General features: G+C 32.0%; 9 protein-coding genes and 1 long non-coding RNA gene across 10 annotated transcripts; 3 read left to right on the forward strand and 7 right to left on the reverse strand.

Moving 5' to 3' along the window:
• The first annotated feature begins 3,414 nt into the window (after positions 1-3,414).
• Positions 3,415-5,340, forward strand: LOC101253579 (uncharacterized). The gene is made up of 2 exons (XR_011220538.1): positions 3,415-3,792; positions 4,919-5,340. It is a non-coding gene; the product is annotated as an uncharacterized lncRNA (long non-coding RNA).
• A 5,481-nt stretch (positions 5,341-10,821) lies between these two features.
• LOC112941253 (monothiol glutaredoxin-S1-like) lies at positions 10,822-11,358 on the reverse strand. The gene has a single exon (XM_026030454.2). The coding sequence runs from the start codon at positions 11,356-11,358 to the stop codon at positions 11,050-11,052; it is 309 nt and encodes a 102-aa protein (XP_025886239.1). The 3' UTR covers positions 10,822-11,049.
• On the reverse strand, positions 10,822-14,961 carry LOC101252976 (monothiol glutaredoxin-S1-like). Its single transcript, XM_004236673.4, has one exon. It carries the CDS (start codon positions 14,807-14,809, stop codon positions 14,501-14,503), a length of 309 nt encoding a protein of 102 aa, XP_004236721.1. The 5' UTR covers positions 14,810-14,961; the 3' UTR covers positions 10,822-14,500.
• Positions 14,962-17,044: 2,083 nt separating this feature from the next.
• Positions 17,045-17,826, reverse strand: LOC101252678 (monothiol glutaredoxin-S1-like). The gene has a single exon (XM_004236672.3). It carries the CDS (start codon positions 17,695-17,697, stop codon positions 17,389-17,391), a length of 309 nt encoding a protein of 102 aa, XP_004236720.1. The 5' UTR covers positions 17,698-17,826; the 3' UTR covers positions 17,045-17,388.
• A 9,781-nt stretch (positions 17,827-27,607) lies between these two features.
• Positions 27,608-28,306, reverse strand: LOC101252381 (monothiol glutaredoxin-S1-like). The gene has a single exon (XM_004236671.3). The coding sequence runs from the start codon at positions 28,041-28,043 to the stop codon at positions 27,735-27,737; it is 309 nt and encodes a 102-aa protein (XP_004236719.1). The 5' UTR covers positions 28,044-28,306; the 3' UTR covers positions 27,608-27,734.
• Positions 28,307-31,130: 2,824 nt separating this feature from the next.
• Positions 31,131-31,800, reverse strand: LOC112941254 (monothiol glutaredoxin-S2-like). The gene has a single exon (XM_026030455.2). It carries the CDS (start codon positions 31,602-31,604, stop codon positions 31,317-31,319), a length of 288 nt encoding a protein of 95 aa, XP_025886240.1. The 5' UTR covers positions 31,605-31,800; the 3' UTR covers positions 31,131-31,316.
• A 3,408-nt stretch (positions 31,801-35,208) lies between these two features.
• LOC101252074 (monothiol glutaredoxin-S1-like) lies at positions 35,209-35,696 on the reverse strand. Its single transcript, XM_004236670.4, has one exon. It carries the CDS (start codon positions 35,694-35,696, stop codon positions 35,388-35,390), a length of 309 nt encoding a protein of 102 aa, XP_004236718.1. The 3' UTR covers positions 35,209-35,387.
• Positions 35,697-39,655: 3,959 nt separating this feature from the next.
• Positions 39,656-40,268, forward strand: LOC101251769 (monothiol glutaredoxin-S1-like). The gene has a single exon (XM_004236669.3). It carries the CDS (start codon positions 39,656-39,658, stop codon positions 39,962-39,964), a length of 309 nt encoding a protein of 102 aa, XP_004236717.1. The 3' UTR covers positions 39,965-40,268.
• An 18-nt stretch (positions 40,269-40,286) lies between these two features.
• LOC101251465 (monothiol glutaredoxin-S1-like) lies at positions 40,287-42,461 on the forward strand. Its single transcript, XM_004236668.5, has one exon. It carries the CDS (start codon positions 41,957-41,959, stop codon positions 42,263-42,265), a length of 309 nt encoding a protein of 102 aa, XP_004236716.2. The 5' UTR covers positions 40,287-41,956; the 3' UTR covers positions 42,266-42,461.
• Positions 42,462-50,164: 7,703 nt separating this feature from the next.
• Positions 50,165-51,198, reverse strand: LOC138347838 (uncharacterized). The gene is made up of 2 exons (XM_069296384.1): positions 50,516-51,198; positions 50,165-50,417 (listed from the first exon to the last, which is right to left on the reverse strand). The coding sequence occupies exons 1-2, from the start codon at positions 51,196-51,198 to the stop codon at positions 50,165-50,167; spliced, it is 936 nt and encodes a 311-aa protein (XP_069152485.1).
• Positions 51,199-56,999: the final 5,801 nt, after the last annotated feature.

The raw sequence follows: 56,999 nt of genomic DNA on the forward strand, positions 1-56,999 counted from the left end.
GATTTTTTCCCTACATAACTTCATAGTTCGAGGGGGAAATTTTATTGACATAGAAAATGAATTGTGGGGAGAGGAATATAGATGCTCACACATATAGAATTTAGGGAAAAAACTTATCCGCACATGTATCTTAAATCACTGCAATTAATTGAAATGCTAGCATTAAAAAAAAATTAAAAAATAGGACAAACAAATTAAAATGAGAAAGTAATATTTTTAGGTACTAAAAACACACACAAAAAAAAAAGTTTTTTGTAAAAATTTTATTTTATTTTATAGGACAAACAAATTAAAACGAGAAAATAATATTTTTAGGTACTAAACACAACAAAAAAAAAAGAAAATTTTTTTTTCTAAAAAAGTATTTTATTTTATATATTAAAAAAAAAGAGACATTTTCCTTGGTATCAAGTCTACCCAAAACATGTTGACATCTAAGATAGTTGACTAGACCTACAATCCAACATAAATTAGTCAAAATTGTATCAAATTGTTTGTGGAGAACTTCTACGTTCACACATGAATATGGTACAATTAAAAACCTAAACATTACCCTCATTTCAAACTTGTACATATATAGGAAATATAGAAAGACTCGTGTGAATGCTAATTATATTTCTCCAACTATATATTATATTTTAAGGAACAAGTATGTATTGAACCTTTCAACATTTATGATCTAAAATTAAGGGAGATAATAGCTAAGGGGAAAAAGCAAGATGGCCATTTTCCTGTAAGATACGAAGAATCAAGATATATTCAAAAACCTTGCTTCTAATGGTAAGAGTGAGTAATTAAAAACTATCATCCTATCTACATATATATACTCATTTCATCATATCATTGTCCTTGATATCAATTGTTGGGCTAAAATAACGTAACATTTAATATATTATTTATATTTGGTGTGATATATATAGTGGCGGATTCAGAATTTTCATTTAGAGGGTTTAAATAATAAAAGTATAAACGTGTAAATAAGTCTTTCGGAATGGGACCCTTGAATTTTTTTGGGTTTAAAACCACAGTTTTAGCGCGTAGATTCGAACTAGGGGCGTCCAGCTTAATATTCTGGGGTCTTGCCACTGAACCATCTATTTCTATTTGTTATTGAAGGGGTTCAAAATATATGAATCTACAGGAATACGGAAAATTTATCTTATATATATCTTATATTTTTTTGCCGAGGGATGGACCCTACATGGGTCCGCCCTATACAAGATCAAGAAAATATAAGTACTCCCTCTATTTTACAAAGAATGATCTGGTTTGACTTGGTACGGAGTTTAAAAATATAAAGAATTTTTTTGAATTTTTATGGTCCTAAATTATAGTTAGATCAAATGTACAAATTGTTCTTTGATCTTGTGGCCTTAAACATGTCACGTGGAAAGTTAAAATTAAAATAATACCATAAAAAAGAAAGAGATTACTTTTTTTGAAACAGACTAAAAAAATAAAGTCATTCTTTTTGAAACGGACTGAGTAATAAATGAAGAAGGAAACAATACACAAAACAAAGAACAACCAACAAATATACCACCAAGTGGTGATATTGGACAAGAAGAAGAAGAAGAAAATGATGATGATTTTGAACTTCCAAATTGAGCAAGAGCAGAAGTTTCAAAACCTCCAAGCAAAAGACCAGCTCCATCTCCATCTCCACAGACTGGTTGAAAATAATTAATATTGTTGTGACTATATATTATTTCAAGAAATTCAAAAAAATTTCTTTGTTCTTAATTTGTTTATTCTGTCTTAAAAAGAATGCAATATAAAATAATTTAATTATAATTTTATTTTTGATTTAAGATAATAAGAATTTAGAAATTTGTGTATCTTTTTAGAATTAATTAACCGACAGAGTCCATTGGAATAGATCTTTTTAAATTTCATATTTTGAAAGTCAAATTACTTAAATTTTAATCAAAAGGGTTAAAGTATGTTTTTAACACATTAATATAAGAAAAATTATAATTTATGATACTCTTTGTTGATTTTTGATCATTAAAATTTTAATTGTAAACAATTATATTAATTCAGTTTAATTTAATTTTAAAAATCAATTAATTTAACAAAGAGTGACCCGTATCTTGCTAAGGAAAAGGTAGTAAGAATAATGGGTAGAAAACAATATATGATCCATAGGTAATAACGACATAGTCAATATAATCTCATTATAATAAAAATAACTTTTAGCTGCATTAAATATTAACACTAATAAAAAGTGTTAAAGTTTTTACCGACATTAATTAAGTGTCATTAGAATCAATGTCGCTAAAGATCTTAGAAACATATATAAAAAAATGACAATTACCGCTAAAAACATATATTTAGCGGTAATTAAATATTAAATTTCATTAATAAACATATTTTTATGATAGTGTCTCACAAAGTCAGAGCTAAAAAAATACTTTTTATATATAACTCTAAATTATTTTTGATTGACAAAAACGGAGCAAAATGAGTTCAAATAAACTAAACTTTTTTTAGACTATATAGTTATATTAAAATATCAATATCAATATATATATATATATATATATATATATATATATATATTCAAAATATTTATGTATATATGGTCATGTGAATTAGATCCAATTAAATTAAAGAACAATAATTAAAAGAAAAATCGATTACGGCACGTCTTTTCCAGTCAAAGTCAGTCAATTGTCTTACTCAAACGAAATTTACTTATTTGAATATTTTAGTAGCAACACGCTGTCACGTTTCATATATTATTTGAATATTCATTGATTTTTAAAATTACTTTTAATTTATATCTTAAAATATATATTTATTAACTAAATATTTATTCTATCTATATATCGTTATCCTAGGGGTCACAAATAGTTGGATTGGATCGGATTTGGATGATTTGAATATGGATTGAAAAAAATAATTTGAATTACAATCTATTCAAATATAATATGGAAAATATGAATTTGGTCAAATATGATTTGGGAAAAATATTTTAAACCTATTTAAAAAAAATTATTTTTAAAAAATGAAATTTACCCACCCTTACAGGATCCCCACCCCCTGGACGCTCCCGACCTTTCACCAACCTACTCCTAAAAAATTTTTATTTTCGAAAACAAAAAAAAAAAAAAATTTCAAAAAGAAAAAATTTACCCCCTTCCCCGGGTGTCCCCCGCCCTCCCCCCCCCCCCTTCCACCAAAAAGATTCTGATTTTCTAAAAAATAAAAATAAAAAATTACCCTCCCCCCACTCCCCTCCACCTCCCACCTTTCACCAACCGACTCCTAAATTTTTTTATTTTCTAAAAGTTAAAAAAAAAAAATTGTTTCATTTGTCATTAATATGGATTGAATATGAATTCTCAAGTTAACCCATTTTGTTCATATTTGTATGAACTTAAATAGGTTGAAGACCATACTAATCCATTTAGGAAAATGAAATAAAATATGAGTAATCCATTTAATTTTATATGGACAAAATAGTTTCATTTAACTTATACGAGCTAAAAATTGTCACCCCTACATTACCCTATAATTGATATTTTTATAATCTTGAACTTCTAAAATAATAATTATTTTGAAAAATTAAGACAAAAAATTTAAACAGGAGAGAGAGAAAGTAGTTGAAGTACAACCAATAAATTGACAACAATTATTCTCCTATATATTAAACTCATTGGTCCTATTGAGAAAATTCACAACACAGAGAAAAATAAAGTCAGCCAAGCTAAGTTGAGTGAAGAGAAATGAAGAGCAAGATTAGAGTTCTATTTGAATCATTTATATCATGTGGAAAATCTTTTAAAGGTATGTTGGAACATATTGAAGGTTATAATCTTTTAATTTCAACAACTTAATTTTTTTTTTTCTAAAAGTTTTAACGAAAAAAGTATTCTCTGAATCAAACTTCTTTTACTTAAAGAAACATTTATATTGCTTATATTGAAGAGGGGAAAAGTTTATCCAAATTGAATTTGGCTCCCCTCCGATATTAGATCTCTTCATTTCTCCAAGTATACTCTTATAACTTTGATAAATGTTCATTATTAGAAACAAAAGTTTTCTTCGTCATAAATTAGTGAAAATTTACGTTCATTTTTCCATCGAATCAACTCAATAGGAGCCATATTCGTTTAAATTTACATTTGAAATATTTAATTTATCATGTATTTACCATTTAGTCCATGAATTCCTGATACGAATAATTACTCTCTTATTTGTCGCTCTTTCTAATGGTTATCTATCATAGCTCAAATAATTATTACGATGAAGTTTAATGACGAAGTCAAAAATTTTATTATAAATGTTAAATAAAAATAATAATTAAAAAATCTAACATGTAGCACATGTATATATATAAAATTAAAATTTTAACCTAACTCAATGACATAATTTCTGACTAATAGATATGAAATGACATTCCTTAGTATGACTGTACACTGAATATGAGCAGCGTACACAAATGAAAGGATCCAAGATTACGTATAAATTAATATTCTTTTACTAGCAATAATTTGAAGCACATGATCCTGAACAATTATTATGAATTTAATTGTCTTAAATGTTAGGTGGGTTTATTTTTATTTTTGTCTTAAATGATAGGTAGGGTATATTTTACTCTTTTGTTCTTTTCTAAAAATAAATAATCATGAAATGACTTCTCAACTTTATTTATATTATAGCTATTTTAATTTATTTAAGACTAAGAAGGAAAGTATATTTAGGAGCGGAGTTATCTTGAACGAAGGATGATTCATTATACACTTTTTTTATATGTGATGTTTAGAAGTTAAATGTTAGATATTATAATTATCTGAGTCTGTACTATCGTGTTAGATATTATAATTATCTGAGTCTGTTGGATCGACGATAGTACACTTTTACTATTGTGAAATTCATTTTGATATACTCTCTTCAAATTTGTGTAAACTAGGAAATGACAAAGACCAAGAACCAGTCCCTCTAGATGAATCCATAATAAATGCACAAGGACAAAGACAAGAACAACATGAAGATTATGCACAAAGCCAAGGAGTACTAGTGAAAGATGAACAAAAAAATGCACAATTAGGGCAAGTTGTGAAAAATGAAGTGGAAAATGCAAAAGTAGAACAAGTAGAAAGGGTGTTTGTAATGGAATCTAGAGTAAAAATAACAACATATAGAAACATAGGAACAACTTCACAACAAGCAAAACGTTCACGCCAACGATCACCTCCTAAATTCAGGACCGGCAGCAGAGATCTTATGTGAAAAATTCAATTCCATCTAGTTTATTATTATGTATTATTTCATAATGTATTGAATTATATGGTATATTGTATTACTTTGATATGAATATACAATAATTTGATATATTGTATTGTTTCTCGACGTCGGTATACATGACATCCACAATTTGAAGGATAAACATACAACAAAAAATAGAAAAATTTATTGCTGCAAAAATATTTAATAGCAGTTGAGTTAATGTCATTCTATCAAGAGTCCTTATAGCCTGTAGCGGCGTTGATAGAGTGTTGGTTATGAATCCATATTTATTATTTGTTTGGTTGAAAACAACTTGACTCGAAATTAATCATTTCGAAATACGTCATCTATCATGCCATGATAAGTTATTATTTCATCGCGCATATTGAATAATGTATCTTGTCACTAAAGTATAAATGGTGGGATAAATAATTTAAAAACTACTTAATACTTTCAATCAAACACAAAATAAAATAATCATGTATTTAATCATAAAATTATTATACTTTATACTATGCACAAAACGACTTCTTATTTGTTGCTGTTGAATCCTTTAGTTGTTGTAAAGGACAAATATTATTAACAATAATAAACATACTCAAAATGAAGGGAAAATATAAGGTAATGTTCCGATCACTTTGATCCAAATCGATCATTATATAAAATATATTTTTTATTAATATTACATATGATAAATTAAAACAAACATTATACTTAAACTATAATATAAAATAAAAAAAACAAATAACCACCCAAACAACTTGTAATTATAGTGTTTCTTATTTGCTTGGTCAAGTATTTGTCCTGGTCATTCTTTAATCATAGTTGGGTAGATACACACATAAATAAATAAAATGTAAAGAAAATGTGAAAGAAATAATGACCATTGACATGGTAAATAATTTAATCAAATATTATTATTTAACATGTAAAGTGTTCAAATACTTAGAATTGAATATAGTTAGAGAAAATTTCCTAAATTTAAACTAAATGGGAATTGAAGAGGTAGCAAGGATTTAACGGGATATTAGGAATCCCAGCGTGATAGAGTGTTTATCAATTTTTTTATTAAATAAGCATAAATCTCATCTTATCAATTTTAAATTTTAATAAAGTAAAATTTACTAATTGATAAAAACAAAGAAAATAAAAACTAGAGAGGACTAAGTGTGTTTTACTTAAAAAAAATACTATTAACTAATTTTATTAAAAATGGTTTTGAAGATGACTCGGTTTGAAAAATCAATTAATCTTATTATTTAAAAAAAATCGATTTTCCAAATTACGGAGTCGCCACTTGATTTTTGATAAAATCAAGAAAAAATTTCAAAAGATTTAAAACAGATTAAAATCAATTGAAAAGATTCGAAGTTCAATGTACATCCCGAGAAGGTGTTAGGCCCTCGGGATGCCCGCTAACTTGCGGTTGACCGGCGATTTGACTAAAATGACTTTAATATATATTTTTTAATTTTTAACTTAGTAAGACATAGCTTTGATTTATTCTTTAATTTTTAAAATTTTTGTTTCCTTATTACTTTTAAAGGAAAACATTTTTTTTAAAAAACTTAAGGAAAATGGTGACAAAAATAAACAACAATAAGCAAATAAAGTGGTAAATTTTAAAATAATGATGATTGGCTACCATTTAGGAGATTATTAAAATCCTACCACACATTAATTAATTCAAGCAAATAATAAATAAAGAGGAGAAGAAAAATTTGAACTTGGGCCTTATTGCCCAAATTCTTTCATTTGGGCTTTGGCCCACCTGTCATAAACTAATCCTTATAATTGGGCCTTCTTTAAAACCTGCAGAAACAAATGGCCTTTGGGCCTGTTAATAAAAAAGGGGGCTGAAGGGCCCTGGCCCAATTCCCTGAAAAGAGACATAAAGTATACAAATGTATACATGCTGTATACAGCATATATATGACCCATTTGGACCTCTTGAGCCCTGCACCTTTTGAATATATATTTACCGCTACTTTTCCCTGTATTGTCTTGCGTATTTGTACCTGTATCATTTTTAAAACTTACTTAACAAGTGTATATCGTCGCCCGATAATGTATACTAATGTATACGGACTGCACCCTACGTAGGCATTGTTTGGCTAATTCCGAATTTTAATTATAATAGGCATCCCTCTACGTTCCCCTGCCAATCATATTTTTTAAGCATATATATAGTATATCGTCCCTGTATATCTGTTTATACAGGCTGTATATCAGCATTTTTTTAACTTTCTGAAGTTGAAAACTCATTCCCAGGAGCGTAATTTCCCTGTCGTCAACTCAGATTTTGAGTTCGGGCTTCCTGTGGATTTTTGACCTGTATCACAGTATACAACTGTGTATAAAATATGTATACTGCTGTATACATCTTCTTCAAATCCCTGCAACAATTTTTTCCCAGCACTGAAGCTGCTGGTCTTCCGACCCTGTAGATTAATTTCCAGAAGCTCATTTTTGTTCAACCTGTACGCCGGTTTTGAGGAGGTCTACAACTCGAAGAATACGTTTTGAGTCTTTACAGCTCAACAAGAGAATGCAACGAGTTGGAATGGAGTCCAAAACGGACTCGAGAGGATGATTTCGTATGCAAAAAAAAAAAATGATCACAAGGATTAGTAAACGAATGAGTCATTACTTAAACGATGTGGAGCTTAATTGAGATAAAGGTCACCTAAGGAGTTTTGATTTGAACCAAAATAACCAACTCTAAAGGAAAACCAAATGAACCAAGTCACAGTAGCAAAATTAATGAACAAATACCATACCAAATGAGGGCATATGCATATGCATTCGTTAACACACAATCTTCCGTGGGAGCCTAGTCATTAACCAACAATAAATCCAAAACAGGCCACATAAACAGCCAATAAAATACCACATTACTTTAGCATAGCTAGCTCTATTTAATGAAGTTATGTTATCATGTCCAAAGAAAAGTTGAAGGCTAAGGTAGGCTTGTTCCCTTAAAGGAAGGGAGGAAGAAAAACAACAAAAATTGGTGAAGATCTTTGCTAAGTAGTCACTTTGAAACAAAGGATAAATGAGTAAACAAAATCAAATAAGCCTACTTCTCAAAACATATTCATGTCTTATTCCCATATACTTGACATGAACAGCATACCATGTTAATAGACAAAACCCAAACAAGTGCAACGTGAAAGGAAGGATCACTAAACAAGTACCATATGAACAAGAAACAAAAGCGGTCTGGAACTGCATAGGATCAGTAAGTGTTTACTTTAAATTTTAATAAAGTAAAATTTACTAATTGATAAAAACTAGAGAGGATTAAGTGTTCTATGTATACATCATAATTCATAATATATGATACAATAATACAAAAATATTGAGTTTCTCCTAACTATTCGAAGGAAAAATTAGATTGGTGTGAATTAATATGCCAGGTAACATTCAAGCTATTTGTGTGATAAATCAATATATGTATATCTTTTCAACGACAATTATCTCAGATATATCGTTCATAAAATAAAGAAGAAAATCAATCTATTACTCACAAAATAAATTTTGTTCAACAATCATTGACATTGTCAGATCACTAAAATCGACTTTTTTTTTTCCTCCCCATTTTAACAAAAAAAAATGGACAATTCTCTAACAACGAGTATAAAGTAGAGAAAAAGATTATTCAATTTTCAGTCAATATTCCAACGTACTTATTTGAATATTTAAGTACTAACACGTTGTCACATAGTTTCCTAGGATTCTTGATTAATATTACTAATTTACAAAATCACATTCTTCTTATGCTTTCTATTAAAATATAATAAATAAAAAGTACTAATAAATGACAACAATTATTCTCTTGTATATATACAGAAATAATTGAGCCTTTGTGATAATTCATAATACACACAAAAAATAAAGTTAAGTGCACAGATAGGTACAAAGGAGCGATTTCCAAACTAAAAATTTCTTTTTTTAATATGTCGTTGTTGAGGCAGCGACTTAGGTTTTTTTTTAAAAATTATTTTTTGCTTTTTTTTTTTTAAAAAAAGTTTAAATAATTGTTTTTAAAAAAATCAAATCGCAGTGGTTTTTAATTAATTTTTTTTCTTTTTTTAAAAAATCAAATCGCTAAAAAAGATTTTGATTTAAAATCGCTGCCTTGGCAACAATTTGTTTTTAAAAAATAAAAAAATAATAATTAAAAAACACTGCAATTTGAATTTTTTTTCAAAAAAAAAAAATCTTTAAACTTAAAAAAAAGCAAAAAAAAAATTTTAAAAAAAATTGAACTCAAGTCGCTCCCTCAGCAGCGACATAACAAAAATATTATAAAAAAATATATTTTGAAAATCGCTCCTTCGGGAGCAATTTTGTTTAATTTTTTTTTTAAAAAAAATTAAATTTAAAAAATCGCTGTTATAGCAGTGATTTTATTTTTTTCGCCGGAAAAATTGCTACTTAGTGAGCGATTTTGCCATTTTAGTTTAAAAAAAATAATTCATATACCGTTTTGGAATTTTTATTAACATTTTTCACCCTTTAGGCTCCGAACTCATCTATTCGTGCTGGAGTGATTTTCTTAAGTTTTTAAAAGATTTTGGCATATTTTTATTTAAATTTCTTGGATTGAAGATAAAAGAAAAAATTCGCAACATTTCCGTACAAATATATATTTTTTTAAAAGGAAATATCTCGCAAATGACATTTCAAATTGCATTAGCCATTAGACAAATCTTGTGTAATGAGTTCAATTTTTTATCGCACTTATGAAATTCCCCGCTACATCCTTTCAATTTATTTTTTTTTATTATGACTAACTCGATAGAAAACTCTTATCAAATATTCTAAACGGTACATCACATGATCTGTCATTTTCAGAAAAAAGTGGTAATTATTCAAAAAATAAAAATTGTCTTTTGCTACCTTCGAAAGGCCAGTAAAGAAACAAATAAAAGATGTTGAAAATATTTGTAAGAAAGGAAATGACAAATCGAATATGTTGTATATATATTCTGAAGCCAATTAAGAAATCTCAGATATACTAATATTGAACATATCCATTTATTAATACGTTCGAGTTCTAGCATCCCAAGACAATATTCACATGTTCTCCTATAATATGCCTAATGCAAATTGGAACACAATCTTCTATTTACGTGAGAGTTATCGATTTCGAACCTTATATATAAACTAATTTTTTTTATAGGATGGCGTTTTATCCCCCTATCATTGCATGCAAATGGAAAATAACTAACTTTTTTCCTATTAATGGCTAGAAGATTTCATTCATTTGTAATGTCAAAAGTCATTTAATTACACAATCGATAAGGAACGAGTAATATAACAATAATTAAGACATTTTATTCGAGAAACCCTTAGTAAACGGAAAATTATTAGATAATTTTGACATCATTATGACCAAGAATCAAGATCTTCTTGTATCATTCCACGTGAAGGTTTAAGAGCTGAGTATAAATTAGAGTTTGATAATATTTATGTTCATGCTCGAACAAGAACTGTATTTTGATTTGCACATGAATAATCTGTTGGTCTAAAATGATAGAACCTTGTCTTATCTCAAAATGTTAAAAATGATAGAACATGTAGCCACACAAAGTAGTGATACTTTAGAATAAAATCCAATACATAAAGATATGCCACTAGATTGCGAAAAAGAAAAGACTATCCATGACCTACGTATATGACCATAGTGTAACTTTTTATTTATACCTCAAGAAGAATTATATGAGAGCTAGAAAACAAAAAAATTCTCTATAAGTGATAATTTTCTATGTTACATAGCTATAACCTATAGTCATTATATTATAATTTCTATACCCAAATTGCATTAGCCCTAATGAGCAATTGTTTAAGTTTTCCCCTCACATTAAGGCTCATTATCTCATTAGCGCCACCAATTAACTCTTTCCCTATAAATATTGCAGGCACACTTGGTTGACACCCTAATTCAATCAATGCCTTCTCCATTTGCTTCCCATTTGGATGTGTATTGAGCTCGTAAATTATAGGGTTTGCTCCAAAATTAAGAATTAGGGTTTCAATGCTGTGAGAAATGCAACAACTACTCTTGGTGAAAATCACCACCCCACTTGATGCTCCCAACTTCATCACCCAATTCATTATTAAACAACTTAATGAAATAATGAGTATAGTTTGGCCAAATGTATGTCAAGATTTGTAACTTTTAGTAAAGAGGAATTAAAGAAATTATGAAAGCTAGAAGAAATAGTGAAGTTTTTTTTAAGTGAATTTGAATCTTGAATTGTTGTTGAGAAAGTTGAACCTAACATGAAGCTATATATAGAGGCATTATGTTAGCTAAAAAAGAAAAAAAAAGGTGAAAATTTCAAAGAATTACAAGTTGATGATGTGATATATCTAGATTGTTCTTGATTTTGCACTTGTATGATAATAAGGGCATAATTTGTGCCTTATCTGGATTCTAATATAGCATAACATACTCAAGCTGAAAATAAATAGAATAAAATCTATCTCCTTTAAAATATTCCAAGAACATATATATGTCACTAGCTAAAGTTTATCTTAATAAATCTTTGTTTTTTTTTTATGTTAGTTCCTTTTCACGCCTTTTCTTTTTTAGTTGAAAAAAAAACGAATTTCCGTTTCAAACATTTTAAGCATATTCTAAGATATATTTCGATAAACATCTGGTAATAATTAAGGTATATATGAATTAAACTCTGTCACTCAATCTTTTTCAGAATATATTCTCACATCCGTACCACATAGAAACTTTAGTTGATACGTGACAAACTTTGTTAAAATTACAAATTGATCTCTTCTCATCCAAAAAAAGAAGCCCCCTTACTACCTCGAAAGGTCAAATATTATTGTAGTAGTCATAATAGATAATTGAAAGTTTTTTTTAGGTAAACGAGATATATATTGTTAGAGGTTTCCTTCTCTTATTATCTTTATGGCGAAAAGTAACAAGAAAGGAAAGCTCACATCTGCAATAAAAACTTATATTACCGTTTAAATGCTCATATCTTTTTGATCGCTTTCTTAATTGTTGCATTGGTTTAGAGTATTATAACTTGATATTCATCGATATTGGTAAGTGGCAGAGCGTTGCTCTTTATAGTAATGCTTGAGGAGGGGGTCTTACTTAGTAGTTATTACATCATTCAATAGTAGTAGAGGGCCTTTTAAGCTAACAAAAAGAGTTTTTACTTTATTTGCTTCTTTGCTCAAATGTATGAAGAAAATGTCCAAAACATACAAGAGTTAGGTTTTGTCAACCTAAATAATCATACAAGAGTTGAACCACATACCCGTAACCCACTCCGTCTCACATTAGTTTTTTAAAAAATCCACTTTAATCTGCCCTCGTCCTTCTATCTAGCACAACCTTATACCTGGCATAGCCTTAAACTCACGCACTTACATTCGTCCTTCCTCATTGTCATCCCTATTTGTTGCTTTAAAAATGTTGCCTACGAATTCAGCGGCAAAGCTAATAACTTGGGGTTACGAGGTTCATCCAAACCTCTTTCAATGAAAAATCATATTATTTATATATGGTTAATTTTATTTTTATGTATATAAAATAATTGTTGAAATTACTTCAACTAGTTCATGCTTTTATTTTTCATATTTTGAGCGGCTTAGTGAAAATCTTGATTTCATCACCGCATGTATCCCATAATCCAATTTCCGTATTTATCTCTTATCACATCTCCTATTCCATTTTTTGCCGGAATTGCCTTCTATTCTATCAAAACTATCATTACCGACTCCGTCCAAAATTATGTATATTTTTTTTTTGTCTCGCAATTCAAATTATTTGAACTTTGACCATTATTTAAAATGTACTTTTTTATCATATTAATATGACAAAAATTTTTAATTATAGTTCTTTTTGTGTAATTTCAAATATCTGAATTTAAAATTTTTAATTATTGAATTAACACAACCTAATTTAACTCTAAAAATTAATCTAATTAACTTTTTAAAAAAAATATGGACAACTTTTTGTGTGATTTTCATTCATATCCATTCGACCCAGCCCATTATGGGCCAACCCAACACAGTGAAATAAATGGGTCCATGAAAGATTGAGCTTGTAGACCGGTTCGGAGTGGGCTAAAATTTTTGACAAAATTAATATGATTTTAAGAGGAATTTTTCCATATAGCCACTAAAAAATACCTTAGTCATGCTCCGTTACTATAGTTTATTAATTACGATTTATAGCTATATGTTAGTGAGAGGGGAGAAGCAAGCAAGAGAGGGCACAGAGTAGAGAGAAACCAATTGCATATGTATATCTCTCAAATAATTATATATGTGTAACTGGTATACATATGTATTTGTATAGCTAACAAGCGAGATTGAGAGAAGGAGGAGGGAAGCAAGCGAGAGAGGGCAAAGAGTGGAGAGACGCGAACTGTATATGTATATTTGTCAGATAACTATATATATGTAACTGATATACATATGTGATTGTATATCTAGAGAACGAGATTGGAAGGAGGAGAGACGCGAGCGGGAGAGGGCAGAGAGTGGAGAGAGAGTAATTGTATATGTATATATGTCATATAATTGTATTTGTATATGCATCTTTGCATTTGATCATTTGTATTTGTATGTACATAAAAGATGAGAGAGACGAGAGAGGAGAAGAGAGGCGAGAGACGATGTAATAATTACATCTAAAATTAATATGTGAGCCGTAATCAATCCAGACTATAACTATATTAGATAATTAACTAGTATATATTTAATGCTTATCCGCGTAATTCCCCCTAATTATAAAAGTCATCAAAAACTCCAAATTAAATTAATTTGGAAAGCACTCTTTAGTTTTAAGCTGTAAATATCAGTCTACCCACATATTTTGGTACTTGTTATTTTCAATAGTAAAAATTGATGAATGATGGACCTTGTTAAATCCCGAAATATATAAATAATAAGTAGTGAAACAACTTGAGGCATGTATCCACACATAAATGTTAAAATGATAGAACATGTAGCCACACAAAGTACTATATTTTATACATCAAGAAGCTCATTGTTATTGATATCTTTCATGTGTGAAAAAAGAAAAATTGCCACTAGATTGCCAAAAGAAAAGACCATACATGACCTAAGTATATAAATTTTATTTACACATCAATGTAGGAGAAAACAAAAAGACTCCCTAGCTATATATAATAAGGTGGTAAATTTATTATCAAAACTCTAATTATTAGACTAATTGCTATATACATAGCTAGTCAATTATTAATTAATTAATTTTTTATACCCAAATGGCATTAGCCCTAATGAGCAATTGTTTAAGCTTTCCTCTCACATTAAGGCTCATTATCTCATTTGCACCACCAACTAACTCTTTCCCTATAAATATTGCTGGCACACTTGGATGACACCCTAGCTCCATCAATGCCTTCTCCATTTGCTTTCCATTTGGATGTGTATCGAGCTCGTAAACTGTAGGGTTTGCTCCAAAACTACGAATTAGGGTTTCAATGCTGTGAGAAATGCAACAACTACTCTTGGTGAAAATTACAACCGCGCTTGATGATCCCAACTTCATCACCATATCCATGTTTAATATGAGTTCAAGAAATGAGTATAGTTTAATTTGGCCAAATGCCAAGATATGTATATAACTTTTAGTGAAGAGGAAATATGAAGTTGTGAAGGCCACAAAAAGTTGTGGAGTGAATTTGAGACTTGATTTGTAGTTGAGAAAATTGGACCTTCCATGAAGCTATATATAGATGCATTATGTTAGCTAAAAGAGAATAAAAAATGAAAATCGGTTGAAGAATAACAAGATGATGGATATATCTAGATTGTTCTTGATCACTTGTATGATGAAAGGGCATGCATGAAAAATGAATAGAATATGATAATCACCTTTGAAATGTTCCCATAACATTGTTCCCTTTTGGATTGTCACTAGATTTTGTTTCTCTCTCTCTCTCTCTCATATTTAGTTCTTTTTTATACTCGTTTGTCCAATTTTATGTGAGATAGTTTGACTGGAGTTTAAGAAAGAAAAGAAGACTTTTAAAATATGCGGTCCAAAATGAATGATATAAATTATGACCGTAAATCATTTCAATAATAATAAACTATACATTTTATAGTTAGATTGTTACTTAATATAGAAATGTGACATTCTTTTTTGAAAGGACTACAAAGGAAAGTAAATCACATAAATTAAGGACAAAGGAAGTAACAAAAATTGGGACAGGAGATTACAAAGTGGGGAAATCGAACCTTCACCAATAAGATGATAGTTCAGATAATCAGTAACTTCAATAATTATTAACGTTGCATTATGATCAAGTTTCTATAAGAACAAAATGTATATAATTTGTTAAATCCCTGATGTAAATATATCTGCTAAAGGAAAAAGAAATCTATATGTCCAGCTGGAGTAATCTTTTTCAATAGAATATTACTTTTAATTTGAGGAAAAAAAAATGAAATCTTTTAAGAATATATATCCTCATATAGACGTGTTGTTGAAATCAAGTCCACATTAATTATACGATCTGTACTATAGACAAATTTTGATTAAAATTACCTTTGGTATAAAGTAGATATATCAAGAAAGGGAATGTAGTACAATTAGTACTGATCCAGAAAAATGCTTGATCCCTTACCATTTCGAAAGGCCACATATTATGATAGTACTCTATTTTTCCTAGGTAAAGGTATTGAAATGAAACGATTAGTCGATTAATATAGATATAAGATATAAATATGTACAAGTAGACACTTTAACATATATAAAATTGAAAAAATCGACACATGCGTCCTATGTGACATGGTACACGTAGGACGTCACATAAGATGTTGCATAGAACGTACATTATCACGTAGAACATGTAAATTTATTTTTTCAATTCTATACAAGTTAAAGTGTCTATTTGTGCATTCAAAATTGGAGGACATAGATGTCAGATAGAATCAAATTAAAGATCATGTTTATGAAGCATTACAATGTAATCTTGGAACGTGATTCGAAGATATTTTTCGAGATGATCAAAGTTAACTACAATATCCCTTGACAAATAAAGAATATCATGACTTGTATTCAAAATATTTCAAGTACTATTACTTGCGAGTTACGATATTTACTACATCAAAACATGTATTTTTAGCAGCAATTAACAATTTTTGTATGTCCCTAAATCTTTTAGCGATATTAGTTCTAATAACACTTAATTAACTAATAATGATAATCAATATTTATTGCCGTTAAAAGTTATTTTTATTATAATGATTGTTACTTTGAAAGTCAATCAAATTGCAAATGTCTTGGCAAAATAGAATATTACAAATGAGAAGTTGGTTATTTTTGCACATGCTCACTTACTATCGATAGCCATCGGACCTAACCAACTTGATCTCATACAAATGAGTCCTAAGGCATAAGTAGAGGTAAAAAAATATTTGTATAGAACAATAATAATATTTTATATTATTATTATTATTATTATTATTATTATTATTATTATTATTATTATTATATTCGTATGACGTTTCAAAGTTGATGTTCCAGCTGATGATCTAGAATCTAGATATTCCAACAAAAGTGATATCTTTCACTGGGAAACTATGGGTATTATTTTCTAGGACATTACGAATGAACTCATAAAATAAAATTTAAGCTTAAACAGAGTAGATGATACGATACTTGTAGTAAATTAAAGGTGAAAAAGATCATTATTCAGAGCAGATGTTGTTTATTTCATGTGATGGACATTGCTCAATCTCAAAATATATTACATGATAAAAACATAAAGCATATAGCCACAAAAGTACGTATGTAGAAAAAACAATTATATTGATACTTTAGATTAAACTGCATTATTACATACATAAAAGATAGTCATTTGTTATCAACTTCTTTATTTCTTGCATACAAAGTAAAATTGCCAAACTATATTACAAAATTTGTACATCAAAAAGCAACTTAAAATGGGAGAAAAAACAAAGTAACCCTTTGAAGAAGCTAAAAGAAACTTTACAAATGGGGTTGGTTTATTGTCAAAATTAAAAATTTGACCTCGAGAGATCGATATTTTTTAATTTTTTTTTTTTAAAAAAGAAGATTATTTAGTTGTATAAACTCCTACACTTTCAATTAAGTCATTATTAATTAATTTTCTATACCCAAATGGCATTAGCTCTAATGAGCAATTGTTTAAGCTTGCCCCTCACATTAAGGCTCATTATCTCATTTGCACCACCAACTAACTCTTTCCCTATAAATATTGCTGGCACACTTGGTTGACACCCTAGCTCCATCAATGCCTTCTCCATTTGCTTCCCATTTGGATGTGTATCGAGCTCGTAAATTATAGGGTTTGCACCAAAACTACGTATTAGGGTTTCGATGCTGTGAGAAATACAACAACTATTCTTGGTGAAAATCACCACCGAGCTTGATGTTCCCAACTTCATCACCATGTCCATGCTTAAACAACTTCAAGAAATAATTAATTAGTAGTTTGGCTCAAATGCCAAGATATGTATGTATGGCTTTTAGAAATTGTGAAGTGAATTTGAGGTTTGATTTGTTGTTGAGAAAATTGAACCAAGCATGAAGCTATATATAGAGAACATATCTAATTAGAACAAGTTGGATATATCTAGATTTTTCATGATAAGGGCATGCATGCATGCCTTATCTACCTTTAAAATATTCTTAGAACATTGATATTGTTGCATTTCCAGTGTACATATATCATCTAAAGGAAAAAAAGAAACCTATATTTTATCCAGTTGGAGTGACTTTTTTTAAATAGAATCTTATTTTAATTTGAGATTTTTTTTTACTTTAAGAGAATATATCCTCATTGACATGTTGATATCAAGTCCACATTATACTATCCGTACCACAAAGATAAACTTTGTTAAAATTCCCTTTGGAAGGGAATGTAGTAACATGAATTGCTGATCTATGAAAATTATATTGCTCCCTTAGCACCTCCAAAGGTCACATATATTATTGTACTTCCCCGATTCAATTTATTATAAGCTTATTGTTAGAAATAATTAAAAAAATCCGCTATGAATCGATAGAAGATCTGTGCTATAGAACATAATTTTTAATGTCATACTCATTTTCTATCAAACTGGCTCAATGGGAAAATATGGTGAGGAACAAGAATAGCACACAAATTTTCTAATTTTTCACGTGACATGTTTAAGGCCACAAGATTAAATGACAGTTTTTTACATTTGATATAACTTTAATTTAGGACCACAAGATTCAAAAGTCTTCTTTATTGTTTTAAACTCCGCGTCAAGTAGAACTAGTCCATTCTTTGTGAAATGGAGAGTATAATTTTCTTTTCAATCATTCTTTATGATTCAATCGAAATATTTGGAAGTATAGCCATTGAACATTTTTCAATGAAAACATAGTTTTTTTTGGTAGTGCCCAAAGGGAAAAAACATTTTTTTTATACGGAACGAAAAAGAAAGTAAGACAAATACATAGAAATCGATGGAGTCTGTTTTAGTCTAAAAGATATATGTGGCACTTCTTTTTTGATTTGAGGATAAAATAAAATCTTAAAAATATGTCTTGTACTAGAACAAGAAGAAAGAAAGGAATTTCAAAACAATATTCTTTTACTTTGATCACGACTAACTAAGTTGAAAATTTCTTCAGAAATATTCCAAACAGTATATAGATCACATGCATGATCAATTGTCCTCTTATCATCTATTGATTCTTTCTGAAAAAATAAAAAGTGCTACGAAGAAGAAATAGTCCTTTGCTACCTTTGAAAGGCTATTATTTGGCTAGCCAAATATTCTTAAACTGTTATTCTACACGATCTAGAGTTTTGTTACTTAACTTTTCATTCGGTGCGAAATAGGTTATCTAACGTGTTTGAACAAAGCAGTAATTAAGAACATGTAGACATCAAAATTTTATATAACTCTACAAGCGGTGTTTAATTTCAGTTGGCACTCTATAAGACGAGTTTAATTTCAATTAGGTTTTAGGAGGTTACTCTATGCTACACGTTCATGCCAAGATAAAAGGTAATATTCCTTTTGAAAAGGCATATCGAATATCTCATAACTTCTGGATATTTGTAAAGATCAAAATCTTGAATATCTCAAAAACTCTTGGGTATTCATAAAGATCAAAATCTCAAATATTCATAAACTTTTGGATATTATAAAAATCAAAATCTTGAATATGTCATAAACTTTTGAATATCTATATATGAAAATCAAAATCTCAAATATCCCATAAACTCAAGGAAAATTCATAAGGAGATCAAAGAAGTCCAAATCATCCTTAATTCGAGAAATACGCTATTAGCAACTCTTAATTTATGGAGAAAGGTTAGAGGTAAGAATCAAGGGAGGAACAGATTGCACATGCACCGTTTATAAACAAAATATTTTGCTAAAGATGCATGACAAATATTTCCTAAACTATTGGGATACTCATTCAAACATCAACATATGTCAAACCCTTTTTGATAATCAAGTACTTCAAGAAGATATACAAATTCTTTTATGGAGGTTAAGTTTAAATCATCCTTAATTAGAGAAACATGCTACTAACAAGCTTCGAACTAGGACAAAATTCAGAGAGAAGAACCAAGGGAGGAACAAACTATACTTATATTGTTTTATCGATATTATTCTTGTTTCTTCATATTTTATTTGTGGTTAATTTAATTTATTTTTCATATATTTAATATTTGTTGCAAACAAAATAGTAATTAAATAACATAATATTTTACATGAACAAATATCTCTCTCAAAAGGTGTACAAAATCACGTTCATCGAATTTAACCCCAACTTCACTAAATCATTGAGCCTAAACAATTTAAGATTAAGAAGTCTGTAATCCAAGAAACTAACTCTAAATCATAAACTTCATTACAAACCTCCCAAGGTATGTGTTCTCAAGTCTTTGAGTTATCATAAATTTGAAGGCAACATAACTCACTGAAATAAGATTACATGACCATTACTTCCCTTTAAGCAAAACTCTTCAGAAGAGTTGTTCTTCACTTCAAACTCCAGAAACTTGAACTCTCTTGACTTAGAGATTTACTTCAAGTAAGACATTCAATTCAAACTCATTATCTCTTTATGCTCATTCTTCAAATTAAATTCATTGATTCATTTGTGTTGTAATCGAACTCGAACTCTTCAGTTCAATACATGTACAAAATTGTCTATCAATTCAAACTCTTTTGAACTTTTGAGTTCTAATTCAAGTGAAACTCGTTCTTTAAATCAAACTATTTGATTCTTGTGTTGTAGTCAAACTTTAACTCTTTAATTTAGAGCCTGTTTGGCTCAACTTAAAAGCTAGCCAAACTGACTTAAAAGCTGGTTTTTGACTTATTTAGCTGTTTGGCAATACTCAAAATAACTTATTTTAAGTTAAAAAAAATTATTTTAAGCTAACAGTTAAAAGCTGGGGTAGGGGTGCTTTTTTTTTTTTAGCTTATAAGCTATTTTAAGTTGACCACATTTTTACCTTTTTGCCCTTAATATTTTTATACAATCTCCAATTTACCTACATAACCCTAACATCTCTTTCTTCCATTTTTCCCTTTTCACGTGTGGATGATAGACAATTACTATTACTAATGAATGAAAATTAAATAAATTTTAAATCTTTCAAGTGATCTATTCAAATTATATAGTATTAAAAAATATAAAATAAGTTGCACATATAACTTAAATAAAAATTTATATTCCTCTTATAAATAATTTGTAATAATAAATAAATATGTGAATGATAGACAATTATTATTACCTATGGATGAAACTAAAATAAAATCTTAAATCGTTCTTTGATCTATTCAAATTATATATCTTTAAAATCTATAATAACTTTATATTCCTCTTATAAATAATTTGTGATGAGAAAGAAATATGTGAATGATAGCAAAATATTATTATTTATGGCTGTAAAATATAAATTAATTAACTTTTATTATGTTAAAAGCTTTTAAGGGTATTTCAGACATTTTGATTTAAAAAGTTGTTTATCAGCACTTATTTGCCAAACACATCAACAACATTTTTTTTAACTTCAGCACTTTTATCCAAACACATAACTGGTTATTTTAAAAATAAGTTTCAGCACTTTCAAAAGTACTTTTTTAAAACTGCTTTTATTAAGCCCATCCAAACGGACCCTAGCACATGACTGTTTCATTGAGTTTATCACAAAATTATTATCCGTTCCTTAATTATTGCATGCTTGTCTTTATTCATTAGTGATCTTGCTACGGATTCAGCTTCTTGAGATGGTGTATATATGAACCAAATTATGTTCCATGTTACTTTGTTAATTATCAAAACAACATAAAATCCAACATGTACTCTCCTGTCTCAATTTTTGTAGTACTTTCTCACAAAATCTGTTAAATTTTAAACGAGAAAGAGGCATCGTTAAAGGGTATATTTTCCCCCTTTTTCCTAAAAAAGGTTACTTTGAAATTCAGATTACATTTTTTAGGGAAAAGAGTTTTAAAATATCTCTCATTGTCTCTAATTATATTATATATAGTGTCATATATACCCTTGTTGTTACTCAAACATGCAAAAATGTTCCTATTTGATTTGGGAAATTCCATCCAAAATATGGATATTTTCGCACACTATGATAACTGTAAAGACATATTTGATCCTAGAGTATAACTAAAGACAAAATTATTAATAGGCAATATAAATGGAAATTTTGTTTACCCTTTTTCCATGTTCGTATGATTCTCAACAAGGACATATTATATATGGGCATTATTGTTGGTTAACGAGTCAAGTTCTAGCATCACATTTAATTTTATGATATGACTTGTGCAAATTGGAATGCATTCCCCTATCATTACTAAAATGAAAAAAAATGTCAAATTCTCTTATTGATCTAGTATCTAGGTAGGAATATTGCGATCTACTGTTTTGGGAAGTAGGAGAACATATAAAGTAGTTTTGATGATTGATAAAGTAAAGACATGGTTCACTACCTGGTGTTGTATGTGTACTTTATGAGAGATTGCGGCAAAAACGAAAAAGTATTGCGGCAAAGAAGAAAAAAATACAGAAATCTTGAGAAAGAATGATACAATTATGGAAAGAAATAAAGAAGTAGCAATTCAAGTCAAATAAGGAAAGAAATAAAGAAATAGCAATTCAAGTCAAATAAGGAAAGAAATAAAGAGTAGTAATTCAAGTCAAATAAGGAAAGAAGTAAATATATACAAGTTCAAGAAGGAAAAGGATTTGTAATTCGTTTCCTCAAAGAAGTTGAAGGCAAATCAAATCTATAGAAGGATCAAGAAGTTGAAGGAAAAAAAAATATTTTTGCATAAACACAAATCAAGAGAATTTATCAGCAAAGCCAGAACAATAGCCATTGCATATTCACGAAATATATCATCTTGAGAGCAGTATTTACTGGAGAAAAAACGCAAGCATTCGTCACAGCAACGTAAGGACCAGGTTCACCTTCATCACAACAACATAAGGACCAGGTCTACGTATCTTTTCCACTCAGAACTATTGAATGTTGAAGTCTAATCAATTAAAGTCTATGGTTATTAGTCTTTGTTGATTTGTTCTAGGTTTATTATTAAGTTGTAATAACAAGAAGCGGGTTTGACTTCTTAATTGGGATTTGAGTCTTGAGAGAATTGTAACAAGAAGTGGTTTGACTTCTTGGGAGTTGAGTCTTGAGAGAATTGTAACAAGAAGTGGGTTTGACTTCTTGAGAGAGAGATTGTGAGAATTGTAAACAAGAAGTGAGTTTGACTTCTTGGGTGGTTAGAGTTAAGAAGAGTTGAGAGTCTTTGTAAACAAGAACCGAGTTTGACTTTTTGTTGAGTGGATCATTTTCGATTATAGTTAATCGAAAAGGGTAGAAGTTTAGAGTTAGATTCATTGATTAACTGAGTTGTAAATCTTGAATTAATATAAAACTTCTGTGTGATTTTTCCCTTCCTTGAGTTAGTAAGGTTTCCACGATAAATCTTTATTTTATTGTGTTGCGACAGAATTACAAGAAACTGGTTCTTGTATCAGGGTAAGATTTTCTTCAATTGGTACTAGAGTAGGTCTTTTCATTAAAAAACTAACATCTTGAAAAGGATCAATGGTTGCACCACCTACACCACAGGAAGGACCTTCTCAAATTCGACCACCACTGTTTAATGAAAAGTTTTATGGATGGTGGAAGAATCGCATGATGGATCACTTGCTAGGAAAAAATCCAGACCTATGGGGAGTCGTGTTGGACGGTCCAACCATACTCATGAAGAATAGAATTGATGGAACCACTCAAGTACCAAAAGATAGGAAAGAATGAAATGCTACAGATAAAATTGCAATTCAGAACAATGCTAAAGCAAAAAAGATCTTGATATGCGGAATAGGTCCAGATGAATACAATCGAATATCATCATGTCAAGATGCAAAAGCAATATGGGAAACTTTCAAACTTTGCATGAAGGAACAACTCAGGTAAAGAAGTCTTGAATAGACAATACGAACTGTTTAGAAACGTAGAAGGTGAAACAATTTAGAGATGCATACCAGGTTCACTGCTATCATTAATGAAATCTACTCACTAGATGAAATATTCGCAATGGGAAGGCAGTCAGAAAACTTTTGAGTGTTCTTCCTGAATCTTGAGAAAGCAAAGTAGAAGTCATTACTGAAGCCCGTGATCTATATAAGTTAGCTACGGATGAACTCATCGAAAATCTCATGACCTATGAACTCAAGATTAAACAGGAAAAGAAAATTGAAGGCAAAATAAAGGAGAAGAACCTGGTTCTTACAAGCGCAACACCAGAAAATTTTGAGGACGAAAACATTGCGTTAATAACCAAAAGGTTCTCAAGAATGTTAAAAAAGGTACAAGTCTTCCACGGTAAGAACTCTCAAAAAATCACTGAAAATCCAATAGATCAAGTATGTCACAAGTGGGGAAGTCTGGATCACTTTGTCAAGTTTTGTCCTTTAAAAGCACTAGAGAAAAAGAGGAATAGTTCAGAGAAAGAAAAGAAAATCAAGAATGATAAGTACATTCCCACAAACATACGAATGACCAATCAAGAAGTTGATCTTTCAATGAAAGGACCTTTGTTGCTATGAGAGACTTATCAGAAGAAGAATCTGAGGATGAAGGGTTCAAACATCAATCATTACTTCCAATAGAACAATCAAATAATATGATTTTCTTGCACTCAGTGCTGAAACAAATTCTGAAGATGATGAAGAAGATGACGAACAAAGCAAGGTAAGTTTTCATCACATTAAAATAAATATTGAGTCATATTCTAAAAAGGAACTAGAGCCCCTATTGAGTACTCTTATAAATGCATATCAATCAATCAATTTTGAAAAAGAACAAATGATGAAAAACTATGCATCTTTAAGAGAAGAAAACAATAATCTTGAGAAAAACAATCAATGTCTTCAAAATAAATTAAAAGAACAGATTCAGAACTCATATTTAAGTAACAAGGGCAAAAACTCTGCTAGTGAACTTCAATTAGCTCTGAAAGAAAAAATAAAATTGTTAACCATGAATTGTCAGGCCTTAACTGAAAGAAATAGGTTGCTACAAGAAAATCTTGATCATACCGAATTTAATCTGGAACGGAATCTTAGATGGACTAGGTCCTCTGAAATTTTAACTCAGATTCAATAAAGGCAAACCACCAGTCGAAGTGGGATAGATTTTAAAAATAGAATAATCTTATGTCACACACTATTCACATGTCTAAAAGTTTATGCACTAATTGTGAAAACGCAGGTCATTTAAAGAATCAATGTAAAGCTTTGTTTGAGGCTTTTCAGAAAAATGTTAAGTTCACCAAAAAGGAAAAAACTAATACAGCTAAAAACTTGGTTCCAAATAAAAATGCTCCAGATAAAAGTTTTCTTATTTGCCTTTATGGACTAGAAGAAATATTATTCATCCTTTTACTCACATAAAGGGGCCCAAGCTAATTTGGCTTCCCAAGAATAGTCTTTAACTAGTGTTTCAGGTGAAGGTGAGAGGAAAAAGGTCAACTTGATCCATGAATAGTGCATGCTCCAAACAGGTGTTAAAGATGGTAAAAAAATTTCTCGTGCTCTTTGATTTTCAAGGCGGCAGTTTAGTCCTTAAAAAGGATGAGAAAAAAGAAAGTGATATGATGTCAAACATCTTTGATGATGTAATTGTAGGGAACATTGCAGATGAACCTGGTTCACATCTAACAATCATTGATGCACCTGCAACATGAATTACTGTACTAATCTATGGTTCTGGAGATTGGGGAAATAATAGAGCAATCGGGATAGTAAGAGTAAGGTACACCTCAGGGGGAACTTCGTTGTGTGAACCTGCTCCTTGTTATTTGTTGGAAGGTATTGAAAATTGACAAAGGTTGGTTCTATGTGACTCAGCTTGAGATTCGTTTCATTTGGGAGAATATGATGATGCGACATTCTCATGAAGGCCTTGAATATGAACTTCTATAAAAATCAGTCAAAGCATGGTCTTATCGAAACAAGTTGATGCTTTATCATGATTTCCTTTAATAATTGGCTAGTAAACGAATAATCTTATGCTTGAGTAATTATACAATGAATATCTGCTTACTTAGCCTCGTACTGTAACAGGTACACACTCCAGTCACATCTCAAACAATGTTTAGAAAGTTTGCGGACATTATATCTACTCTTTGCTAACACCATTAAGTAAACAATGGAAGAACACAAAAAGGGGGAACCTGGTTTTATGTAATACTCAGGTATGTACCATCCTTTTTCAATGCATGAATTTCCTGAGTTTGGGTCAAACATAAGCACTAGTGAACCTGGTCGATCATAAAAGAAAATTCAAATATTATAAAAACACCAAGAACCCTCTTTGACAATAACCATAATTAATTCCCAAATCTTTCTAATGATGAAAACCTTAGTCTTCAAGCGTGTTGGGGAATTCTCTTATTGATCTAGTATCTGGGTAGGAATATTGCGATCTAGTGTGTTGGGAAGTAGGAGAACATATAAAGTAGTTTTGAATATTGATAAAGTGAATGCATGGTTCACTACTTGGTGTCGTATGTGTACTCTATGAGAGATTGTGGCAAAGAAGAAAAAGTATTGCGGCAAAGAAGAAATTAATGCAGAAATCGTGAGAAAGAAGGATACAAACATGGAAAGAAATAAAGAAGTAGCAATTCAAGTCAAATAAGGAAAGAAATAAAGAAGTAGCATTTCCAGTCAAATAAGGAAAGAAGTAAATGTAGACAAGTTCAAGAAGGAAAAGGATTTGTAATTCCTTTCCTTGTAGAAGTTGAAGCAACATAAGGACCAGGTTCACCTTCATCACAACAACATAAGGACCAGGTCTACGTATCTTTTCCACTCAGAACTATTGAATGTTAAAGTCTGATCAATTAAAGTCTAGGATTATTAGTCTTTGTTGATTTGTTCTAGGTTTATTATTGAGTCGTAATAATTCCTAGATTGTGTAACAAGAAGTGGGTTTGACTTCTTGGGAGTTGAGTCTTGAGAGAATTGTAACAAGAAGTGGGTTTGACTTCTTGGGAGAGAGATTATGAGAATTGTAAACAAGAAAGTGGTTTTGACTTCTTGGGTGGTTAGAGTTAAAGAAGAGTTGAGAGTCTTTGTAAACAAGAAGCAAGTTTGACTTCTTGTTGACTGGAGAGTTTTCGATTATAGTTAATCAAAAAGGGTAGAAGTTTAGAGTTAGATTCATTGATTAACTGAGTTGTAAATCTTGAATTAATATAAAACTTCGATTTGAGTTTTCCCTTCTTTGAGTTAGGAAGATTTCCACGATAAATCTTTATTTTATTGTGTTACGAAAGAATTACAAGAACCTGATTCTTGTATCAGGGTAAGATTTTCTTCATAGTGATTTAATTACCCCATATCCAAATCAGAGTGATATAAAAATAATTGCAATTTATAATTTTAATTACAAATGAAATCAATAAAAATTTACTTTAGAGAGGCAGAATATAAGTAATATGCCTTTTTGTTTGGTTAAAGAAAACAAAATCTAGCTAGAAAACGTCTAAAATTAGTACAAGTCAAAAAGTGGTAAGATTGAAAAGGTAACATAAAATATCATCTTACATATTAGATTCCAACAAATCTACTACGATACAACAAACTTAAAATATATTATTTAAATGTACTGGAGATCATATTTATGATTGATATATATTATCATTATTATGTACGTCATGTGCATACCTAATGGACCTTGCTCAATCTTAAACGGGAAAAAGGAGCAAGTAATTAGTGATAGATCTAGAATTTTTATTTTAAAAATTATAAAAATAAAAATATCAATGTAACAACACATTGTAGTATAAGATATGAGTATATTTATAATCTATTTATTTATTTGTACACCAAAAACCAAATCAAATAGGTAAAAACAAAACAACCATCCAAATACACTTAGTTGTTATCTAAATATAATTAATTTCTATACCCAAATGGCATTAGCCCTAATGAGCAATTGTTTAAGCTTGCCCCTCACATTAAGGCTCATTATCTCATTAGCACCACCAACTAACTCTTTCCCTATAAATATTGCTGGCACACTTGGTTGACACCCTAGTTCCATCAATGCCTTCTCCATTTTCTTCCCATTTGGATGTGTATCGAGCTCGTAAATTATAGGGTTTGCTCCAAAATTACGAATTAGGGTTTCGATGCTGTGAGAAATGCAACAACTACTCTTGGTGAAAATCACCACCGAGCTTGATGTTCCCAACTTCATCACCATGTCCATGTTTAAACAACTTTCAAGAAATAATTAGTTTGTCAAAAATGCCAAGATATGTATATAGTTTTTAGTGAAGTGAATTTGAAGGTTGATTTGTTGTTGAGAAAATTTAACCTAACATGAAGCTATATATAGAGGCACTATATGTTAGCTAAAAGAGAAAAAGAAGTGAAGATATATCTAATTAGAACAAGTTGGATATATCTAGATTTTTCATGATAAGGGCATGCATGCCTTATCTACCTTTAAAATATTCTCATAACATTGATATTGTTGCATTTTCAGTGTACATAGTATGCCCTCTTGAAAATAATATATATCATCATCTAAAGGAAAAAAAAAATGTTCTGAGAATATTTTTTAATTTGAGATTATATTTTTTGAAATTTTTATAGAATATATCCACATGCATTGACATGTTGTTGGTATATGAAGTCCACATTATACTATCCGTACCACAGAGATAAACTTTGTTAAAATTCCCTTTGGAAGGGAATATAGTACATCAATTGTTGTTCTATGAAAATTGCTCCCTTAGTATCTCCAAAGGTCACATACACTAGTGTACTTTCCCGTTTTCAATTTGTTTATATGATTTTGAATTGACAGATAAATATTTTAATTTTCTACTGCAAATTACTTGTGTACAAAATATGATTATATTTTTCCAATCATTTTTTACCGAATCAGCTCAAATTAAAAAAATGCATAGTGAAAAACAAAAATAACGGGAAATTCCCTAATTTTCTATTTAAAAAATAATCATTTTTTTAATCGCTTTAATTAAAATATCTGTGAGAGTAGCCACTTCATACATTATTTACTAGGAAATTTCAATGGGAAATAGTGGCTAAAGATATATAGACTCTATCAAAGTGTTCTTTAATTTTATAATCTTAAACACGTCTGATAAAAAGTTGAAATTAAAAGGAAGGGGTATCATTTTAGCTTCTAAAAGATAGATATGACACATTTTTTTTTTTTGGGATCTGAGGATAAAATAAAATCTTCAAAAGATGTGTGGTACAAGAAAAAAGAAAAAGAAATTCCAATTACAATATTCTTTTACTTTGATGATCATGACTAACTCAGATGAAAATAATTCTTCAAAAATATTCCAAAGTACAGTACATACATCACATGATCAACTGTCCTCTTATCATCTATTGATTCTTTCTGATAGAGAAAAAAAAAAGTGCTAAGAAGAAAGAAATAGTCCTTTGCTACCTTTGAAAGGCTAGGTTTATGCATATTTGCCCTGCCAAATATTCTCACACTTTCGTGTCTCAATTTATGTAACACTCTTTAGTTATTATTATTGAAATTGAAAAAGAGAAAGAAATGACGGGTATATTTATTCCTTTTCCCTAAAACAAATTATTAATATTTTTAAAATTAAAACTTTGTCTCCATTGATATTATATAGCTTAGAGTGCAAGTTTGACATTTCAAACTATATACAAGATCATTTAGAAGAGGATAGTATATTTATTGGTACATAACATGAATTCCTGTCCTTTACATCTTTGATCCTAACAGCTTGATGGTTGTTACTCATTGTATTGTACTGTTAGTTAGAAATATAATTTTATTTTGATTGTTATTTAAATTTGATTGTATCTGTTTAAATTTATTGTTAGAAAATAATAATAAAAAATCTTTTTGTGCAATGACCATCTTTGTGCGATCTTGTGTCATTATCATAATATTTATTTCTTATTTTAATTTGATTTATTATTTCATAAATTTTATTTTATCTTTTACCCTACCTTTCATACTATTACTCGGCCGTACGATAATTTTCTTGTAGGTTAATCACTCAAATATGAATGTGTGACATTATATAATGATATAGACTGATACAATCTATAAAACAAATACAATATGATACAAATATAACAAAATATAATTTAACACGCTACATTGTAAAATAATACGTAATAATCATGGACCAAACAAAGTTTAAGGGATGGGACTAAAGGAAATTACTTTAAAGTGGATTATGCTCCAAGGGAAAAAGATAAAAAGTATCCCTCTGTTTTCGTAAATTAATGAAGCAGTTTGTCTCTAATAATATTATAGGTCAAAATATACATCTGTTGTTACTAAAGTATGCAAAAATGTCTCTATTTTGAATGAGATCTTCCAAATCAAAAAAAAAAAAACAAAACTCACTCCCCTCTTTTAATATGATTTGACACAAGCCACCAAACAAAATAAATCATATCAAATTAAATCCAATTATAAACACCTCAATCCACGTCTTGGAAAAAGTTCAATTTTATTTGATTTGGGCGATTCTATTCAAAAAAAGAGTATTTTATTTTATTTTTGCATAATTTAATAACGAAAAAGTCATATTTAGTTCTATTATATGTAACTTTTAGGAAAAATTTAACTATACATTAAAATACATAGATATTTTAAACTCTTTTCTCATATTTTTATAATTCTCGACACAAGGATATATATAAGATACATAGACAATATTGTTGTTTACAAGTTTGAGTTTTAGCGTCCCAAGTAGTTTTGGTAGCTTAATTAGTCGGTTGATTATTTTGACTCTCATCTAATTAGTATAAATTCAATTCTCCACATCATAGTCTCCTCCCTCATTTTTCCTTTTCCACCCCAAATTTTTCAAAAAAAAAAAAAAAAACAGGTTCTAGTATCCTATTTTTATAATATATGGCTTGTGAAAATTGGAACACATTCCCCTGCCATTACTAAAAAGAGAATATGTCAAATCTTCATATTCTTATAGGCTTATAGTCTTTAAGTCACTAAAAACTTTGGTGAGTAGGAATATTTGCCCTATGTTCCATGTGATCTAGTGTTCAAATTACTATCGATCTCGAAATATTATTTAAATTAATTAAATTGATTATGAAGAAAGAGAAATATGACATATATGACTCGTAAATATGCTTTTTTTGGTTAAAGAAAAAACAAAATCTAGCTAGAAAAACGTCTGGTCATTCATTGCACCCTTACTTTTTCAAAATGGATTTTTTTTCCTCAACAGTCAGAATTAATAAATCATATCATCACCATATATTAAACTGAAAAAATTGAAGAAAAAAAGAGAGAATATAATAAGTGACGAACATTAAAAATCATATCATCACCGCATATTATTATATTGTATATAAGATACGATTATTTGTTTTTAACATCAACAACACTATCAAATATATTAGGGGAAAAAAAACAACCATCCGAAGAAGCTAATAAAAGACTATACATATAAGTTGTAAATTTATTATAAAAAAAATGACATTAGCCCAATAATTGTTTAAGCTTGCCCCTCAGATTAAGGCTCATTATCTCATTAGCACCACCAACTAACTCTTTCCCTATAAATACTGTTGGAACACTTGGTTGACATCCTAGTTCCATCAATGCCTTCTCCATTTGCTTCCCATTTGGATGTGTATCGAGCTCGTAAATTATAGGGTTTGCTCCAAAACTACGAATTAGGGTTACAATGCTGTGAGAAATGCAACAACTACTCTTGGTGAAAATCACTACTGAGTTTTTTGTTCTCAACTCCATCACCATATCCATGATTAAACAACTTCAAGAAATAATAAGTAGTTTGGCTAAAATAACAAAGATATGTAGATTTTAGTGAAGAGGAAAGAAGTGATGAAGTGAATTTGAGGGTTGATTTGTTGTTGAGAAAACTGAACCTATGATGAAGCTAGCTAGATATAGAGGCATTGTTTTAGATAAAATAGAAAAAAAAAAGGTGAAAATATCTAATTCTAATTAGAACAAGTAATTGTTCTAATTAGATATAAGGGTATAATATCCTTATCTACCTTTAAAATATTCTCAGAACATTAATGTTGCATTTCCACTAGCTAGCATATATGCACTCTTGAAAATAATGTATCTTCTAATTAAGGAATTATTATTTTTAAAATATATCAAGTTGGAGTGATCTTCTTTTCAATAGAATCTTACTTTTAATTTAAAAGGAAAATATATATGAAATCTGTAAAGTACATATCTTCATTGACATGTTGAAGTAAAGTCCACATTATACTATCCGTACCACAGAGAGAATGTAGTACATGAATTGTTGTTCTATGAAAATTCCTCCCTTATAACTTACCTCCAAAGGTCACATACACATTACTGTATTCTGATACTTCCGTTTCAATTTATTCGTGTTATTTTGGCTTGATATAGTCGGTGAATTTATGTAAGTAAAAGATTTGGAAAAGAGTCTGAAAAATACTTCAATTTTGACCAAAATTGCTAGTATGATATCAAACTTTATGGAGGACCTTTTACCTCCTACACTATTTATAAAGCGTGTTTAAATGTATATATGTATCCACGTGGACACATTACTATTTATAATCATACAATATTTTTAATGTCGACATGGAAATTATTTAATGTCATTAATATAAATGCCATTAAATATGTTTTAAACCTAATTATTTAGGGGCAATTGACGTTTAGCCGGTAGTACTAATATATTCAAAAACTCACATCTTTCTCCTTAACATAGTCTCTAACCATCAACTAGTATTGTATGTTAATGTGCTTAGTTCGGCTCTCATAACATGCTATAAAATTTAACTTTCATTCTGAATGTTGTAACAATGGTTTTCTTAACACTTCTCCATAACACAACACCTCCAGCAAGAAGAAAATTTACCACATCCTTGCATACACCCATTGTCATTTTCTCACTTATAGCTAGTTTTTCAATCTTTTAATGATTAGTTTGCTTTAGCTAGTGTTATGTCATCCCTTCTCTCTCTCTATATATAAAGAGCTACTTTATAGCTAGATATATGTAATTAATTCAGGCTACTTTACTCTGAAACCTGTATGTTGTTTGTTCCTTAAGGTGAATCCCGTGTAGCTAAGCACTACTTTCCGAAGTATTGGCCAAACTAAGTCATTATATAAAGTAAATCATTAAAATAATATATTTTTTTAAAATTTTATAAAACTAGTATAAACGTAATTTACAGTAACGTTTTAGGGTATATTTTATTTTTTAAAAGTTGACGGCATTAGGTTGATATACGTTATTCATAGTAACGTTTTACTCCTAAAACGTTATTGTGAGTAACGTCTTACTCTTAAAACGTTACTCACAAAAATGTTTTAGGAGTAAAACGTTACACATAGTAACGTATATCAACCTAACGCTGTCAGTTTTTAAAAATTGAAATATATCCTAAAACGTTACTGTGAAATACGTTTATTCTAGTTTTGTAAAATTTTGAAAAAATATATTATTTTGATAAATTACTTGATATAATGACTTAATTTGGTAAAAAATTCCTACTTTCCTTAATGCTCTCTTGTGTGAAAATTCAAGTTAAGTGTCATAAGGTCTACATTCATGTAGGTTAATTGTCAAATACCATATAACTTACTTCTTTTTTTTATTTAGATTTTTCTAGCTCATATTTGTTTCCTGTTGTTTGTTAGAATTCTATTAGGTTGTGGAGCCTGATTAATATTTGATGTACTGTCATATATTAATGTTCACGTGGTTCAATTTTAGGCTATACTATTTATTCTCTGTAACCTAAATTATTCTGATTTATTAATATATATATACCCCACCGCCGTAGAAATTTACTCATGGGGTGTTACCACGAAATATTGATTTCTCTCTTTCTCTCTCTAGATCTCTCATCTCTTTTTCTCTAAAGTTCTTGTGTTCTTCATTCATCAAGTGTGTGTGTGGATTCGATCCTAACAACTGGTATCAGAGCTAAGGAGATTCAACACGATCACTGAAGTGGATGTATTAAGTTTGATTGTTCTTTTGTTTAAATGAATGACGTGGTTTGAATTTGGTAATTCTTCTATCACTATATCGGTATTGATTTCTCTGGTTATGCATATGAATTAAGGTTAATTATAATTCCCGCTAAGATAGGTCTCGTTTATCGACAATTATAATTTATAAATATGGAAGCTTTATTGGCATAGTTATTGCCGCTAAATAAATCCCGCTAACAGTATTTACTTTTAACAACAATTTAAAAGTTTTTACCGGCATCTACATAAATGCCGCTAAAACCTTAAGCGACACTGGATGCAATGACATTAGATTAAATGCCGCTAATGGTTTTTGTGGCAATAAAAATTGCCGCTAAAAAGAAACTTAAATGTCACTATAAGTCTATTTTGTTGTAGTGTATATACCTTTAAAATACACTATTAAACAGTGCAAGATTAAAAGGTCATTTCTAAATTTTGATATCGTAACATCAATTTTGATCAAAATTAAAATATTTTTTAGATCCTTTTCCCTAATGATTTTTTTTTTTCATAAATATTCCAAACAGTACATACATCACATAATCAATTCTTTTGAGAGAGAAAAAAAGTGCTAAGAAGAAGAAATAGTAGTCCTTTGCAACCTTTGAAAGGCAAGTATAAGAGCTTATTTAGCCTGCCAATAACTGTTTATTCATATAGGTTTTTGTCACAATTTATGTGACATATACTTTAATCAAATATAAATTTTAAGAAAAATAGAATTTTTTTAAAATTTGTGATCTAATATCATTATACATTATTTAATCCAATAAATAATTGTATAAAAAATAGGGTTTGGATGCGCTATTGTCATCTCTACTAATATTATTTAATTCCCATAATCAAATACTATAAAATACTTTAAACTGGATTATGTTTTTATGATTCTCGACAAGGATATTTTATATGTCATTCTCCTGTTATATACCTTGTGCAAATTGTAGCCTGTCATTACTTAAAAAAAATTAATTAATGTCAAATCCTCTTAATGATATTTTACTAAAAACTTTTCTTGAGTAGGAATATTTGCCACATGTGATCTACGGTTCAAATTATCCTTTATTGATATTTGAATAATCATAAGATTAGTTATTTGTAGTCTTCAAAACTATTATAATTAAGAGTAAATAAAAGGAAAAAATTCTTAAATTTCTAAAATGATAAATAATTTAAAATAATTATTTATAAAAAGTCACAACTAATAATTTAAAACTAAGGAAGTATATCCCCCGTAAATGAACTAGATCATAAACTCAAGAGTATTTATATGTACTAGAGATCATTTTATGGCCTTAATATGTATATTATGTATATTTGTAATTGTATTGGACATTGCTCAACCTTAAAACTGAAAAGCATAACAAAATAAAGAGTAATTAACCATACATTATAGTATAAGATATTATTATTTGTTCATACATCAAGAACTTAATCAAATAGGTAGATAAAACAACCATCCAAAGAAGCTAAAAGACTCTATGTATAAGTTGTATATATTTATTATATAAAAACCTCCAAATACGCTTGTTATTATATAATTACTTTTTATACCCAAATGGCATTAGCCCTAATGAGCAATTGTTTAAGTTTGCCCCTCACATTAAGGCTCATTATCTCATTTGCACCACCAACTAACTCTTTCCCTATAAATATTGTTGGTACACTTGGTTGACACCCTAGCTCCATCAATGCCTTCTCCATTTGCTTCCCATTTGGATGTGTATCAAGCTCGTAAACGGTAGGGTTTGCTCCAAAGCTACGGATTAGGGTTTCAATGCTATGAGAAATGCAACAACTACTCTTTGTGAATATCACCACCGCGCTTGATGTTCCCAACTTCATCACCATATCCATATGTTTATACAACTTCAAGAAATTATTAAATTATGAGTAGTTTTGCCAAATGCCCAAGACTTATATATAGCTTTTAGTGAAGAGGAAACTGAAGAAGTTGTGAAGGATACAAGAAATGATATATGAAGGTTTGTGAAGTAAATATGAGGGTTGATTTGTTGTTGAGATAATTGAACCTATCTTGAAGCTATATATAGAGGTATTATTATATTATGTTAGCTAAAAGAGGGGGGGAAAGTGAAAATTGTTGGATGGATATATGTAGATTGTTCTTGATCAATTGTATGATAAGGACATACTATACTCAAGATTGAAAATGAAAAGAATATAATCTATCACCTTTTAAATATTCCAAGAACATTATATTGTAAGGTCATTATTCTCTATCTTGGTTCGGTTTGGGGTTAAAAACAAAAATTCATGTTTGAACTGTATGATCACTTCATCTTTAACTTAAATTGTTACGCAACAGATCAAATCACATTTTTATTTACTTAACTACTATGTCTTGAACATATCTTTCAATTGTAAACTTGATCTAGTACGTTGTTGATAATTATTTTTAAGTAAATTTCTAAAAATGTTGACTTTCATGTTCCAATAATTACATTAAATCATGAAAAGTGTACATATACATTTAAAGTAAAATGTTTCTAAGAAACACTTATCCACTATTGATTCATTAAATTGAGATAAGAATATAAAAACTATTTTGTGAATATTTTCCTCCTCAAAACAATGTATCTGCTAAAAGGAAAATAGAAATCTACATATCCAGCTGGAGTGATCTTTTTGAATAATATCTTACTTTTAATTTGAGAAAAAAATATTATTATTTTTTTGGAATATATCCTCAATAGACATGCTGTTAAAACAAAGTTCCGTACCACAGAAAAAATTTCCTATGTCAAACTTGGTACAGATTCCCTTTGACAATTTGGTACAAATTATTCAATCAATGAATAAAAAATGATCTCTTACTATATTGAAAGGTCACATATTACTTAGTTAAGGTATAAAAATGTAACGACTAGGTTAGTGAGAATAATTTGATTATGTTGGATTTTCAGTTTGTAAATTGCATTTTGGATTTAAGTTCCTATTTTTTGGATTTTAGATTTTGTATTAGATTAAATTTTGTGAATACTTTGAAATTATTATAATTTACAGGGAATCCTATCTATTTTTCACGATTTAAAAATAAACGTGATAGTACTTGTCTTTTCCTACAAAGACAACTCAGCCTCAACCCGTACAAAAACAAAAGAAATATGGAAAATAGTAAAAACAAGAATAAGATAAAGAGGAAAACTTATTCTTCTGTTAAACACTCTAAAATCAGGTTGTCACCTGTACAAGTCACTAATACATAAGTACAAGTATTATTCTTTGTTTCTCAAATAGAACAAAGTGTAAGAAAAGGAAAAAGAGGATCCGCTGAATAACAAATAACTAGCTACCTCTTCAAGCTAAGTTCTTGACAAGCTTCGGATCAAAGAAAGAGAAAGAGATCACATAGGTTCGTGCTCGGAACCTTCAAAAGTGTAGAAACAAAAGTTGAGTACCAACAACACGATGCACAACATGCTTTCTACTAAACAATGCAACTAGCTGCTAGAAATTGAATACCCTCGACTCTCTAACCAAACCTTCTCAAACTACAACCTGCACAGAAAAGTCCAACCTAACCTAGTTGTCAATCCTACAACACACGACTCACATGATGCTCAATATTTGCAGCTCAAGGACCACAATTCAACAATTGAACGAATCAAATAAGCCAACCTCATAGTCAAGTAGTTCAGTCACACATAACAAGTTAATTAATTTCAAGTATCAAACAGGTCACACCTGGTGAGAACATTGAGGTGCCCAAGGAATACCTAACCAAGACATTGTTACTGATACTGGGTGCTTGTTTTTTCAAGGTGGTCCTCTAAAATTGTGATTTATTTTTTAGACTATAATTTAGATGGTGGTATTAATTGATTTTTGAGATTCAGCCCATCAAATTTTTGTTTAGGTGATTTAGGGCATGTTTGGATTGGCTTTTGGCTCATGACTTATAAGTCAAAAGTCATAAGTTAGGATTTCTAATTTATGACATTTGACTTATTTTTATTATTTTGACTTTAAAATAAGTGCTTCTAAACACTTTTTAACTTTACATAAACACTTTAAAACGGCTTATAAACTATTTTGACTTAAAAGCACCTACAATAAGTCAATTCAAACGAACACTTATTCGTAATTATGTTGTTGATTGTATATTGATTTTATCTATCAATGCAAAGAGAGGAACTAAGAGATCTTATGGAATTTGATAAGTTCTTACTTGATGCAAGATTCTTAATGCCATATTCTTAGCTAACAATCATTGATCTTGGAACTCGACCCATAGAAGAGTTATTTCACTATCAGTTGGAAATGATGACCGAAAGGGTTGGACGATGGCAACGTCAACTAAGATGGTTCTCTCTCCCTTTCTATGTCCCAATTCCTGTGTTTAGGTCCCTACTAAGCAGAATTCGTAAACTATGCAAAGGCTCTTTGAAGACTTTTTCAAAAGTTTTTAGCAAAAAAAGCAAAAACAATTCTCAACGCCCTTACGAGGATAAACCAAAGTCAGTCCAAAGGCTAAATTTTCACAATTTCACAATTTAGAATCCCAAATCCTCAAAAAAGACTCATAATGTAAAATTGACAATTCTCATAGATTAAATTTCACATTTTGAGACTGATGGAATCGACGAAATTCCATTTGGGCATTCAAAACTCCAAAAGACACAAACCACTCTCTTAACCACTTAGCGTTTCAAATTCAAAACTTACCAAATACTCTACTTTTAACTCAAAGTTCAAAAACAACATTTCAAACTCAGCAATGTCAGCATAAAAGACTCAGGGTCGATATCACGAGGGGCAAAACGGTAACTTCACAAAAATTTTCCAAAAATGACCGACGGAGTCATGGACATTAATCCATTACACATATCTCCAATATTAATAAGTCCAATAACATATATCTCCATTAGATACATATTAGTCTCCTTGTTTAATAAGGATTTTATTGTCATGTATATATAAACGCTTAAACTATCATAGATTCAATAAAAAGCTGCGTGAATAATCAGTGGATACAAAGTTTTTAGCCAAAAAAAAAAAACAAACTCAAAGTGATAGATCCACATTCAATTTGCTAGACGAGTATTATTAGAGATCGTTTGATAGAAGGTACCCTAGTTCTAGACTATTATCAGCTAGTTGTATATCTTATAAGTGTATGATGATGACTCGTATATGTAATCTTAATTTCCCCATATTTACGATAGTAAACAATGTACATTTATATCCCTTACATGAATATGATGAAATTTTCTTTATAACTATCTTGGATCCCTATCGATAATATATGTGGCCTTTCGAGGTAGTAAGAGTGCATTTTATATACTTTTATACAACCAAACTAGGAGAAGCTTCAAAATATTCTCTAAGGTACAGATCGTATAATGTGGACTTGATTTCAACAACACGTCTATATAAGGATATATATTCTGAAAAAGATTTCTTTTCTTTTTCTAGAATCAAAAGTAACAGAAAATTTTTTTACAATGTTGTGGGAATATTTTAAAGGTGATAGATTATATTCCTCTCATTTTCAGCTTGAGTATGTTATGCTAGTCATACAAGTGTAATCAAGAACAATCTAGATATATCATATCATCAACTTGTAATTCTTAGCAATTTTCATATTTTTTTTTTTGTCTTTTAGTTAACATAATGCCTCTATATATAGCTTAATGTTTGGTTCAATTTTTGTCAACAACAAATCAATCCTCAAATTCACTTCACAAGACTTTAGCTATCACAACTTCTTTCCTCTTCACCAAAAGCTAATTATATACATATTTCTTGGCATTTGGGCTAAACTACTCATTGTTTCTTGAAGTTGTTTCAAAATGGATATGTTGATGAAGTTGGGAGCAACAAGTGCCGTGGTGATTTTCACCAAGAGTAATTGTTGCATTTCTCACAGCATCGAAACCCTAATTCGTAGTTTTGGAGCAAACCCTACAATTTACGAGCTCGATACACATCCAAATGGGAAGCAAATGGAGAAGGCATTGATGGAGCTAGGGTGTCAACCAAGTGTGCCAGCAATATTTATAGGGAAAGAGTTAGTTGGTGGTGCTAATGAGATAATGAGCCTTAATATAAGGGGCAAGCTTAAACAACTGCTCATTAGGGCTAATGCCATTTGGGTATAGAAATTATAACAATGACTTGGTATAGCAAGTCTTAGAGTTTTGACAATAAATCAACCCCATTTGTAGAGTTTCTTTTTAGCTTTTTAGCAAAGGTTTCTATGCAGCAAAGGTTGTGTTTTTCTCCCATTTTAATTTGCTTTTTGATGTTATACTAAAAAATGTCATAGTTTGGTCATAGCTTGTGGCTATTTTACTTGTTCACAGCTGATGACATGAAAGTTCATAACAATAATCATATCTTTATGTATTGAATTTTAATAAAGTATCAATAATAGTTTATATATATACTACTTTTTAATGGCTACACCTCTTATGTTCTACTATCATTTTTACAATATATTTTGGATATTTGACGAAGTACATCATATGCGTTGGCTTAGTCAGTAAGCCTAACAAAAAATGTTTCAGTCTTGTCTGACTCTATTTCATTTAAGATAAATTTTAAGAATCACATAATTTTAATATGAAATTACAATGTATTCCTCTTTAGTTTCTAATTACATTGATCTCTTAAAAAGTAACAAAAATGGGATACATAATATGTAGCTCGGGTACATTAAAGAGTATCTCGAATACATTATAACATAAACCAGATACATAATATGTATCTAGAATGTATTAAAAACTAATTCGGATACATTAAAAACTAGCTCGAATACATTATAAAATATAGCGGACAAATAATATGTAGCTCAGATACATTGAACACTTGCTCAGATACATCAATATGTAGCTCGGATACATTAAAGAAATAAGAGATTTTAGAAATTTTTAGAAATAAAAGGAAGAGTATTGAAAATAAGGAAAACATAAACGTGTATTTCAGTAATTTTTCCATATATCGGTGGAACTTTCCAGGAAAGATTGAGATCGTAAATAGGTTGGAAGTAGGGGTGAGAGTAGTTTGGGTAATCACGAATTTAAATTCGAAATTTGTTCAATTTTTGGTTCGTGGATAAGATTTTAGAATCTCACGTAACTAATAAATATAAATTAATTATATTAATATATAATTTACTACTTTTTGTACCAAAAAAAAAATCCCCTCCCCATTTCCCAAACCTCAACCCCAATTTTACTTTTTTTTTGTTTTTTGTTTTTAAAAAAGAATTAAGTTGTAATTTTTTTGGTTTTTAGATTTGGTACTTCAAATTTTTGGATATTTCGAAAATATTATATTTTATATGTAATCATACCATTAAACATTAATCCATTACACATCTCCAATATTAATATGTCCAATAACATATATATATCCATTAGATTAATTAATTAGTCTCCTTGTTTAATTAGGATTTTTGTCATGAATTATATAAACCCCATATGTAGGACAATAACCAATGTGCATGTATATTCCATACATGAATACAATGAGACTCAAAGATCATAGACCTAAATAGATTTTATTTTATTTTCTTAGATCCTAAAATGTGTCACACAACTAACTAGCTAAAATGATAATATATGTGGCCTTTCGAGGTAGCAAGGGTGCATTTTATTCTATACCAAAACGAATTTTTAATATATCAACACGTCTATATGAGGATATATATTCTTAGAAATAAAAAATTAAAAAGGACTTTAATTTAGTGAGCTTACAATGTTCTTGGAATATTTTAAAAGTGAGAGATTTTGTTCTTTTTACTTTCTGCTTGAGTATGTTATGCTACTTTAGATTTTAGATAAGCCATGCAATATGCTCTTATTTTCATACAAGTGTAATGAAGAACAATCTAGATATATCATATCATCAAGTTGTAATTCTTAGCAATTTTCACCTTTTTTTTTTTGCCTTTTTAGTTAACATAATACATCTATATATAGCTTCATGTTTTGGTTCAATTTTCTCAACAACAAATCAAGCATCAAATTCACTTCACAAAACCTTTATCCTTCACAACTTCAAATTTCCTCTTCACTAAAAGTTATATACATATCTTGGCATTTGGCCAAACTAAGCTATACTGATCATTTCTTGAACTCATATAAAACATGGATATGGTGATGAAGTTGGGATCATCAAGCGCGGTGGTAATTTTCACCAAGAGTAGTTGTTGCATTTCTCACAGCATTGAAACCCTAATCCGTAGTTTTGGAGCAAACCCTACAATTTACGAGCTCGATACACATCCAAATGGGAAGCAAATGGAGAAGGCATTGATGGAACTAGGGTGTCAACCAAGTGTGCCAGCAATATTTATAGGGAAAGAGTTAGTTGGTGGTGCAAATGAGATAATGAGCCTTAATGTGAGGGGCAAGCTTAAACAATTGCTCATTAGGGCTAATGCCATTTGGGTATAGAAATTATAATAATGACTTGGTAGAAAGTCTAGGAGTTTTGACAATAAATCAACCCCATTTTAATTTGCTTTCTAATGTTGTAAAAGAAGTTATACTTTGGTCTTAGCTAGTGGCTATTTTACTTGTCCACAGCTGATGGCATGGAAGAAGTGTTTTATCGAAAAAGTGATTTATAAAAGAGTTTATTTTATTTAAAGGTATTTTCGACTTTTTTGGAGTCGCCACTTAATTTTGAAAAAATTAAGAAAACTTGTTTTCAAATAATTAAACAGAAAATTGTTTGAAAACTTAAGGGTTCGGGATTCCTATTAGCGTCTTAGGAAGGTTTTGAAAAAGCACCTAAGATGCTCCGCTAACTACGGTTTTCCAGCGACTAACTTATTTGACTAATTTGTTTTAACTTTGCAAATCTTTAATCTATCAAACTTCTTAAAATCTTATCTAGGCAAATTTTTACAAGTCGTTGAAATATTCATGTTGCCAACTTTCAAATTTAAACATCTATTGCTTTAAAGTCCAATTTTAGTTTTTAAGTTTGATAAAATAGAAGGCGTCGATGGGGGTTTGGAGTTTCCTAACTCTATGCTAACGATATTTAAACTAAAACACACAAGCAAAGAGTAAAGGAGAGAGAGAGAGAGAGAGAGGGGGGGAGATTTGGGTCCAACTTCAGTTCTGTTCGCCTTGACCGAATATTGGACCCACCTGCTTTTGGTTATTTGACCCGTTCTGTACCTGTCCTAATCTAAACATACAAAAATAGGTACAAAAAAATAAAACCATAAGGGCTTAGGCCCATTACAAATGAAACACAAAATATAAAAAAAACTAAAGAAGTCTTCTAGTTCGTCTTCTTCAAATTTCTTCAACCTTCACGAAATTGGCTTCATACGTTTGCCTTGACTTGATAAAAGATTGAGCCTTTACGGCTCTTCCGTAATGCAAGGAGGGAAGGGAATCCCAAACGGACTCGAAGGAGTTTTCACATGCCACAAAAACAAGTGAAATGAGAATTGGCACCTTAACCAGATAACTAAAATAAATACAGAAGGAACATTTTTCATGCAATTAATCATTTAAAACAAACGTAAATTAAGCACATAATTGCAAAGAAGACATATAAGACGAGTTGATACACAACATCGAAGATAAAACTTCCAAACAAAAATGCTTGTTCGATCAAACTGATGTACAGCAGTCCAACACCAAATTGAATTTGAACAGAATATAAGGAGATGAGTGGTCTCTTATCACAATTCCCTCATTTGGCTCATGAATAACACTAGAGTGAATATACATTATATATGCATTTTATTATTATTATTATTATTATTTTACTGTAGTGCCACAAGACAAACTCATATATGTAATATAAAAATAATAATAACAAATTTATTTGAGTCACCCAAAGGCAGATGGAGGTAACCTTTTATCGAAACTTTGACGGAATAAAAACATACATAATAGCTTACTAAAATCATTTGAGTTAGTGGAACAACAAAGATTTCAAGATGGAGAGAATAAAATATGAACTAAAGGAAACGAGATACAACTACATCATGCGATTTCCTCACTTGACCTCAAAAATTGAACTTACATACATAACAACATTGATGTCGAACAGAATAAATCAATCACTATGTGACCTTCATACGACTGAGAAAGACTCAACACGACCCTCAAGGATTAAACAAAGACACAGCAAGGATGAACAACATCACATTTCAAACTATAGATCTTCCGAAAACAGGACAGACTATGGCCAGCAATCATACACAGAAAAAGAAATAGAAGTGGAACACTACAACGAGAGATATGATGTTACCTTTCTAAACGCAGCAAAGCTGGGACGACGAGCGAGATGAGCGACGACTTCCACACACGAAACCGACAGGGAAGCACTCCTTCTTCTTCTTCCTCGCTAAACAAAATAGCTAACCCCCAAAAATCCAACTCAAAGAGAAGAGTTATAGCTCTCAACCATATTTCCTCTCTACAACAGACAGAGGAAATAAAAAAACAGAATGTTCCTTTCGAACCTCAAAATTTTTCCCACCCAAAACATCCAACCCCCTTCCCTGGAGGAGATGAGAGTTTATATAGAAGAGAAGATTAGGGTTTTTTGGGTTAGGAGGGCGGGGGAAAATCGGGAAAAGGCTTGGGGTAAAATCGATATTCCAAGTCTCCTTTTGAAATTGAAAGAAACCCTGAAGAGATAAGGTTGGCAACGAGTAATACGAACTTCGTACGATTCTTCAACGGAAAAAGAAGAACAGCCATTCGATTTCATCCCAAGGACAAGGAGAGTGATGCGATATCGCCACGTCACTCTCCCTTTTCGTACGAGTACGTTACGCCTCTCTGAAGACAGACACACAAACAGACAAGGGAAGAGAGGAAGAGCTGTGACGCGCTATACGGGAAAGCTACGCGAGGGAGAAAACAAAACGAAAGGAAAATTCCTTGCGCGTGAGGGAGACGCAGGCGGGTTCTGTTCTGGGAATTTCTGCGCGTAAGTCTGTTCTCATGCGTGGCTTCTGGGAATTTTGTCGAGTGGGTCACGTTTGCAGGGGGAAATCGCGTGAGGGAAGGGAAAGAGGGGAGGGCGTAGGGAGACGCGGAACGCGTGAAGGGAAGGGATTTCGCGTGGGGAGAGAGAGGTCGGCCTCGCATTCTGGGAATTTTCGTGGCTGCGTTTCCTTTTCTTTTTGGGTTCGCAGCTTTCTGGGAATCGTTTTGGCATTTTCTATTTCTGGGAAGGAGCGTGAGGGAAGGGGGAAGAAGGAAAGGGGGGGCGCGTCTTGTTCTGGGAAGGGAAAGAGAGGAGGAGAGAGAGCGTGGGAGGGAGTCGCGTCGGGGAGACGAGGGAGAAAGTGTGGGAGGGAGTCGCGTCGGGGAAAAAGAGGAGGAGAGAGAGGGCGAGAGCGTGAGGGAGATTTTCTGTTTTTGACGTTTTCTGTTTGGGAATTTTGTGTGGGTCATTTGAGGAAGAAGAAGGGGGGAAGTCGGGTTTGGGTCGATCGGGTATTGGGTCGGGTTAAACTTAAAGTGTTTGGGCCTAGGAATGGTTTGGGCTGCTGAAGGAAATTGGGTTGGAGTTAAATTGGGGCTGGGAACAAAGATTGGGCCTGGGATTAATTTTAAGTTGGGTTGGTTTCAAATATACACAAGATATACCGGCTATATACGCAACTATGTAAACATTAAATAGTTATATTTTCGCAAAAATTATAAAACTAATTAATTTAAGTGATTTGGAAAACTCATGAATCTCACTAATTAAATCATACCGGCGCGGGTCAAAATTGGGTGTCAACAACTGTCCCTCATTCTACTTGGGTTGATGCAAGCAACTCGAGGAAAATGAAATTGGCCGAACCAATTTTGACCAACTCCATTCGCTTCTTTTAAGAAAGGATTTGACAAAGGGTTTAGAAATTATGGCCGAACCCTTGAATCGGGTTTCCTACATATCTCAAGCTATATGAGAATTCAAGCCACTTGTAGTTCGATAAGCTTGATTTACCGCATGATTTTGAAAGAAACAAAAGCTACCTCGACACCGAATTATGAAGGTATCGAAATGCTCGAGAATAGAATTCGAGAGCGAATGTTGGAATACAGCTGAGTTTTTAACATTGAATCTGCCTACATATCCATAAATCGTCGGAATCAGGCTGCGTGTAGTTCGACTTAATCGGTGTAAAGGAAACCTATTATGCTAGATAACCTTTGGTTTTGGACAAGTGACAAATTAACGAGTATGAAAAGGAGGCTTGTAACCTCTTTGCCATGAATGTGGCGCGCTTCACACCATAATTAAGAACTTACACGGACATAATTTCTAAAGCTCTTGGCGTATTGTCACTCGGATTGAAAACTTGCTTTCAATAAATCGAAACTTCCGGATGCGAGACTGAAACTGACAGGACTAAAGAAAGACCCGCATGTCTCGAGAAGGTGGTTCGATTGTGGTGGAAGTCGCTCCTTTGCTCGCGTCCTAAGAGTTTGACATTCCTCTTTGGACTGTGTCCCAGTTCGCTGCTAAGAAAAAGTTCCACGTTGTGCTGCATCCTTTTTTATGTCGTCCGCACCTGTGGTTTTTTTTTTTGAGAATTCATCCTTTTGGATGCTCTCGACAAAGACTGAGATAAAATTCGTCGGTTAAAAATGCAATTAGGGTGGGAGACAGTGTCTTTTTTACTGTGCCGACACTTCATTGCTCTCCTCAAATCGACGTCGACTCGATCGGGTCTGGCGTCCAGCAAATAAAGCTCGTGTCTCGTTTTTTTGCAATATAATATTCAATGTACTCTATACTTGATGTTGAAATAAATAAATAAATGTTGATGCGATGTTGATGTTGATGTCTCTTTTGTCGTCATCTTCGATGCTCTTCTTGATGCTTTTTTTTATCAAAATAAAAGATGTAGTTGAGGCCGACGGATAAATGTTGTTCTTGGGACACACAGTTTCCCTTTCTTTATCCGTGCATGTCCTCTTGCGGGGCATCAATATCTTCCCGCGATGCGTTAATTCCAACGAGGTATAAAGCCTTTTCGCGATATATAAATTTGACGAGGCAGGAGATCTTCTCGTCGTGCATAAATTCCAGCGAGGTATAAAGCCTTCTCGCGATATATAAATTTGACGAGGCATGAAATCTTCTCGTCGTGCATAAATTTCAGCGAGGTATAAAGCTTTCTCGCGATATATAAATTTGACGAGGCATGAAATCTTCTCGTCGTGCATAAATGCCAAACTTGCGATGCATGATTTTTCGCGATGCATGACTTTCGCAATGCATGATTTTTCGCGATGCATGACTTTCCGCAATGCATGATTTCTCGCTATGCATGATTTCCGCAATGCATGGATATTTATATCGTCTGTGTTGATGATAACGGCAAGACGACTTCCAGATAATATATCGATTTGATCGATAACAATAAAATAACTATCTCTTCTGGCGTAATGCGTTGTCTTGATTGACAATAATTATCTTGCCTTGATAATGTAATGCAAATAGCGTCCTTTACGGAAATCGTGAAATCTTCGTTGAGATTCCTGTTTGAGTCACCTTTGAATCTGGCTAGACACCCTTCGTGAATTTCATATTGTTGGGAATGTCTTGAAATAAACAAACGCATTCCCAAGCATCTTTACAAGAACGAGATGAACAGCCTTCTGCTTTCAGTAAATCACTGGTTTTGGAGATAGTTTTCTCCTCTTTGGGAGCTCTCCGTAACGAGATGGATGACTCGATAATATTTCAACTGTAACGAGGTGGATGACTCGATAATATTCCAACTATAACGAGGTGGATGACTCGATAATATTCCAACTGTAACGAGGTGGGTGCTCAATAATATTCCAACTGTAACGAGGTGGATGGCTCGATAATATTCCAACTGTAACGAGGTGGATGCTCGATAATATTCCAACTGTAATGAGGTGGATGCTCGATAATATTCCAACTGTAACGATGTGGATGCTCGATAATATTCCAACTGTAACGATGTGGATGCTCGATAATATTCCAACTGTAACGAGGTGGATGCTCGATAATATTTCAACTGTAACGAGGTGGATGGCTCGATAATATTCCAACGGTACCGAGGTGGATGCTCGATAATATTCCAACTGTAACGAGGTGGATGGCTCGATAATATTCCAACTGTACCGAGGTGGATGCTCGATAATATTCCAACTGTAACGAGGTGGATGGCTCGATAATATTCCAACTGTAACGAGGTGGATGGATCGATAATATTCCAACTGTAACGAGGTGGATGCTCGATAATATTCCAACTGTAACGAGGTGGATGGCTCGATAATTTTCCAACTGTAACGAGGTGGATGCTCAATAATATTCCAACTGTAACGAGGTGGATGCTCGATAATATTCCAACTGTAATGAGGTGGATGCTCGATAATATTCCAACTGTAACGAAGTGGATGCTCGATAATATTCCAACTGTAACGAGGTGGATGCTCGATAATGTTCCAGCTGTAACGAGGTGGATGGCTCGATAATATTCCAACTGTAACGAGGTGGATGACTCGATAATAAGTCCATCCGATTCAAAAATAGAAACCTGCAATGGAAAAGCATATACACGAACCACTTATGGGGTGGATCGCCTAACAAACTATATGCTAAAGTCTTTGATTGGCCAATCAAAACACATAATCCACTTATGGGGTGGATACCCAACAAATAAGAATTATGACTCTGACATATTCAAGAAACAAAGTACGTCGAAATTGCTACGCGACAAACATATTAAAAACTAAATTGACGTTTATGCACGTCGCGACTATGATTCTGTTCTTTAAAAGAAAGAATTGTCGAGGTGAATGACTTGATTCATTCGCAAGAAAAATAAAGACACTCTCGTCTTTCTTGACAAACTCAGCAGAATTTGAGTTTGTTGCTGTCATTTTAATCGTTTATCGAAAACTTGTAACAATTCGATAATTTTGACTGTCGAGGAGATATTGGTCATCATCATCTTTCTGATATGATGGACTCGGCAAATTCTCTTGCAACACTTCTAAGTTAGTGTCACTTTGATCACCTTCAAAATTTGATGTTGCTTCAATATACGACTTTATCAATACTATCACCTGCAAATCTCGACACCAAACATTAGTATCGATGATGAAGTAAAGAATAAAAGTAGAATTGAGGAACTAGATTGAGTCACTTGGCTTATCCATATTAGGTTATGATGAGTCCAACGGTAACTTTGATCATGACGCATAACTAGCAATCCTCCTGCATCTTGTTTCTTGCAACTTGGAAGAATCTATCAGTGTTCGGCCTCAACATTCCTGCAAGATAAAAAGAAACTTGTTTATCACTTGAGGCAATATAAAGCAATAGAGATAAAATGAGATTGAAGATTTTCTAGGTTTCGCTGATGAGTCCACGATGGGTGCAAGTGACGCCCTTTGTCATTCATGACAGCTTTGTATAGCCATTTTGTGACTTCAATGTTCCTGCATCCAAAGAAAAATTCTTAGTTTGAAGGACTGATCTGTGTTGGTCTTGTCTCCATGCTCCTTCTTGCAGTTGGCTTACACGCTCACCCGTCCTTTATGTGACATATTTGATGGAATTTTTGAGGACCCTCCTCGAAAATTTGTCCCGGTCTACAATATATGAGAACTCTCATAAACTTGCTCTGTTAACTTTGAGGTTGCTCATTCTGGAATTTTGAGGCCCCTCCTCAAAATTTCGTCCCAATTTACCTCAACAAGTAACAAATGACATTTGTGGAATTTTTGAGATCATCTCAAAAATTCTGTCCCGGTTGCAAACTAGATTGTCGTAATTTTTGAGATCCATCCCAGGCTAACTCCGTCGAATTTTGGTCTTCTGTTTTGACATGTTAAAGAAGTCCAACTTTAAATGAATTTTTGAGATCCTCTCAAAAATTCTGTCCCAGTTTCCATTATGAAGAGAAATGGAAATCTTTCTGGGTATATGACCGAGCCATTGTAGCGCCTACGTATCCCGTTGGATCAGGAATCAGGTCGAACGTAGTTCCCCCCCTCAGGGATTAACCAAAATAGGAAGTTTTGATAATGAAACAACCGAGGCCGACATAGACCGCCTACGTATCTCATTCTTGAGAATTCAGGTCGAACGTAGTTCCAACAAGGAAATGTTAAGGAGATAAATGGGGTGACCGAAGCCGACATAGGCCGCCTACGTATCTCGTTCTTGAGAATTCAGGTCAGACGTAGTTCATTCGGGAAATGTGCGATACATTTTCAAAAGAAAGGTAACAAACTTCATATACCAAATTTAGCCAATGTTGGGCATTCTTCTTCTCGACTCAGTTCAGAAATGTCTTGTACTCACTTTCGAGCATCCCATATGTCATCCATTCAGGTGGTTTCCTCAATATTGATCAAGTTGTTGTTGATCATGTTTTGTATCTTGTGCTTCAGAGTTGAACAATTCTCTGTGTCATGTCCAACGGCTCCTGAATGATAAGCACATCTGTGGTCAGCTCTGTAAAATTTTCCCAAAGGATTGGCTGGTCTTCCTTCTATAGGATGGAGCACACCCATTGCTTTCAACCTTTCATAAAGTTGAGTTTGAGACTCCCTTAATGGTGTAAATACTTTAGGAGCCTTCCTAAATTTTGGGCGAGGAAATTTTTCCTGGCTGACACTATGGTTTTGATATTTCCGTTGAGAAGCTGACCTCGTATGAGTAGCCGTGATCATACTTACCTTCTCCACTTTTCCTTTTGATTTATCCATATCACTGATTCTAGCAGATTTTCATTAGATCGCAATGCGGTAAGTCTGGTGAGATTTCCAGTCTTGAAACCATCTTCCAAAGCTTCTCCCACTTTGACAATCTCGACAAACTTTTGTCCCATCATACACAACATTCTTTCATAGTACTCAGGTTCTTGAGTATGAATAAACATTTCGGTGATCTCACGCTCGGACATTGGAGGTTGAACTCTCGCGGCCTCTTTTCTCCAACGAAAAGCGTACTCTCGATAATTTTCTGTAGACTTCTGTTTGATCTTCTCCAAGTAGTAGCGATCTGGGGCATCTTCTATGTTATGCCCAAATCTTTCCGTGAAATCCTTTGCGAGTGCATTCCAACTTTTCCATTGTTTCAGCTCCTGTGATGTAAGCCACTCCAGAGCTTCTCCACTTAGACTTCGACCAAAGAGACGCATCAACAATGCTTCGTTTTTACCGACTCCCACGAGTTGATCACAATAAACTTTCAGATGAGCCAGAGGATTTCCTGTTCTGTTAAAAGTGACAAACTTTGGCACTTTGAACCCTTCTGGAAGGTCGAGATTCGGGTGGATGCATAAGTCCTTATAGCTTAATCCATCAACTTCGGAAATATAGTGCAACTCCTTCATGGCTTTCCTGATCTCTTCTTTCATATTCAGCTTGACTACCTCTTCTTTTGACCTCCACTCTCTCTCTCCTCTTCCTTATAATGATCAAGCTCGGAACAGTTTGCATAAGGTCCGTTTGAAGTTGGGATTTGGAAAGTAGTCTTTTGGGGTATGGGTGGAACAATGGAAGGATTCTGGGTATTTTGAGTGGCTTGATAATTTTGGGGAAAGTTTGAGGATCAGTATTTTGGTTTTGAAGATGAGGGAAGGTTTGAGCATTGTTCGTATTTTGGTTTTGAGTGAGCTGAAGGATTTGATTGGTATTGTGAGGATGATGTGGTGCTTGACACGATGTGGTGGTGTGACAGGGATTGGGGGTAGTTGAGTCAATGGTAGGAGGATTTTGAGCGGGGTTAGAGAGAAGGTTATAAACCTGTTCCGCGTTCGAGGGAGGAAAGTGGAGTGGAGGTCTTCCGTCTCTTGGAGGGTTGAAGGATGAAATTGGATTAGGCAAATCTCGCATTCTTTGCATTTCGACCCTCATTTCGGCAATTTGTTATATCAACTGCATAATCAATTCATTTTTATCAGCGGCGGCGGGTTGAGCCACGACAACATCATTCATGTCAACCTCATCATTGTTATCCCCCATTATTGTCCTTTCTTTTGCAAATTTTGATCGGGGAAGGAATTTTTTGGGGCCTTAAACCTTGTAATATGCGGATGATAAACCAACTTACCAACACAGATCAGTATTAAATACCTGTCAATGAAAAAACTCAAAAGATCAGTATGTTAGTGCCTGGAGGTGGTAAATAATACAAGATACCACATTTAGGTGTAAACACATAAGAATTGCTTTATTCGGAGATAAACTGGCTCACCAATATAGAAAAATGACCAAATAGACAGGAATTTATCTACTTGACTTTGGCATTTAGTGAATAAAAATGTCGACTTGAGTCGAGACAAAGTTGACGGTATCTTTCATTACCGTACTTTGATTTTGATTGAGATGTAACTCCAATTTCCTGGCAGGAGTCGGAAAAGATAAAATATCTCAAAATTCTTTTGGTTTGAAATGATGAACCTTTTCTGACATAAAGTCGTCTTTTTTTTTTTAGGAAACTTAAGACTCGAAGAGTATTTGGACGCACTTTTGATAGTGACTTGATATTTGTGCTTACGGGTTTTAAAAGTATTTGAAGAAGAGTGAGCCAAAATATCTCCAGATAAAACAACATATTCACATAAGCAGTTTATAAACAAATATTACGCGTTCTAAACAGATACGTGACCCTTTTCTGCCAAGGGTGGGCCTAGCGATTTGAGGGATGTATACGTCATTTAAAATTATTTCTCGAACACCGTATACATCCTTCAAATTTAAACATATAAGCATGAACGTCCATTTAGGCCGTGGGCCGTTTTGGACTCAATGAGGTCTTCTAATGGGCCCAACACACCATGGGTATTGGGTCATCTTAGGCATATGCGCTATTTTTGGGATTTTGGTTTAGCTCCATCCTAGGGTTACTAGAATTGTCTTCAAATAGACGGTTACCCGAGTCGGACAAACATCGGAGTGGAGCTATCGAGTAACGCCGGATGACCGCATTTCGACTATTTATTCGATACTCCCAAATGAGTTCTTGGGGTATTTCTGAGAGAAGTCGCGGTAAGCCGCTTAACTTTCGATTCCTAATGCAACTAGTTGCCGTTTGGCGAAAGTTATGCCATGAAAATGCAGTTTCTAGAAAAATTAGAACTTAAACAAATAAATAGTTAATACAAACAGTCAAATAGAGTTAGTCTTTAAGGTTAGAATCCTCCAAACTCCCCAGCTGAGTCGCCATTTCTGTTTTATCGAAAAAGTGATTTATAAAAGAGTTTATTTTATTTAAAGGTATTTTCGACTTTTTTGGAGTCGCCACTTAATTTTGAAAAAATTAAGAAAACTTGTTTTCAAATAATTAAACAGAAAATTGTTTGAAAACTTAAGGGTTCGGGATTCCTATTAGCGTCTTAGAAAGGTTTTGAAAAAGCACCTAAGATGCTCCGCTAACTACGATTTTTCAGCGACTAACTTATTTGACTAATTTGTTTTAACTTTGCAAATCTTTAATCTATCAAACTTCTTAAAATCTTATCTAGGCAAATTTTTACAAGTCGTTGAAATATTCATCTTGCCAACTTTCAAATTTAAACATCTATTGCTTTAAAGTCCAATTTTAGTTTTTAAGTTTGATAAAATAGAAGGCGTCGATGGGGGTTTGGAGTTTCCTAACCCTATGCTAACGATATTTAAACTAAAACACACAGGCAAAGAGTAAAGGAGAGAGAGAGAGGGGGGGGGGAGATTTGGGTCCAACTTTGGTTTTGTTCGCCTTGACCGAATATTGGACCCACCTGCTTTTGGTTATTTGACCCGTTCTGTGCCTGTCCTAATCTAAACATACAAAAATAGGTACAAAAAAATAAAACCATAAGGGCTTAGGCACATTACAAATGAAACACAAAATATAAAAAAAACTAAAGAAGTCTTCTAGTTCGTCTTTTTCAAATTTCTTCAACCTTCACGAAATTGGCTTCATACGTTTGCCTTGACTTGATAAAAGATTGAGCCTTTACGGCTCTTCCGTAATGCAAGGAGGGAAGGGAATCCCAAACGGACTCGAAGGAGTTTTCACATGCCACAAAAACAAGTGAAATGAGAATTGGCACCTTAACCAGATAACTAAAATAAATACAGAAGGAACATTTTTCATGCAATTAATCATTTAAAACAAACGTAAATTAAGCACATAATTGCAAAGAAGACATATAAGACGAGTTGATACACAACATCGAAGATAAAACTTCCATCGATCAAACCGATGTACAGCAGTCCAACACCAAATTGAATTTGAACAGAATATAAGGAGATGAGTGGTCTATTATCACAATTCCCTCATTTGGCTCATGAATAACACTAGAGTGAATATACATTATTTATGCATTTTATTATTATTATTTTTTTTTACTGTAGTGCCACAAGACAAACTCATATATGTAATATAAAAATAATAATAACAAATTTATTTGAGTCACCCAAAGGCAGATGGAGGTAACCTTTTATCAAAACTTTGACGGAATAAAAACATACATAATAGCTTACTAAAATCATTTGAGTTAGTGGAACAACAAAGATTTCAAGATGGAGAGAATAAAATATGAACTAAAGGAAACGAGATACAACTACATCATGCGATTTCCTCACTTGACCTCAAAAATTGAACTTACATACATAACAACATTGATGTTGAACAGAAGAAATCAATCACTATGTGACCTTCATACGACTGAGAAAGACTCAACACGACCCTCAAGGATTAAACAAAGAAACAGCAAGGATGAACAACATCACATTTCAAACTATAGATCTTCCGAAAACAGGACAGACTATGGCCAGCAATCATACACAGAAAAAGAAATAGAAGTGGAACACTACAACGAGAGATATGATGTTACCTTTCTAAACGCAGCAAAGCTGGGACGATGAGCGAGATGAGCGACGACTTCCACACGCGAAACCGACAGGGAAGCACTCCTTCTTCTTCTTCCTCGCTAAACCAAATAGCTAACCCCTAAAAATCCAACTCAAAGAGAAGAGTTATAGCTCTCAACCATATTTCCTCTCTACAACAGACAGAGGAAATAAAAAAACAGAATGTTCCTTTCGAACCTCAAAATTTTTCCCACCCAAAACGTCCAACCCCCTTTCTTGGAGGAGATGAGAGTTTATATAGAAGAGAAGATTAGGGTTTTTTGGGTTAGGAGGGTGGGGGAATATCGGGAAAAGGCTTGGGGTAAAATCGATATTCCAAGTCTCCTTTTGAAATTGAAAGAAACCCTGAAGAGATAAGGTTGGCACCGAGTAATACGAACTTCGTACAATAGAACAGCCATTCGATTTCGTCCCAAAGACAAGGAGAGTGATGTGATATCGCCACGTCGCTCTCCCTTTTCGTACGAGTACGTTACACCTCTCTGAAGATAGACACACAAACAGACAAGGGGAGAGAGGAAGAGCTGCGACGCGCTATACGGAAAAGCTACGCGAGGGAGAAAACAAAACGAATGGAAAATTCCTTGCGCGTGAGGGAGACGCAGGCGGGTTCTGTTCTGGGAATTTCTGCGCGTAAGTCTGTTCTCATGCGTGGCTTCTGGGAATTTTGTCGAGTGGGTCACGTTTGCAGGGGAAATCGCGTGAGGGAAGGGAAAGAGAGGAGGGCGTGGGGAGACGCGGAACGCGTGAAGGGAAGGGATTTCGCATGGGGAGAGAGAGGTCGGCCTCGCGTTCTGGGAATTTTCGTGGCTGCGTTTCCTTTTTTTTTTGGGTTCGCAGCTTTCTGGGAATCGTTTTGGCATTTTCTGTTTCTGGGAAGGAGCGTGAGGGAAGGGGGAAGAAGGAAAGGGGGGGGGCGCGTCTGGTTCTGGGAAGGGAAAGAGAGGAGGAGAGAGAGCGTGGGAGGGAGTCGCGTTGGGGAGACGAGGGAGAGAGCGTGGGAGGGAGTCGCGTCGGGGAAAAAGATGAGGAGAGAGAGGGCGAGAGCATGAGGGAGATTTTCTGTTTTTGACGTTTTCTGTTTGGGAATTTTGTGTGGGTCATTTGAGGAAGAAGAAGGGGGGAAGTCGGGTTTGGGTCGGGTTAAACTTAAAGTGTTTGGGCCTAGGAATGGTTTGGGCTGCTGAAGGAAATTGGGTTGGAGTTAAAGTGGGGCTGAGAACAAAGATTGGGCCTGGGATTAATTTTAAGTTGGGTTGGTTTCGAATATAACAAGATATACCGGCTATATACGCAACTATGTAAACATTAAATCGTTATATTTTTGCAAAAATTATAAAACTAATTAATTTAAGTGATTTGGAAAACTCATGAAGCTCACTAATTAAATCATACCGGCGCGGGTCAAAATTGAGTGTCAACAAGAAGTTCATAGCAATGATCATATCTTTATGTATTGAATTTTAATAAAGTATCAATATATTTTATACTTTCTATGTGGTTATATATATGTAATGTGTTATTATTTTTACATTTTGAGATTGAGTAAAGTCCATCATACGATGAAATAAACTATATAAATCTCTTATTAATGATCTCTAACACCTTTCCTTGAAGTATATCTTGATTCAAGATATCATATATAATAATCTCAAAATTATGTAGAGAAGCATTGAAGAATTTGTTTGTTTGTGATCATATCTCTGAGAGAACACACCTTTACTTGATTGATTATCTTCTTAATATGCACACATCAAAATTCTCTTTTGGATAAAGGATAGTGGTGTGATTCGATCTCAAAACTCTTGTCTATGATTTCAGAAGTGTATATTGTTGAAGATAGGGGTACATGAAGATAATGCAAAAATTAAACAATGTGATACAACTGTGTTAGTTGTTAAATAGTTCGAGTCACACCAGAACTAGGTTAGTCGACTATGCTACGAGTTATAATCGTAGTAGTAGTCAAACATCTACTCTTGTAATTGTATTTGCATTGTAGTATAACTCTAAGTTAGCTAACCTAAGACTCCACAACCTTCTTGTTACAACTCATCATATATAAGAAGCATACACATATTCTCGAAGATTTTATCTATCAATACAATCTTTGATTACTCTATTTCTTTTACTTAAAAATTCTACATATATAACTATTTTATCGAAAAATATATCCCCAAAAGTCAAAAGAACCTAATATGTAGTAGGCTAGTGCCACTTTATGAATTTCAAGATGCCACATAAATTTTGTTTTTATTTAATTATTAATTAATCAAATATATAGTTGTTCTTAATTAAT

This window comes from Solanum lycopersicum, chromosome 4 (genome assembly GCF_036512215.1).
Source record: "Solanum lycopersicum chromosome 4, SLM_r2.1".
Lineage (NCBI taxonomy): Eukaryota > Viridiplantae > Streptophyta > Magnoliopsida > Solanales > Solanaceae > Solanum > Solanum lycopersicum.

What these genes read in the sequence shown, in the direction of transcription:
- LOC112941253 (XM_026030454.2), bottom strand. Translation starts at nt 11,358, where the DNA reads ATGAATTGGGTGATGAAGTTGGGAGCATCAAGTGGGGTGGTGATTTTC.
- LOC101252976 (XM_004236673.4), bottom strand. Translation starts at nt 14,809, where the DNA reads ATGGATATGGTGATGAAGTTGGGATCATCAAGCGCGGTTGTAATTTTC.
- LOC101252678 (XM_004236672.3), bottom strand. Translation starts at nt 17,697, where the DNA reads ATGGACATGGTGATGAAGTTGGGAACATCAAGCTCGGTGGTGATTTTC.
- LOC101252381 (XM_004236671.3), bottom strand. Translation starts at nt 28,043, where the DNA reads ATGGACATGGTGATGAAGTTGGGAACATCAAGCTCGGTGGTGATTTTC.
- LOC112941254 (XM_026030455.2), bottom strand. Translation starts at nt 31,604, where the DNA reads ATGGATATGGTGATGGAGTTGAGAACAAAAAACTCAGTAGTGATTTTC.
- LOC101252074 (XM_004236670.4), bottom strand. Translation starts at nt 35,696, where the DNA reads ATGGATATGGTGATGAAGTTGGGAACATCAAGCGCGGTGGTGATATTC.
- LOC101251769 (XM_004236669.3), top strand. Translation starts at nt 39,656, where the DNA reads ATGGATATGTTGATGAAGTTGGGAGCAACAAGTGCCGTGGTGATTTTC.
- LOC101251465 (XM_004236668.5), top strand. Translation starts at nt 41,957, where the DNA reads ATGGATATGGTGATGAAGTTGGGATCATCAAGCGCGGTGGTAATTTTC.
- LOC138347838 (XM_069296384.1), bottom strand. Translation starts at nt 51,198, where the DNA reads ATGAAAGAAGAGATCAGGAAAGCCATGAAGGAGTTGCACTATATTTCC. An exon ending in CAAAAGGAAAAGTGGAGAAG is followed by an intron (nt 50,418 to 50,515) that starts GTAAGTATGATC and finishes CCCAAAATTTAG; the next exon opens with GAAGGCTCCTAAAGTATTTA.